The sequence below is a fragment of the Strix aluco genome, chromosome Z (genome assembly GCF_031877795.1).
Source record: "Strix aluco isolate bStrAlu1 chromosome Z, bStrAlu1.hap1, whole genome shotgun sequence".
NCBI classification, from domain to species: Eukaryota; Metazoa; Chordata; class Aves; order Strigiformes; family Strigidae; genus Strix; species Strix aluco.
The window spans coordinates 65,828,281-65,900,369 of record NC_133971.1 but is presented as its reverse complement, the minus strand read 5'-3'; the positions used below and the strand labels follow the sequence as shown (position 1 = coordinate 65,900,369).

The 72,089-nt window shown below is 39.0% G+C and overlaps 1 protein-coding gene across 2 annotated transcripts; it reads right to left on the bottom strand.

Annotated features, from left to right (window-relative positions):
* Positions 1 to 13,260: 13,260 nt before the first annotated feature.
* SPTLC1 (serine palmitoyltransferase long chain base subunit 1) lies at positions 13,261 to 51,183 on the bottom strand. Of its 2 annotated transcripts, XM_074812248.1 has the most exons (15): positions 51,085 to 51,183; positions 49,432 to 49,539; positions 40,883 to 40,977; positions 37,104 to 37,197; positions 36,609 to 36,681; positions 31,949 to 32,081; positions 28,973 to 29,102; positions 27,093 to 27,182; positions 26,267 to 26,374; positions 24,761 to 24,856; positions 24,367 to 24,463; positions 22,509 to 22,563; positions 16,323 to 16,440; positions 15,372 to 15,445; positions 13,261 to 14,888 (listed from the first exon to the last, which is right to left on the bottom strand). In XM_074812248.1, the coding sequence occupies exons 1-15, from the start codon at positions 51,142 to 51,144 to the stop codon at positions 14,795 to 14,797; spliced, it is 1,425 nt and encodes a 474-aa protein (XP_074668349.1). In that variant the 5' UTR covers positions 51,145 to 51,183; the 3' UTR covers positions 13,261 to 14,794. The 2 variants fall into 2 exon arrangements, with proteins under 2 accessions (XP_074668349.1, XP_074668350.1); XM_074812249.1 differs by lacking the exons at positions 13,261 to 14,888; positions 15,372 to 15,445; positions 16,323 to 16,440; ... (3 more) ...; positions 26,267 to 26,374; positions 27,093 to 27,182 and adding an exon at positions 27,849 to 28,560.
* Positions 51,184 to 72,089: the final 20,906 nt, after the last annotated feature.

The window sequence follows — 72,089 nt, the reverse complement described above, 5'->3', positions numbered from 1 at the left end:
CAGTGGAAGTTTGCTAGTATCATCAAGACTAGATTTTACCACCAACTATTGATACGTACTTGATTCTGCTTCAGAACAGATTACAGGACCTTTTGAGATCCTTTCCAAGATAATTTTTTTTTAAATTGACAAGATGGATATTATTGTTAATACATTAAGTATTAAAAAAAACCTTAGACCACAGTGAAATATTAAATTCTACCATGACAGACAAGTGTTTTTCACTGACATGAACAAACACTGAAGTATCCAAATTTGTTTTTTGAAGATGAATATAACAAAGTTGAGACTGAACTGAGGACTTAGAAAATACAGACATAATTTTTTGCTGTTATAAGTTATAGTCAGTATTATTTTTCAGAGTATAGATTCTATCACAAATCATGAAAATTACTTTTTTAAGGGACATGTTAGTATTAACCAAGGGTAGAGGTTCTGGTGACAGAATGCTAACTGCTGGCAGAAGAAAAATTTATCTGAATTGTATTTTTGTCACTTTATCTATCCTACTGATTGGCGTGCACTTACTTATTTCTTCCTTATGGCTTCAACATAGCCACTTATATTTGCCAAGTCTGTGGTATAACCCTATGGAGATATACACAAAAATAATATATTGAAACAGAAACCTCAAATATTTTCCTCAGTTTAACCAATTTCAAAGATTCTACAGAAACTTTTCAGTTTCAGTCTTCAATTCTTTCCCTTCCATTTGTATGAATTATTTATTATTTTTAAGAAATAAAAGATGGTTTCTTAAAAAGTAATGATGGATCAACAATAAGAAAACACCAGTGTATTAACAGTAAAGTCAGCTATGCTTTATTCAATGCTTCATTCCCAGTTTAGGAAGTCAGCTTCCAAAGTGCAACAGGAACAGCAAGATGTGGGGATTTTGGACTTTCTCTTAAGAAATATTTCCCTCACCTACTGTATATCTAGACCACTTACGTAACATAGCATACATTTATTTTTGTGTTAGACATGTGATGGTATTAGAGCACAAGGTTTCTTAAAAAGCAGTGCTGTGGGGACTCTATTGATCACGAAGCACTGAACCAACCATCAGACATGGTACCAGAATGCATAGGTCATGTGTGTTTCTGGCAGTAGCTTTCTAGTCTTTTTGACTACTGATCAACACACCACATGGTAAGAAAGGTGTCCAAACTGTTCTTGCTGTAAGACAATACGTGCAAAAGCAGTCACTGAATTTAATGATATAGCCTCCATAAGCAGCCATTACTATCTAGAACTACAATCCAGTCAAACACTAAAAAAAAAAAAAAAATATTGCATGAACAGAATATTCCTAAAAGATATAAAACATCACTCACCTCAGTTATCCATTCTGCACCAGTAACACACTTTGGCTTATTTACTTGCTTTGAGGGACTTATGCCATCAGTTTTATCCCTAATACATGACACCTTGTATTTCAGTACATCATTCCTTATAACCCAGCCCTCAGTATTCCATTGTCATTTCCGACGACCACAATAAATCACCTAGGGATAACTATTGTACCCATAGGAGGACAAAATTTGAGATCCAATTTGTTAAGTATTTCAGAATACCAGGTTGATGAGCCTGAGAAGGGAGTTCAGACAGGAGACACCTATATCCAGAGGGATTCTGAGGGTATGTGCAGTGGTCTGGTTGAATCCTCAGCTTCGTAATACTCCACACTCATATATACATTCCCAAACACTACCACCAAACACAAAACCCTAAATAAGTGTAAAAGTTAGTATTAGGCATACACTTTCTACTAATGTGATCTATGTATACCTCAATGCTGCCATAATTTCATTTTTACCATTACAGATCTTCTTTCAATTCAGGGCCCTCAGAAGCTGGGGTGGTGGTGGTAGGAGTTGCTCTTTGGGTTTTTTTAAATCACAAGCACTGGGAAAAAGCTACAATTGAAGCCACAGTTTGGGTATAAATAATGACTGAGACAACTGGTTTTTATTTTCATTTTTGTTTTCACTGACTGAGAATGTAAATTGAACTTTAGTGCTATTGTGCTTTGTTCTCCCTCTCTGTGAAAATGTGTTTTGCATTAAATTGCATGGATAAACTAGAACAGCTCCAAATGTCACCCTTCAGCTTTTGTATAGCACAAGAGCCAAGAAAAGATAGAGAATGTGCTTTTATGACCAACAGATGGTGTAACTGGTATCATAGATGTTTTTATGTCAGGGGGTTTTAGGTTCAGCATCCATCTGGAACCTTCTTAGATCTGCTGTGTAGCTAAATGATTAAAGAAGCTATACTGGGTCAAAAACACAACCACCTGCCTGAGGGTAAAAGTATTGCTTTCTTGATCTAGCTGTTATACTACAGTTGCCTCCTGTATTACAGTTCTCAAGCCAACCAAAGCAGTAGTTAATACCAACACGATTCAACAAAATATTCAACACCAATTTGCTCATATCCTTCACAATTCTCAGTAACTTTTAACGAATGTCATAAAAGTCAAGTCTACGTTTGCTTACTTGAGTGAAAAGCTATTCTAACTTATCAGACTGATAAATTATTGCAACAGGCCAAAACCCAAGGAAAAGGAAACAAGTATGCTGGGTAGACCTTTAGAGATCCAGCACTGGTCAGTTGGCCAAGATGGCTAACATCTTCCAGTCAGAATTAGATACATTTATATTCTCATGGTAAAAAGCAACGTTAATCTTCAACACAATTGGTCTTAGTTTCTGGATTAGGGTCAGAATATAAAAAAAAATGCTCTAATCCTACAGTATTTGGTTTATATATAGTTTACCTGGCTAAAAGGATGTACAGACAGATCAAAACCAATAATTTATGCCCACAACAAGAGCACCAGTTTACTTCCTTTATGGGGCAAGTATTAGCAGTAATAAATGCACAAAGTCAGTGAAACCATGACTTCAGCAGAAACCAATACTCTCACTTCCATGAGGTAGAGATTCTACATACTCTTACTATTATCGTTATGTGGTGCACCAAACTTGCCTGGGATACCTCATGATTTAAGTGCTCTCTATAGATAGCATTGATGCCAGACAGCTTACCTGGCTAACGCTGGAAATATTTCTGTCTAATAAAAAACCCCATGCAAATTACCATAGTTTCATGCAGTTCTGCCACAAAGCATCCTATTACTCTTCGCAAAGTCTGGATAGCAGTACTCCTATGCCAAACAGAAACAGCAGTCCAGGATCTGAACTTTAAAGATAATGACTCAGGTATGAGTCAAATGCTTCCATTATGGCATTTCGTATGCTCATACATAAAAGAACAGTAAAGTCAAACTGTCTTTCAAAATGTCAAAACACTCTCCTATACTGTGTTTTAAGGATTCTCCCATGCTAATAAAAAACCTGGTATTTATTAGTACTTCAAAATAAGCTTTAACACAAATTAAAAGCTAATGTTAAATAGACTGGTTTATTTTCAAAATTTAAACACACAAAGTGAACATAAATACAAAAAAACAACATGTGATCTCATTACTAGCTTTAAAAGTATCTCTTTTCCTATATGCCTGAACTGATAGCCTGCCAGATCTCTGCAATCACTTGCTCAATCACTTGCTGAAGATTCCTCTGGCAAACCTACATACCTGAGGTCAAGCTTCAAAATCAGAAATTCCAGCTGTTGACAACAAGCAAGATTATGTGCTTCTTTTTGCAGATCCCTAAACAAAATATACATATACATACGTCTTCAGAAAGCAGTTGCTTATTAATGGCAGGTGAAGCACTTTCTTCAATGATAAACATGGTTTTGTATAGGGGGTTATTCATATTTTATGTGTTTACTGGTATTAAAAAACCTTGAGATACAAGTCAGGAAAAAAAAGGCATATTTTCTCTCTCATACACAAAAAATGTGCATTTCTATTTGTTTTTACTTACTGGAAGCAGTGAAATATTTTCCTTTAACAAAGGAAACACATTCTCTCTGCTGCAGAGCACTTTTCCTAATCGCCTGTACTATGGGAAGGATAACAAACACCACATCAATGTAATAACATATCATTCCAGTCATCTCTGAATAGCTGAGACATTTCAAGTGGATGCAGGATTTATGAGAATGAGTAATTTTAGCTGACCACACCAAAATATTTATACTAGCTGACAAGCATATTGCTTAGACATTTGAGTGCCTCTAAGTGGGAAATATCATCAACATAATTATTCAGCAGCCAAGAAAACAAGTTTGTTAATTTAAGTACTTGTATGTGAATTTATGTAGCCTGTTTTCGTGGGTATATTATGTCCCTTGATTACTGCTCAGAACATCCACAGTTTCACATAGTTCTTGGAAAAAATCCATATTGAAAACACTTTACAAAAATAAATAGGCAGAGAACTGCAAGTAATAAGGAAGTCATACATCCTTAGACTGTTGTGAAACACAGCATGATGCTCCTATGCTATCCGAGAAACCTAACTTGCTCTTGCATGAACTTCAGGAATTATTTCATAATGTCAAGGCAGTGGATAATTTCACAGGGAAATTGATAATGAGAAGACAGGACCCACACCTGAATCTTCCAAGAAAACCTGAAAATTAACCCCCTTTCACCTCTAGGTTCTTTGGGTAAACACGTGAGCACTTAAAATTATCCATTGGTCTAGAAGTTGCTGTTCCAGTGTCATCTGTAACAGAGATGTTTCAAACTTCTCTGTTTGCCATTAATGCCTGGCAAAAGCAATACTGTGAAGAGTAAGACAGCAGGATTAACCAGTGGCCTTTTGGGCTCTGTGCTACTGAATAGAGACAAAGCAGCTAGAACAGAGTCTGCTTCCACAACGAGATGCTCTACCTCCACTTGTGTCCTCAAATCCATCAACACTACCTTAAGGGATGATAAACACACAGAGGTGTGTACTAGCAGCCTAAGACTCTTCTGAGACTACTCTTGTTTTCTGGAAGTAAGGGGCTGTGTCAGATACTCAAATGTCAAACAGATCAGGCATTGTGCAAGTTTCATGCTGCCCTGTCAGTTCCACAGTAAACTACCCCAAAAAGCAAAAGTTGCTGCCATTTTTCAACCTATGACAACAAAAACTACTTTACCCATGAGTTAGCTTACTACACCTTTCTTCTGCCCTGCTGGCTGCATAAAGAATCTCTGTGGCAAAAGCAGTACACATATGCTGAACTTCTTTTCTTTTTCTTTTTCTTTTTTTTTTAAAATTTTAAGGGTGGAAGTAGCCAAAACTTGTTCAAACCTTGCCATTTGATACCATCTCATAGCTCTGCTCAAAACTGTTAAGAGGTTGTTTTTTGTTTTCACCTAGCTGTTTTTAATTCTTTCCTTAGCCCAGCATAATAAATATGTTTATAGAAAGATGTGTGGATACATAATAAATTCCCTTTGTTACTACACAACTCTTCCCCCAGGTTGCAAAGGGTATATATAACTTAATTCATTTGCTAGTTTCTATATGATTTCACAGTTGCATCTAACTTTGCTGTGAGGTGAGTCACTAATTTTTCTTGCAGACAGAAACAGTTTTTGATATGCAACAATTTCTAGTACTCACATTGTTACTCTCTAGACTTGAGTAGACCAACTATGCGTGAGCAACAACACTGGTGACAATTAACTTCTGTAACTGTTACTAATGATAGCTAGGATCCTGCTGTCCATTTTCTCCTATGCAGCTCTACTGCAGCACTTTGCATTCTTATATCTTACTACTCTTAACCAGCACTTAACGAGCACTTTATGTTTCATGTTCAAACTGAGGGCCCCTCAAATAACATCAAATTCCACCTTTGTAGAAACCATCACTATCTTGCTGTCTTCACCTCCTAACATTCAAAAAACGTTTTAATTTTTGACCTCTAACTTCAGCATGTCTAATACCGCAGCTGTGATATCTTACCCACACTTAATTCTATGGTTTCAAAGAGTAAAAAGTAACTAAAATGGCAAAACTGGCCTTCTGTACTTAGAGGTGATCATTGACACTTGAGTTATTACACATTTCTACAGATTTCAATTTATGCTTCAAACCTCAAAACTGCACAGCATTCACCAGCACTATGCACCAAGGAACAGATGAGCAATGGAACTAGACTGAAACTGTCAATACATTTTCACTGGAATCATCACCTAATAAACTCAGTTCATTTATACCATCATATTAAACCCCAATTTAATGCAATTTTCTGCACATCCCTTGCCTCCCACCAGTCAGACAATGGCAACATGCCTCTGCATTTAGGAAATGTGAACATAACCACTAAAACAAGGTCTACTATATACCAAACACTTTCGTGCTTAAGCAATTTTTAAGCAACGAACAATGCATTTATATTTGGTGGTTATCCTGGAAAATGAAGGAAAAAAAGCAGGAAGATGACTGTAAAACAAAGGTGCAGGAAACAGCAAAAGCTTCAAGAAACAAGAGAGCAACTTACTTAAAAACTCTGATCTTTAAAAATCCTTAAACATTTCAAAATTCTTATCCTCAAGATAGCAATCTAGGTATGAGCAATGAAAATATTTAAAATTTCCTTATTAACAAAGTTTGGAAATCAGCACATTTCAGTAAAACAATCTGCATACTAACATGCCTATGGCTTAACTTCTTCCATGTAGTTATTTTATCCATGAAAAAGTCAGGAAATTTATTATTGCAAATGCTGATTACTGTTTGCTAGCAATTCTTTGTGTGTAGCTTGACCACAAAAATCTAAGGTTGGATCAAAATTAGATCTACAGTCTTTCACCAATAAAATACTCTATCTGAACAGTCATAAATAGGAATTTTGTTACCATCACATATTCCATAATATCAGCTACTTTAAAGGCCACTTAAATACTCTCAGATTTTAAACTCAAAGGCTGTATACAAAGGTAAGGGGTATCACAGTCTGTTTAGATTCTGTAACTAAAAGTCACATTCACAATTGACATCAAGGCAAAACTTTACTCAGTACAAATATGATAAACACAACTGAAGCTAGCTTACAAAAAAAAATATCCTGGACAAAGTTAAATCAAAAAATATTTTATCTCTTAGCAATTAACTGTACAGAACAGCCATTCCATTATCTTGCTACATGAAAGAACAGAAAAAGTCCAAACTACTGAAAAATTATGACAGGAAGTCGAACCCACCTCCCAGATTATCATGAAGTGCTGGTGTTATGTCACCTTTTTTATGCTCTCTCTTTAGCATCAGTCTAATGTGTACTTAGTGTAATGCACTGAATTTAAATTCTTTCTCTTGCATTCCCCCCCAAAACCTACTGTGACATTCTCTGGTAATCAGCGAAGGGCTTGCTCCAAAAGAAACCCAATTTTGAACAGTGCAAGTGTCAAAAATTATTGCCACTTCCTGTCTTTAGTTATAATCATAGAACTATAGATCACAGAACAGCCCAGGTTGGAAGGGACCTCGGTAGATCACATGGTCCAACCTTTTGTGGGAAAGGGAGGCTAGATAAGATTACCCAGTACCCTGTTCAGTTGCGTCCTGAAAACCTCCTATGGATGGGTACTCCACCATATCCCTGGGGAGTTTGTTTTACAGTGACTGTTCTCACTGTAAAAAAAATTCTCTATGTCAAGATGAAACCTTTCGTGGTGCAACTTTCCAGGGAGGGGAAGGTCAATCCATCTCACTCCCACCATCTTGTTGCCAGTGCCACCCATAGATGCCCAGAGCCTGGAGCGGGATCACAGGTCAGCAGGAGAGCACCTGAAGAGCAGCACAAAGGAATTCCGGCCAGTAAGTCAGCTTCACTGGGGCCCAACTTAAATGCCTCTATGCAAATGCACGTAGCATGGGGAATAAACAAGACATTAGAGATGTGCGCAAGCCTGCAGGGCTACAATCTTATTGGCATCAGGGAGAGGTGGTGGGATGGCTCCCATGACTGGAGCGTTGAAATGGAAGGATTAAGGCTCTTTAGGAAGGACTGGCAGGGGAGACGAGCTGGGGGTGTCATCCGCTATGACAATGACCAGCTGGAGTGCATGGAGCTCTGCCTGGGGATGGATGAGGGTTTATGGGTCAGGATTAAAAGGAGGGCAGGGACAGGGGACATTATAGTGGAGGTCTACTTTAGGCCACCCAACCAGGAAGACCAAGCAGATGAGGCCTCGATAGATAGATAGGAGCAGCCTCACATTTACAAGCCCTGGTCCTCATAGGGGACTTCAACCAGTCTGATATCTGTTGGAGGGAGAACACTGCTTCCTTCTCCAAGTGATAAAGAAGCCAATGAGGAGAGGTGCTATGCTGGACCTTGTTGGAGGGCCTGGTGTGGAGTGTGAAACTCAAGGGCAGCATTGGCTGTAGTGACCATGGAATGGTGGAGTTCAAGATCCTTAGGGTAGCGATGAGGGTGTACAGCAATCTCACTACCCCGGACTTTAGGAGAGCAGACTTTGGCCTCTTCAGGGATCTGCTTCACAGAGTAACATGGGATAAAGCCCTGGGTCCAAGAAAGCTGGTTAATATTCAAGGATCACCTCCTCCAAGCTCAGGAACGAAGCATCCTGACAAAGAGGAAATCAGGTAACAATGCTAGGAGGCCTGTATAGATGAACAAGGAGCTCCTGGACAAGCTCAACCATGAAAAGGAAGCCTACAGAGGGTAGAAGCTAGGACAGATAGCCTGGGAGGGGTACAGAGAAACTGTCTGAGCAGTCAGGGATCAGGTTAGGAAGGCCAAGGGCCTGATAGAAATAAATCTGTCCAGTGATGTCAAGGGCAACAAGAAAAGCTTCTATAGGTATGTCAGTGATAAAAGGAAGACTAGGGAAAATGTGGGCCCTCTCTGGAAGAAAATGGGAGACCTGGTTACCCAGGATATGGAGAAGGCTGAGGTACTCAATGACTTTTTTGCCTCAGTCTTCACTGGCAAGTGCTCTAGCCACACTGCCCAAGGTGCAGAAGGTAAAGGCAGAGACTGGGAGTATTAACTGCCCACTGTAGACGATCAGGTTTGAGACCAACTAAGGAACCTGATGGTGCACATGTCCATGGGACCTGATCAAATGCATCCACAGGTCTTGAAAAAACTGGTGGAGGAAGTGGCTAAGCCACTATACATCATATTTGGGAAATCATGGCAGTCTGGTGAAGTTCCTGCTGACTGGAAAAGGGAAAACATAACCCCCATTTTTAAAAAGGGAAAAAAAGACAACCCAGGGTACTACAGGCCAGTCAGTCTCACCTCTGTGCCTGGCAGGATCATAGAGCGGATCCTCCTGGAAACTATGCTAGGGCATATGGAAAATAGAGATTAGTGACAGGCGACATGGCTTCACTAAGGACTAATTGTGCCTGACAAATCTGGTGGTCTTCTACAGTGCGGTTACAGCATTGGTAGTTAAGGGAAGAGCAACTGACATCATCTACCTGGACTTATGCAAAGCATTTGACACTGTCCTGCACAACATTCTTGTCTCTAAATTGGTGAGACATCGATTTGATGGATGGACCACTCAGTGGATAAGGAATTAGCTGGATGACTGCAACTCAAGAGTTGCGGTCAACAGCTCAATGTCAAAGTGGAGAGCAGGGCCAAGTGGTGTTCCCCAGGGGTCAATATCAGGACCGGTGCTGTTTAACATCTTTGTTGGGGACATGAACAGTGGGGTTGAGTGCACCCTCAGCACGTTTGCTGAGGACACCAAGCTGTGTGGTGCATCCACACATTGGAGGGAAGGGATGTGCTATCCAGAGGGACCTTGACAGGCTGGAGAGGTGGGCCTGTGCAAACATTGAAATTCAACAAGGCCAAGTGCAAGGTCCTGCACATGGGTCAGGGCAATCTCAAGCACAAATACAGGCTGCAAGTACAGTGATAGGACAAGGGGTAATGGTTTAAACTGAAAGAGGATAGATTTAAGATTAGATTTTAGGAAGAAATTCTTTACTGTGAGGGTGCTGAGACACTGGAACAGGTTGCCCAGAGAAGGTGTGGCTGCCCCCTCCCTGGAGGTGTTCAAGGCCAGGTTGGATGGGGCTTTGAGCTATGTGATATAGTGGAAGGTGTCCCTGCAGGGGGGTTGGAACTAGACAATCTTTAAGGTCCCTTCCAACCCAAACTATTCTATGATTCTAACTTATACCTATTGCCCCTTGTCTTTACCATGTGGCTCCGTGGGAAGAGAGAGCCTCTGCCCTCTTGCTGCTGAAGTACTGGAAAACTGATGAGGTCCGCCCTAAGCCTTATCTTCTCCAGGGAGAAGAGACCTGAATCCTTCACTCCTTCCTCACAGGGCATGTTCTCCAGTCCTATGGTCATCTTGCTTTGGATGTTCTCCAGTCTGTACTTGACTTTCTTGAATGGTAGGGACCAGAACTGGACACAATCCTCCCAGCGCAGTCTGACAAGTGCTGAGTAGACTGGGATGATCACATCTCTATCTCTGTTAGTAATGCCCCAAAATGTTCTAATTTTTAGCCTGCATCAAATATAAGTGGATTATACATTTCCAATACTACTTCAAGTTTTTTCTCTGACTCTAATACTGGTTTTTGCCAACACTGAATCCCCTGTTGGAAAACGCAGCTCAGTTGTCCACAGAGCATGTAAAGTCAGGTGGTAACACTTTTAATAGCAGGGGTAGAGAAATCCTATCCATATAAAATGATAGGCAAAATTGCAGTATTTTCTTCCATAAAGGTCTTTCAAAGCTGAGGCATATTTCAGCTGGACTCAAGCATTTGTTGATACAGAATTTCTAATACATCAAGTCACAGCAAAACCTGGCCTAGTGTCTAATTTCCAGCAGCAGTTTTCCACAAATATCTGCTACCTAAGTATTAGAAATTGGTCAGGTAATGAACTTCCAGCAATCTGCAGTTCAGCTGATTTATTAGATTATGTGAGTTGTATTATGCGTATTCTGCAATGACCTAGCACACACTGGACAGGAAACTAAAATCTGAAAAATCTATCAACAGCAAGACAGAGTAAGTCCATTACCTTATTAGCATGAAAACTGCCAAAAAACATAAAAAAACCAACAAGAAATGTTACCCAGACACTTCCTTTTATTAGGACACTGAAACAGTTTAATGTACAAATGCTTTTGTTAGTCGTAAATATTTCCTCTGTTTAAGCAGCATTTACAGCTCATGTACATTTCTCAAGTCATCTTAAGATGCAAGACACTTTTGCAGTAGCAACTTCATAGATCGGTGAACGCCAACACTCCACACCCCTGTTTAAAATAATGAAGTCCATATGGAGTGACAGAAAGGAGACAGTACAACATTTTGTGCAGTGACTGGGATCATATTTCAAAAGTGAGAAAAAAAAAAATCAAAGTTATTCAGCCATACCCCTCTTTCCTTCTTAATATTCTCCTTATGCATTCCAGCTCCTATCCAAAAATAATTACTATAATAAACAGAAAAGGTATCTGTAGGTTTTCCTATAAAAACAATGAACCTACACAAATAACAATTATTTATTTTTAAATATTCAAGGAAAACAGATCTCTATTTAAAAAAAGAATATATATATATATATATCATGTAGACATGTTTCTTCAAGCCAAAATATCTTCAAAGTATAAATTCTTTCCAGTCCTTCCCAGTCCCCACATATTGCAAAAAATTGCTTTCATCAGGACAATTTCCATGGCCACCTTATAAGTTAAAATGCATTCCTTCAACTACCAGATACTAATATTCAGTAAAAAAACACTGACATTTATTTTTGATCACTAGTTATTATCCTGATGCTTCCAATTAGTTGAAACTGTGTTCCAAATACTTGCCAGGGCAAAATACATAAATTAGTCGAATTAAAATTAAGAATCCAGGTATTTATTTTCAATAGAAACTTTGAAGTTTGGGATAAGACCCTTATGTGTTTGAGCCAACTCAACAGTACCCTGCTGAATAGCTTTCCACTTATTTGATAAGACCCCAGCATTACTCCCACATCTGAAGAAATGGATGACATAGTGCTGAGGGATATGGTGTAGTTGGGAACTGTCAGTGTTAGGTTAATGGTTGGACTAGGTGACCTTCAAGGTCTTTTCCAACTTAGATGATTCTGTGATTCCGTGATGAAAAAGTCCTGCTTCAACCAAATATAACCACAAATCAACTAAAACAGGCTTATTTGTGTATTCATCAGCCTAGAGCGCTGAGAATTTAAGCACGTTAATGGGCTTCTGATTTTTTAATATCAAAAGTTTAATCAGAATTGCTTGCTGTCTCCCTAACCCCAAGCAATGTTTTTTTTTCCCAGAGCCACTCTTCCCTTCATGTGCTTGTCATGTCAGAGACATTTATCAAAAAAGTCCAAATTAAGAGGGCCCGACATACTTGAACTGAGTGGGGATATCTCTCTCCATCAGTTACATCTCATAAACGTCTTAATTTCTCACAGAGACCATGTATATAACTTGTCAGTAAAACACATAACAGTATTTCAACTGCTACCAACCATAAGATGTTCACTTTACAAGTGTACAGAAAAGAAGCATTTAGATCACACTAAACAACAAAAATGGACAAAGGCAGTTTTACCAATATTTTAATGCTGGCTACGTGTTTGCCAAATGAATCAGCTTACTACCTCTTAGCAACATACCAGAACTTTTGTTTCATCAGAACCACTTAGTCACAGCTTTGAAATTGCCAGAAATTCCATCCTGTTTCCTGATGATTTAGGTGTTATCACTTCATTTTAAAGCAAAAAACAAAACCAACAAAACAAACCCATGTATCTGAATACTGTTGCTAGTTCTCAAAACTGCAACAAAAAAATTCCCCCCATTTGGAGACAACCTAAAACAAAATGCAAGAAGTGAATATAGATTCTGCAACCGAGTATTTCAGTATTAATTGGTGATTTCCTTACCTTCACAGGATTACCTTGAACTCCAAAACCATTTATTATGCTGCAACGGAATTCAAGTACCTCATTTGTTCCCAGTTTATATATCATAGGCTTGAGTTAACTTGAATATTCAAGTTTCAATTATCAGACCAAAAGCTCAAAGTATAGTGGTAAGTTTTAATTTCCATTTCTTGCAATCTCTGAGGGTCTTGAGAAGGTTGATTGTTCTGCACTTTGATTCCAGTCTGTAAAAAGGAAATCAGCTTCCTTCCCCACACTTTTTCTCTTTCAAATTGTTAGCTTTTCACAGGCTTTTACTCACAGTTAATAGAGAAAAATGTGAATGTCAGTGAAATAGTAATACTCTTGCACATTGGGATCTACGTTGCACAGGTAATGATTTTACTATTTCAAACAGTCAAGCAACAATCACAAAAGTGCCCCAACACAACTATAGGTGGTTTATTTGAATGTATGCAGGTGTGAAGTTTTCAAAGTGAGCACAGGCAGTCATTATGAACTGAAGGAGGCAACATAGACTATGCTCATCTGACGCAGAATATTCAACAAAATATAGCTGAGCATGCTACAAAACCTAATTATAAGTAAAAAACTGAATCAAACATGAATAACCTTTTATTTAAACAATGATATTTCTCAAAAATAGTCCTGTAGTCCTTGTAGCAACAACCAAAAAGGCACATAAGTACAAAAGAACGCAGAATACAGATCAGGTAGAATATCAAATTTTAAAACGGGCTTTCTTAAATCAAAATCCTGAAATACATAGCTATAGGTTTTATTTTATAAAAAGGTACAGCTTACTGTAATTTTTCCTTACCAGTTTCCTCTGACTGGTGCAATGTGTAACGTCCATCTGTGCTTATTGAAAATCCCGACAGCATAACCTCCAAATATTACCATCCAATTAACATGGGGATTTTGTGTGCACATATTGAGTTGTGTTTCAGCAGTATTTGTACCACCTAAACTGTTATTAGATACTGTGAGCCTTCCCCTCTACGACATAGCTGTTTAGAGATAAAACTTAGCACACACCGTTTTAGTGCTTCAAAGTAGTTTGACTAAGCTATTATTTGGCTGCTATTTCAAAATCCTGGTTCATTCCTCATGTTGCTTATGAATCCTCTTTCAGACTGGTGCAAAGCCCCCCTGGATGAACATACTATTAATGGAATGACAGCAGTTTCACAGTTCAGAGGTTTCAATTTAGAAGTTTTAAAGTTAATAATGTGAAAAACTTCACCCATAATATCAATCATGCATATAATTACATATGAAATGCAGGAAGCAAATAGTATTTAATATTAATGGAATTCTCTGGCCAGGCATTCTTAAAAAACTATCTTCCAAAAATGGTTAGAGAAAGATATAAACTGAAAAAAAAAAAATTGAAGTTCCTCCTATAGGTCAATAATAAATAACGTAATACAGCACTGAATTATCTCATAATGTGTTATTTTGTCCCTTATTGCAGTGTTATGAACAGCCTGTCTTCATTTGAGGTTGGGGGGGAAATAATTTCGTGAAATTTATTTCAAGTTCCTACATTCTGAGAATATGCAGAGAAAACAATACATTTCAGATGTTTTTTGGGGAAGAATGAATGTTCATATACATTTTGAAAAATGTTTAATGGTCTGAAGAAATAAATTTAAAACTTTTAAAGATGCAGCTTATGAAAGAGTCCTGTATGCAACAGTGATATCCCATTTTAATGAATGCTAGTAAATGGTAGAGTTTGAATTGCAAGTACAATGGATTATTTATTCACCAGTCCCAAAATTCAGCATTCTTCCCCTCACTGCATTTGTACCATTCTGGAACAATCCTATTACTCAGTCAGGTTTCAGTGCCATTTGTGGAAGAACTTGAATATCTAAAGTGAAGTCACTATAGTGTAAAACACTCATCCTGATAATTTGGGGAAAGAGGAATCCCAAACAACAGTCTAATTCAATACAGACTGTGCAGCTTCCTTAAGAAGTGATGCAGCTTTGTCCAGTTCTTGTTCTGTTTGTTCCACTGTTACCACTACTCGAATACTAGAAAAAGAAAACCAGAACATACATAGTAAACTTTACTCCTTGCCTGCAGCTTTAGACTTTTCTTGTAATTTTAACACATTAAGATCACTATCTCTAGGGAAATTATTATAAACTCAAATTCAACCAGAAACAAGACATATGACTAAACAGAAATAGTCAGACTACTCTTTTTCCCCCCCATACACACACCACAGAAATTTGATTGTTATCTTTTTCACCTGCAGATGTGCAGGTCATGGAAATATGCCTGGTAACAGGCAACATTCCAGTCACTGAGGCTCAGGGAATTTAGACACAGTTACTTCAGGGTATCAGCACTGTGTAACAGTCACTGAAAATGTACCCTAAAATGGAGCCTTTCCCATTTTTTACAGGACCAACTATTCAATCCAGTCTACTGAACAAAACCCCATCATTGTATGAAAAGAGACAGAGAGTCATATCCAATCAAATGAAATAATGTATTGACTTTCTACTAACCTAGGTGGAGGAAGACATTTTTCTTCTTTCTCCAGATAGCGGGCCTGAGTTAACGCAATACCACTATTCATGCACTATAAATAAAGAAAATACAGCAGTCATCAGTCTGTGAACTTCTGATCCTTTTGATCACCAAATACATATAACTAACTTTATGAGCCTGGTGTCAGGATACCTGCAAGTTCTTTCCCAAAGGGAGATTTTGAAGGCTGTGCAAAATCATTTCTAATTTTAATACAGCATAAACACATAAAACAGGTTAGGGTGTAGCATCCTTAGCTTTCACCTCCAAGTAATCAGACAAAAATGCTGTATTAAGAAGGCTATTATATCATATTTACGCATATTTCCGAGGAAATCAACTTCCCAGTTACTTTTTGTTGTGTAGTCTTGTTTACCTGCCACCTGAAATATAAAACTTTCTCATAAACCTTTATCTCGTTCATATGTGAGAAAGAGAACCAATGTGTACTGAAGACAGAAAAAATACTACATATAAAACATGAAATTCTTCACACAAAAAAACCAAGTTCGCAGATTCAAAACAAGCAAAATTACAGAAAGCTGGACCTTAAATGGTCAAAATACACCACCAGAACTCTGTTCAAATGATAGCCTTTATTCTTATGAACTTCATAAAAGTTTTCTAAGCAACCGTTCTATATGCAAATTTAACTTTGAAGTACATAACAGGAAATAATTATTTTCTGAAGTAAAAGGTCTAACAATATATTTTTTTCCACTGCTACTGACCTAAACATCTGCAGCAAGAAATGGTTAAAAGATGGTCTTTAATATAGCCCTATAGTCAGCAAAGAAACTGAGTTTCTTACAGCATTCCTGCAAGACATTCCAACAAGTTACCCAACAAGTCTCCCTACCCATATGCACTTAATTCGTTATTCACATTCAAAGGCAATGATATATTTTAGTTGTTATGGGGACACTTACGTAATCCACAACTCTTTTAAGTAACTTCACATCATTTTCTCGAGATCCACAGCTCTCTTCCAACTGTAGGTGCAATGCTGGGGAAAATGATTCTCCCACTACTTTTAAGCCAGAAATCCTAAAACACATAAAATGCCTTTAATGCACATCCTACTTGAACACATGTGTTAAACTTCTAGATAGTGTTCCCCTTTTCTGGGTGGTGAATGAGAAGAGTATTTCACTTTACTAATACTAATGCAGACAAAACATATGTGCATTTCAGTTTGCAATAGGTAAAGATAACAAAATTTATCAAGTGAATGTCTTTCCTAAGGAGTTTACTCAATGTATTTTCAGCAAGTTTGTGTAACAATAGTGACTACTCACTCCTTCTGCAAAAAGATTAACGATTCAGAAATTTTGACAGGATCCTTATGAAGATGTAGGAGAAATGTTAGTGTTAGGCTTGCATATTGCTGATAAAAGCACAGCTAGCTAAGTCAAGTCTTTGGAGTCTATATTAAGAAAACATATAAATCTTTTTACCCACTTATGTGATAAGAAGAAACAAGGTTTATTTTTTGGCAAGACTTCTGATTTTAAACTATTTCTTGTAGAAAATCTTTACAACATCATCTCTCACTTAGAAGCTTCTCTAAAACTAGTTATATTACTAGAATTGCTCCCACATCTGTACATAAGGACAGTTGTTAATCGGGTTCTTAAAATTTGATTGAATGATTGCCATTTGATTGTCATTGTCCTGACACATCATATCATCATAGTAAGGACTGAGTTATTGCCCTCTAAAAAACTGTATCTAATATCCAAGCAAGATCTCTGATCTCCAAAATTAACAGGTCCTCTAAACACATGTGTACCATCAGCTGTAATTTTGATTTCCTGACTTTGATGAGCCTGCCACACACACACACTGTAAGTTTATGTGCTCATTTTCAAATAAGTTTTCTATTTTTACAATGTTCAAGACCCAGTCAGAGCAGAAAAGATGTTAAATCCATAAACACCAGAACTAGAGCCTACAGAAGGAATTTGCACTACAAGCACACTGAATCAATTATAACCTTGGGAAAAAAAAATATACTCTAGCATCAAAAGCATCTTGCATTATTTCTGCAATGCTATTTCAATTCACAGTCCATTCGAGAAAGACAAATCAAACTGATAATCTTCTTCAGCCACAAAACTGCAAACATTCTGGTGTCATTCACCTACTAACCAAACACAAGGCAATTTCTTTAATACATGAGCACACACACTGCATTTGTCTCCCTACTGCACACATATCTAGGGATCAGGGATACAACATCTGATAGAAAGACAATACACAGTATAGCCGTATAACATATCTGTTCTTAGTTATGCTCCCTAGGAGTGGCTTTTTAGTAGTAGTGTTCTACAAGTAGGGAGATAAGAGTAGAAGTCAGATGAAGTTTCACTGTAATTTAAATCTGCTTGCTGGAGAACAGAGTTTAAGATAAGCTACTAAAACAAACAATTGGGTTCTGTTTACAGAGACACAGTATTAGCTTCTAGTTATAAAATAGACATAATCCTTTAATTAACATAGAAAATCATAAACTGCCCCCCTCCAAAGATTAAACAAGGAAAGACAGGTAGGAAGCAACCTTTGTATCACTTCCATTCAAACTGAGTCTTTGCATGAACAACATGCTTTGTATTTGATATACACTTACTCATAGAGGCTGCTTTCAAGTTTCAAGCTTAATTTTAATCTTAAAACTTTTTCTGTCACTCACAGCTGTAGTAAACTGAACTACATAATTCATCTTACCCAACTATCTGAAGAAACCCAGGAGTTTAACATGAGATCTTCCAATGGCAATATATTAACTTCCATGTAAAGTATTAAGTAGGTTTTTCTGAGCCTCTGACAGATTAAGATTCAAGTATTTAAGAATCCAATGCATGCACACTGTAACCTTCCTGCAATAACAACTCACTTTCCTAAGAAATGCTGGGAAAGTTTCATTTTCTACCAGAAATGTACAACTTACAGAGAAAAAAGAAGTCTGAAAGATCTGATTTTGAAGTAACAAAGAAACAAAAGTAGCCTCCTGAATGCCAACACTCCTTTTAAGGTTAGTTCTATATTAATAAATTAAATGTGCCTTGGAATGTTTCCTGGCCCTGTGGTGAATGGGTATGGAAGGACTCACATCTATACTTTTAAAATCTAAGTCTCCACGTCAGGGTGGCCACATCCAAACTAACTACGGGGAGCAGCTCCTGGCTCATGCCAACTCTTGAACTATATCCAGGAGTCCTTTCAAACAGCGCTGCTTGGCCTGGGCCAAACCCATTCGACAGATCACTCCAACAATTTGACAGAGTAGACAATCAAGATCTAGTACCCAGGAATGCTTCCTGACATTAACGTACCAGTATGGATGTAGCCTCAGGGAGCTCCCTTCTCACAGCTCTCCATACCCCAGCTACAAGGCTGGGCTGCAGAACTAAGTGGCATGACCAGGCTCTTAACAGTAGGGAACCCTGTGTAGTCCGTTGCTCTGAACACCATAAACATTTCCATCAGTTTTGCTAACAGAAAACTAGAATGAGGTCTCATTGAAAAAAATCAAGTTTCTCTGGAAGGCAAAACCTTTAAAAATAAATCTGCTTTTCCCCAATGAAAACTTGTTTTATTGGAAAATTCTCAGCCAGGTGTAGGATATGCAATAAATAATGAACTATTTAAGGGATATTACCTACTACTGTCATGCTTTTTAAAAAACCCACAAAATTCCATCCCATCTATCCTGTCTCCCTGCAACAGAGCTTCTTTGTTTCTATTTACTAAGACACTAGGTATTTTTAAATACAAGAAAGAAACCTAATTTAGATAAGATTGTTAAGAAATTTAAGAATATTCCTGATTTGTGTTAATCATCCTACTTGGTGGATAATTAATTGGCTGGATGGTTACACTCGAAAGAGTTGCAGTCAATGGCTTGATATCCAAGTGGAGAGCAGTAACAACTGGTGTCCCTCAGGGGTTGGTGTTGGGACTGGTGCTGTTTAACACATTTGTTGGCGACATGGACAGTGGGGTTGAGTGCACCCTCAGCATGTTTGCTGATGACACCAAGCTGTGTGGTGCGGTTGACACACTGGAGGGAAGGGATGTGCCATCCAGAGGGACCTTGAAAGGCTGGAGAGGTGGGCCTGTGCAAACCTCATGAAGTTCAACAAGGCCAAGTGCAAGGTCCTGCACATGGGTCGGGGCAGTCCCAAGCACAAATACAGGCTGGGCGACGAGTGGTTTGAGAGCAGCCCTGTGGAGAAGGACTTGGGGCTGTTAGTGGATGGAAATCTGAACATGAGCCAACAACATGCACTCACAGCCCAGAAAGCCAACTGTATCCTGGGCTGCATCCAGAGAAGTGTGGCCAGCAGGTCGAGGGAGGTGATTCTCCCCCTCTACTCCATTCTCGTGAGACCCCACCTGGAGTACTGTGTCCAGCTCTGGGGCACACAGTATGAGAGGGACCTGCTGGAGCTAGTTCAGTGTCAGTGGAGTGCCATGAAGACCATCAGGGGGCTGGAGCATCTCCCTTACAAGGACAGGCTGAGAGAATTGGGGTGGTTCAGCCTGGAGAAGAGAAGGCTCTGGGAAGACTTTACTGTGGCCTTTCAGTACTTAAAGGGAGCCTACAGAAAAGATGGGGTGGGACTCTTATCAGGGAATGTAGTGATAGGACAAGGGGTAGTGGTTTTAAATTGAGGGAGGTTAGATTTAGATTAGATATAAGGAAGAAATTCTTTAGCGTGAGGGTGGTAAGACACTGGAACAGGTTGCCCAGAGAAGCTGTGGCTGCCTCCTCCATGTAAGTGTTCAAGGCCAAGTTGGACAGGGCTTTGAGCAACCTGATCTAGTGGAAGGTGTCACTGCCTGTGGCAGGGGGATTGGAACGAGATGATCTTTAAAGTCCCTTCTAACATAAACCATTCTATGATTCTATGATCCCACCTCTTACTGCATTTTCTTATGCTTTATAACCTGCTGTAGACAGTCAGAAATTAGTTCTATGCATGATTCAGAAGAATTCTTCCACTTCTTCCACAAACTGGCACTTGGCTTGTACCCAGAACAGGAATAAACCCCAGTCATTCCTCTAGCTTACAATACTACAGTTTCTTCCCCCACCATAGTCCATATAAGACCAACATTTTTTTGGAATGCTAATCATGCACTGGTGCTTATGTATCAAGTCCTAAATTTCATGGATTAGTTACACTTTGTCTACAAGAAAGACTTCCTTTACTTTTAATTTGTTCCCCTCACTGTATTTGTTCCATTATGAGAAAGGAGAAAAGCTGTGTATTCTTTCCCACTTCCTTTGTGTACAGTTCTACCATTTTACACTCTCTTTTAAACCAACAGTTAGTTTCACTCTGTCATAGTGAGAGCACTATAAAGAATTGAGTCAAGCAGCAGCCATGGTTAGGCAGGGAAGATGAGTGCATTTAACATTACAGGATTAAGAAAAGCTTCTTCTGAAAGCTGCCTCCTCTTCAAACCATCACACACTTTTTCTAGTGTGGTAATTAATTAGAACAAAGAAAAACACACTGCGCCCTGCAAATATTGGTTCAAATCTTCTCTCTGATACTGCTTTATGCAATTTTTAGGATAGTTTTCCTGCTACAGTGCTGCCCAGTTCCCTGGTGTTGTTAAATTGTTCAAGTTCTTTCCCAGTATGACCTAGAAGAATTATTTCCTTTGCGATTTTTTTGGACCTCTGTATTACCACACCTATTTTCCACAGGGCAAAAATACAGAAGTCCTATTACATACATTCAGGCATTTTGACTACTTGTTGATTTGTGACTATACTAATCGCTGAATTTAACTGGAAAAGTAGAATGCGTCACAGGATAGAAAAGTACCAGCCATGGCTTATTTGCTTCTGTTTTGCAGTGAATATTAACAAGTAATGTTAAAGTTGATAATTTTTCCTTATATATTTCTCCTGTATTTTAAACATATTTATAATTATCTCCTACAAAATAACAGGTAGAGAAGAACATTACATTTATTCTCCTTTTAGCTCAATCATAACATTCTATTACTAGCAAAGAAGAGATGCTAACAGTTTTCAAGTTACTCTGAAATTTTAATTTCAAGAGTAGAAGCTTGTGTGTATCTTTGACCTGAAAGCATATGCATTTTAAACCTGTGTTGAAACAGAACACATCAAAGGAGACAAGGATTATTTGATGGTAGGATTATTCTAAAGAAGTTGAACATAGCTAAAGTTCTAACATAAAACATCAGCTAAGCTGGAAACTGTTTATTTGAAATAACAAGCAACTCACACTGAATAACTAAGTGACTATACTACAAAAAAAACAGCCAGTATAATACACTATAATGTAATCATGCATTATAGAGTTGGTGTGTTCTTAAATGTTATTCATTTCTGTAATATGTAACAGAAAACTGTTGAAGAAAATTAATTGTAAAATGTCAGCTAACATATCTATTCTGCACATTAAACAGTCATTGAACAGTGACGGTAATTTCTATATTTTTTAGTATCAAAACCCGTCAGCAAAAAAAGCAATTACTCAGTACAGCCATCTTTTAAAACAGGATAGTGTTAGGAAATTTTAAAAAGAATCCTTATTTTTCAGATAAATTCTAGCAATTTTCTGTGTGCCCCCAGAAAAATGAATACTTTATTACTCTTTAACACTTAAGTCTCATATGTAAGAACAATATTGTATTAAAGGTGACTGCAAGGTGTATTGAGCTGTCTGAAATTCAGAGTATTTTCTAAGCTACACTCCAAACACTTTTACTTAGCCATCTTTTCAAAACGCTTATCAACACTTCATACCATTGAAAGCTGTGACACTCTCCTAAAGACTTATATGTGTAACAGCTTGTGAACATCCTCACTAGCATTAAGGTATAATCTCATTTCAATACCTGTAAAGGTATTTTAAAAACCTGGACTCTTTTTAGTAGCATAACAGAGACAATGGGAAAAGGATGACTTCATTACTTTATTACATACATAATTTAGTGTATATACCCCAGTCTAAGCATCTGTAAAACCAGAAATAGATTTGAGCAAGGAGAGTTCTTTAAAGTTAGCATTATAAAGACATGGTCAAAGCAAAAACAGGCAAAAAAGCCCCAAAAAACACACTTACCCCTGTAAAAGTTCGTGAATTCGCTCGCATTTAGCCCGGAGAGTCTGAAAAATGTCTATGCACAAACAAACAAACAAACAAAAAAAAAGGAAGCTGTTTAGATATCCTGTTTCTGCTTCACATTTCTGTAAGTCTAAGATTTCAAAAAAGCATTTGGAAGGAAAACTAAAATATACATATCTACTGAAGTACTAAGTCTCTTCACTACTTTTCATAATGTTCCCAACTCCCATTTCTGCCAGGAAATCACAGGCTTTTAAGATTTGACAAATGCATTACTTTCCTTTATCTCATTACTCCTGCACTGGTTCATGAACATATGGAAAACTCCCACCTGGAGTACTGTGTTCAACTCTGGGGCCCACAGTATAAGAAGGACATAGATCTGTTGGAGGTAGTCTGGAGGAGGGCCACGAAGGTGATCAAGGGCCTGAAGCACCTCCCTTATGAGGACAGGCTGACAGAGTTGAGGTTGTTCAGCTCTGGGGAGACCTTACAGCGGCCTTCCAGAACTTAAAGGGGACCTACAGGAAAGATGTGGAGGGACTCTTTATCAGGGGGTGTAGGGATAGGATGAGGGGTAACTTTTAAACTGAAAGAGGTTAGATTTACATTAGATATAAGGAAGAAATTCTTTAGCATGAGGCTGGTGAGACACTGGAACAGGTTGCCCAGAGAAGTTGTGGATGCCCCCTCCCTGGAAGTGTTCAAGGCCAGGTTGGATGGGGCTTTGAGCAACCTGATGTAGTAGAAGGTGTCCCTGCCCATGGCAGGGGGCTTGGAACTAGATGATCTTTAAGGTCCCTTCCAAACCAAACCATCCTATGATTCTATGAAAGGATGACACAAACACTTGGTAATGGGATTGAAATGGCAACTTACTTGTATCTATAAAATATCTACAGCCAGGCAGACACTGATCCTTGATCCTTTCACCAACTCACTGCAGATTCTTAAACAGGAAACTGACTCCTGGATCTGCAAACCTTGGTTCTTTTCCTTGGTAAATGTTGACCCTCAACTACAGCTAACAGTCCCATAAGTTACTCTTTTTTGTTTTTGTTTTTTTTTTTTTCTTTTGTTTAAGTTCTGAGGACATGGACTACCCAGTAGTTTTTATTTATTTGTGACAAACTAAATACTGCATCTATCTGCAGATTTCCTCCAATCTGCTGATGTTAATGAAGGTCAAAAACAAATACACACAGATTTGGCCAATGTTGTCTCTCTGATATGCCTCCCACTCCCACCACCCCCCGCAAAAGAAATCTCTCTTAGGTTCTAGCAACTAGGGCAATTCTCCGACTCCTAGAGAAGAAACTCCTGCCTGCCAACTTTATCCAAATGTCCTGTACATGGCCCTGCCAAAATTGCACGTGTTTGCACCATGATAATTCCTGAGATTCTTGCCTGGATGCTTACTTGGAGAAGAAAAAAAATTATGTAGTGCAACTGGAAAGGAAAGGGTTGTTCAGGCCTGCAAAAATTTCCATTCATTTTTCTTTAACCTTGCCTTCCCCCTTTTTTCTTGAAGGAATTTGTTTTCAAGGGAGAAGCATACCACTGGTCCGTAAAGCAAAACAGTAATTTCTTATTTGCTTAGTGAAAACCATCTCTGTCCCTCCTAGTCTGAACCAACTTGCTCATTTTCAGCTGGAAGAAGGAAAAGGGAGGAAACACTGAAGAAAAGCAGGATGGGAAAGTATATGAAGAAAAAATCATGCATGTAAAATTAATTAGCAGAAAAAGAGAAAGGACTTAAGAGAGTAAAAAGTGAGGAATCAAAGTAGGGAAAAGTAGGAGTTATTAGTTTTGTTTGAAGAAAGAATGAAGAATAAGACTTTCCTGAATTAAGTACCTGGATTATCTTCCATAATATTCAGAGCCTCAATAGCAGCAGCAGCTAACAAAGGAGGTAGGGATGCAGAGAAGCAGTAGCCTTGACCAGACAATCGCTGTGAGGGAAAAAGAAAAAAAGAAAAAAAAAGGCACTTTTTTGTTTATAGCAGTATAGGCAATGTTTCAAAAGTTAATTCACACATATTTAAACTACCTCTCCTCTACACTTACAGATTCATGGAAGGATTTAAAAGTAGGTATCTAATTCATCTACATTATTTCATAGAGCCAGATAGTTTCTGTATGGAATCAAATGTTGCGTACTGATTTATATAATAACACTCCTTGCAAATTGAGTAACTCTCATTTCTAACTAATTCTGCAACACCATATAAAAATGAGACCTGGCTTACCTGATGGTCAATAATAAAAGATCTTCCACAACAAAATCCTCCAATAGAAGCCAGTGAATTTTCCATGTTTGCACTGATAAGATCTATATCATCAATCTGCCAGTTAATAAGTTAAGAGATATTTTTGATTACATCAAAATCATTTATAAGACAAATCTATTAAAGATGTATCGCTTCATATTATCATGAATACTAGAGAAGATACACCAAACTATCACATATTAAAATGAAGCTACAACTGAAAGTTTTAAGCAATACAAAAGGACTTTAAAAATTGAGATGTATGGATCTGTAGATAATTTACATAGGATCACTGTTTCAGGCCTTGCAGTTTGAAAACCACAAACAGAAAACACAAAGTATATAGATACTGGTGACAATTCCTCAGAGCAGTCAGTGTCCCAGTATCCTTTAAGAATATAAGTAGTCCCACTGCACTCAGTAGGAGTCAGAATCTGATTAAAATTGAGCATAAGCCTTGTTAAATCAGACTTTGAACCTCAGAGTCACAACTATCCTATTTCATGTTAGTTGCAAATGTATTTTTTGCCAGGCTCTGTAATGCACGCTGATGATCACTGCTACAAATTCCCATTCTTAACAGACAAAACTGAAGGATTATGTTTGTAAATGAATTTAACATAGAAGCCAATTAATCAGATGGTACTTGGCAAGCATCACAGTAGCACTGTTTGTTTGCTTTTCTAAAGCTGTTGAACATTCATTTTCTCTTTTCCACATTTCGTATTAAGACACTTAAAGTGGAAACAACAGGAGATAGGGGAAGACAGAATGAATTCTCAGAATTTGGTATTTCACTTCCAAGCTGAACTCCAACACTATCAGAATGTAGTGGGAGATGGTCCACACTAAGACACTGGCAACCAAAGGAGTACTTCTTCCTTCCTTCCCTAGCTCAGGTGGCTGTGGTATTAAACAACTGTAGGATACCCTTTTGGATTCCCAAAGTACTCCTTAGCTGAATGAACACCACAAACAGTAGACTTGGAAAAACAGTTTGGCTTAATCTGCCCGTGAAGTAGTAAGACAACATCTTTGAAAGGACCATCAAAAACTTTATCCTATTTTTCCCCACTGGAGTAAAAGGCAATAGAGAAAAGTAAGTTGGCTATACGCTGAGCGGATTTTTTTGACTTACCCCTAGCCCCCACATATTTCTGTGTAAGCATGACACTTTTAAGTGTATGTGGCTGTACATATGACAATCATCATCTCACTGAATGTCCAAAAAAAGGATCAAATTATGCAGTGTAAAAATTCTTTTGTTATCTTCCTCAATAAAGATAAGTAAAATTATTTCAGGTAAGCATGTGAAAGAAAAGTGCCAAGACCTGAACGCTTTAAGACTGATAATGGAAAGCATGTTTAAGTTTCTGTCATACACTATTAAACATTGTTAATGCCACAGGTATAAGAAATCAATTGTGCAATTTATTTCTGTACAAGTCTCTTGTTCACACCAAAACTCACAAAAAAGGCACTTACATTTATTCCAAAGTGTTCAGTAATTCCTCTTCCATGTTCTCCAAGGACTCCAAAGGAAAGGCTCTCCTCCAAAAATATTCTAACTTTGTATTTATACTTCAATTTTATCTAAAACAGAGCAAATGATATAAAATACAAGTCAAGCCCATTAGAATTTGTAACAAAATGGGTGGGGGAGATAAGGTAAAGACAGACAAGTACAGTATGCTGAATACTGCAAAAATGTCAGCTCTAGGCTTGTGTTCTGTCATTAAGACATTTTAAAAACCATGCAAGACTAGAGTAAATGTCATAAATGTTCATGTACCCCCAAAAAATTTTAATTTTTTTAAATAGGCTATCAAGTACTTTCAAGTTGATGCATCTTCACAGCACTTCTTCCACTACTAGAATACAGCCTGCACAAAAAGCCAATTTATGCTGAATAGCAAATGGTTTCCTTGGAGTCACTGTTTATGACAGCTGTGTGAGGGTTTCTTTGAAGCTTCCTTTTTTTTTTTTTAGATATAACTTAGTTTAACGATTTAGTATGACACAGCATAGCTGAAAATACAGTATATTTACAAGTTAAAAACTAAGACCATAACCAGATATTCATTTGCAAGTCTTGTTGCATATAGCTTCAGAATCCTAATCCTGATCAGAAGTTTCAAGACAGTATAAGATTTGGGATTGCCATTTCATGAACATTTGAGAAAGCAAGAAGGTAAACAAAAAAAAACCACATGCAGAGCTTTTCTACACAGGCTTAACTATATGATACTACTATTTAATTAGTCACAAGTTTTCATATGCAGAGTTTAAAAGTTAAACTGAAATCACTTACCAATTCTGGAAGAGGGCAAACATCTCCTGTGTTCATATACAATCCTTCCACTACAATAAACCTTCGAGTTACACGGGCCTTGCGAGGATTCTTCAGAAAAAGATATGATGATTTCAGTTCATATCAATTGTTACCAACAAGTAAAGCTCTGAAAATTATTTTATGAGGAAGGGCAGTAATGCGAAGGAAAGGCAGATAATGTCTCTTTTTCAAGTAAGCTTTTACTTTAGTTTAAACTTAGTATTTATCATTTGTAACAAAAGTTGAAATGCCTCACTGGAATAGTTCTTTATTTTGTAATAATTTTAAAGCTTTTAATTAGTACACAAGGTTTAAGATGCCTTGTTTTGCAACAAATCATAATCAATCGTTTTGAACTTTATGAATAAAATACAAACAACTACAGAACAAGTACTACAAATCTTGATCTCTATTATATTCATCATTAGTCTGAGCATTAAGAAGGCTTTTCAACAAGTGGATTTGTGCATCAGGATTCTCAATGCAGCACAAACCTCTGACAAGTAGTTTCTTCATAAAACACAATCCAAAAGCATTCATAACATTTAAGTTACAATTTCCTTGTCTGATCTCTGGACAATATAGGTCACAAGAAGAACCTGCGCTGGTTTCTGTTTAAACTTTAATGGTATGATTTGATTTTTGTTGTTTTAAAATGCCATTCCCCTGGTATTTACTTTAAACCTTATTGATATCTTCTAGTCAAGGATATTACGTCATGCTTCTTACCTTTTTCAGTTCTTGTCAAAAGATTCAGAGAACAGCTATTTGATTCTTCTGAGTGGTAGGCACAGACCACTCCACAAGCTGGACGAACTCTAGTGTTAAGATCTATCCCTTCCTAGTCACTATGTCTTAGTTATACACACATGGTCTGTATTAAACTATTGGCCACCAACTTCATGTTCACATTCAGCTAACTACATTAAGAAACTTTAACCATGTAGCTAAATTAAAGCACTCTGCTCTAACAAACCAAATGTGTTACACAAATTGCATCACTAGTCTGTCAACCACATCTAAAACCTTTTGTAGATTATCTGACAAAATGTATTTTCTATGAGGTATGTTAACTAGCATGTTGTCTATAAATTTGCTATTAATCAGATCCATTACTGATTTAGACTGATGTTAAGATGATTGGTTGATTATTATTCAGTTTATCTACTTGAGTTTTTCTATGGATTAGCATAAAAGTAATCTTTCTTACAATTGCCTGAAACCTTCCAGCATTCTGTCAACCAGGCACATAATGGTGATAGCTCTTCAGCTAACTCTTATAAAATTCATTTAACCATGTTATCTGTACTTGCTGATCCTGATTTTAGTAGCTGCTTTTGGATACCCCTTTGTAATACTGTCAAAATGAAAAGCAAGCCATCCAACTGACCCAAATTTTTCAAGAGAGAGAACATCTTAAGAGTTGAGTGCAAGATACGGGAAGAGTCTAAGAAAAAAAAAAAAAAAAAGAATCACATTGATTCCATAAATTGAAGTCTTAATTAGGACTAGCTGCTTTTGTGTTGATTTTACAGTGTGGCATGTAAAAAAGCTCTGAAATTGTATTTTTAAAAAAATAAAATAACCTCACACTTTAGTCATCTGCCCATAAAGATATTCCTCTGTTACCGATGCCTGTGAGTTCGCTTCCAGTGGTTATGCAAACAAATGCAAATAAATAAATGTTTTTTAAAAATAATCTGTCTTAATTACATAAGCAACATTAACTGCCCAACAGAGATTTATGAAAACCAAACAGCTGCTTATAAGCATTGCATACATTCAAATACACAACCCAGTAAAAAGAAGTGGAGGAGGAAGCACAAAAGAGTACAAATATTTCTTCAAAGGAATGGTACCTTTTGATCTTCAGTCTCTTGTTCTTTCAACAGTCGTTCAAGGTCAGCCATATCATTATGCTTAAATAACTTGATGTTACTACGAGATGCTTGTAATCCCTTCTGAATAGCAAAGCAGGCAGCCTCATCTCTGTAAATACAGCAAAGCCCTTCTAAGTTTGCACTCGGTTTAACAATTATTCGAAGAAAGATGGCTATTAGGACTGTCCTGCTTTTGAGCAGATATCTGTACTTCAGTGTAGTTAAAACCAGATTTATTAAAGCATCATATATTTTATTTACATTTTGAAAACTCATTTCCAAAGCTTCTCAACTTTCCTATGCATTACAGGCACTAAAAGCAAGCCAAGAGGTTTTTTCTTGAAGTGTACACTGGTCCTTTTGTTTGTACGTGACAACAGTTTATTGGAGCACAGCATTCCATGGACTGGGTACAACTCCATGGTAATCATCCCAGAACCTCTCGCTCCATTTACTCTGGGTCTTTGAAAAAAGCCGCAAAGATGTGCCTGTAACATTTACAGTGGTTCTCCAAGTATTCAAAATGTACTTTTTAATATCCTTTGGGAATTACTATCTCAGTCTTCAAAAAACTATCTGTCATTTTTAAGTGTTGGAAAAGCAAATCTCTGAGCATGATGGCATATGCAATTTCACAGCTGCTTAACTTGTGTAATCTTTTAAAAGTGGCAACTAAATCAAACCTTCTGCACATGTTAAATGCAGTAATTTCAACCAAGCTGCTTTTAAATATGGTGAGCTCTCAACTTGTCAGTGAGAAGCTGAATCAGTACAAGATAGCAAAATCCAGTCATTTTGAATAGCATGCACAATCCTGGCCGTTCATCTCAAAAAAGCTGATCCAGAAGACGTTCAAAGATGACCAAAGAACATAATCAAAGTTACAGAAGAACTTCTGTAAAAGAAGTTAAATAGGTTGCAAGCTTTACACCTAGAGGAGAGCACTGAAGAAAGATTCTGGAAGACAAACACAAAAGCATCAGCGTGTTGTGACTTAAGGCAGCTAAGCCCCACATAGCCACTCACTCACTCCCCCCATGAAGAAGATGCATCAGTTCACTGTCTAAAAACAAATGCATCAATTGAAATTAGTAGGTGTTATATTCAAAAGAGGTATTTCTTCATATTTTTTCATAAAATGTTTAAGTTAAACTGTGAAATTACATGTCATAGAAGCACTGTGGATATTAAAGACTTTGACACTGTCCCACACAACATCCTTGTCTCTAAATTGGAGAGACATTGATTTGATGGATGGACCACTTAGTGAATAAGGAATTGGCTGGACGGTCGCACTCAAAAGATTTGCGGTCAACGGCTCAATGTTCAGGTGGAGACCAGTGATTAGCAGCATTCCTCAGTGGCCTGTATGGAGACCACTATATTTAATATCTTTGCTGGCGACATGGGCCACTCATGAATTGAGTGCACCCTCAGCATGTTTGCCAGTGACACCAAGCTGTGTGGTGTAGTTGACATGCTGGAGCGAAGGGATGTGCCATCCAGAGGGACCTTGACAGGCTGGAGAGGTGGGCCTGTGCAAACCTCATGAAGTTCAACAAGGCCAAGTGCAAGGTCCTGCACATGGGTCGGGGCAGTCCCAAGCACAAATACAGGCTGGGCGATGAGTGGATTGAGAGCAGCCCGGCAGAGAACGACTTTGGGGTATTAGTGGATGGAAATCTGAACATGAGCCAACAACATGCACTCACAGCCCAGAAAGCCAACTGTATCCTGGGCTGCATCCAGAGAACCATGGCCAGCAGGTCAAGGGAGGTGATTCTCCCCCTCTATTCCACTCTTGTGAGACCCCACCTGGAGTACTGTGTCCAGCTCTGAGGCCCGCAGTATAAGAGCAACATAGACCTGTTGGAGCTAGTCCAGAGGACAGCCATGAAGACTAATGGGAGGCTGGAGAACCTCCCTTATGAAGGGTGGTTCAGCCTGGAGAAGAGAAGGTTCCAGGAAGACCTTACTGTGGCCTTTTCTGTAGGCCTTAAAGGGGGCCTACAGAAAATATGGGGAGGGACTCTTAGCAGGAAGTGTAGTGACAGGACGAGGGGTAACAGTTTTAAACTGAAAGAGGTTAGATTTACATTAGATATAAGGAAGAAATTCTTTAGCATGAGGCTGGTGAGACACTGGAACAAGTTGCCCAGAGAAGTTGTGGATGCCCCCTCCCTGGAAATGTTCAAGGCCAGGTTGGATGGGGCTTTGAGCAACCTGATGTAGTGGAAGGTGTCCTTGCCCATGGCAGGGGGCTTGGACCTAGATGATCTTTAAGGTCCCTTCCAACCCAAACCATTCTATGATTTACAAAGGTTCTAAAAGAATAGGAAGACTTAAGAAAAATCCCATGAACCACTACTAAATCCAAACCCTCCTCTTTGGCTCAGAAAGTTTTGAGTATTGTTACTTGTTTCTCCTGGATTTTTGTTCTTCCCTAGACAAATTATGACTGGCTACTCTCAGAGATCAGATACTGGCCTTGCTGAATCCTTAGTTTGACCCTGCATAGCTCTTCTTGTGTTATTTTAATATGTACCAATACTTATCCAACTAATCCATTGCAAACATGCATGAGGGGAACAACTGTCCTGCAAGAAAGGTGAAAAGTCAGCAGTAAACAGAAGTAAATATGACTGTACAGTTTCTTAAGAAGAAAACTAGGTATTAGACTTCTGTTAGCTTTGGCATGCACACGTTTGGGTTTGAGTTTGTTTGGTTTTTTTTTTAGTTGAGTGCTCAAGGCCACTCTTCCAAGATAAAAGTAACTGATTTGATTCAGAGTATTTGGCAAAGGAAAGATATCTGAGGTTTGTACAACAAAATACTTGACCAAAACCAGTACTGGTTTCTATGTGGGTAACTTAATATGATTAACAATAATGAAAAAGAAAAATTGAAAGGAAAACTCTTTAATCTGGATTTTCTCAGGTAGAAAACAATACTTACACAAACACAATGTCCCCTCTTTTTGAATATGCAGGAATAGCACTGGCAATTGTTGCAAATCCATATGAGTATATAATAGCTTCCTCTGTCCTCATGAATTTTGCTAGTCGTTCTTCTAATTCTAAGTGCACATCTATTTGAGAGAAAAAATGAAGAGATCTTAGACAGTTTACTTGTTTGCATCAGAAAGGCTATCATTGCTTTTAGCAATCATCTAATTGAAGCAAACAAAATGTTTATTTGTAGGAAGAGAGTTACAACAAAAAATTTCCCAAAAAACAGCTGTAACCAATCCAGTCTTACTTAAACTGACAAGTAACCCAATACTAATCAGAAGCTTTGATAGCTCTGAAAATATTTGTGTAATGTGGTTCTCTCATGTTCTTATGCAATGGTAATTAAAATCTACTTGTGATTAGACCACAAGTAAATGACATAGTGTTCCTGGACTGTAACTAGGGAGTACAGTTACTAGGCAACAAACAGATATGTAATTTATAGCAATTGATGAGGTCCTGTTGGCAGACTGTCAGTTCTTCCAAGCTGATGCTTCCACGGCATATAGCACAGCTATCATTATAACAGAAAACTGCTCTTGTCAGGCTGCAACGACGTATCTCCTGAACACACTTCAGCCAATTGATAAGGTCACCATCTCCATGCCAAAGATTACTCACCCTTAAGATAAATGGACACAATTACACACACAAGCATTTCCCAAACCAATTTGGTCAAAGTGACCCATGTTAGAAACAAAATACCACTAAATCAAAAGATTAAGAAGGGTAATACCACATGGTGAGTAGATTGCTGCTGCAGAAAGGTGACCACAGTGTTAAAGTGTTCTGCCTAAGCAAAATAACCTGTATCAGACAAATTGTTATTTTAATTGCCACTACCTGCTTCTGCTAGCAAATGTTAGTCAAAGAATTATGCCTTTTATCAACTGGAAATAAACAAGATTAAAGGGTCAATAGAGGTCCTTAATGTATGACTTGTAACATTTGGCCAATGATCATCTTACCTTTTTGCAATTATTGAAAGTTCATTGAAACTAAAACCAAATGAGGAAACATCAGTTCAAAATACAGATTCTTCAATAGCCTATGAGGCATGGTTATGTCAATGATGCTACTTCTAGCTAGGTACCAGGGTATAAGAAGAAAGGGCTTTGTAAAAATCTTAACTTTGCCATACTAAACAAATATCTAGCATAACCTTTTCCCAAAAGGGCACATCCACCTGATACATGTATTTATACAATAAAAGCATAAGGTATGTCTTCAAACGACAGCCTCCCACAGTCAAGAGCAATTTTATCCATAGACTGCAAACTATAAATCTTCAACAATCCTGTCCCAATGTTTACCTGAGCATCAAAAAATTGAATGGAAAGGAATTCTTTTATTTGGTTTTCCAGTGGGTTTAAATTGAAACAAAAAGTTTAATCACGTATTATTTGAAAGTTTTCTTTTGTTACCTATCACTTTGATCCAGCTGTATTAAGACACACCGAATATTCGGAGAAACCTAGAACAGCCTTTGGAAGGAATGATACTGATGAAAGTTATCTTATAAAATCTCTATCAGAAAGTAGAAGGAGTCCTTCTTCAGAATCTTTGTATCTTTTTCTTTATTATTCCTGGACTTCAGGACCAATAAAACAATCTCCAGTCAGGTTTCAACAGGATGGATGAACTTTGATTCAATTATTGAACAAAAACCCCAAGAAAGATCTTTTTCTGGCAGAAAGCACCACAAAAAGAGGCTGGCCACATGGCACTTAAAACATACAAACAGCCAAAAATGTTCCTTCTTGAAGCACTGCCAGTAGAGAATAAAAAATTATGGGAAACTAGGACTGAACTACTACGTTGAGTGCCTAGCTATTGATATTTAATGGGGAAAAATGTTTTGTAGTGTAAAACACCACCTCAATCCTTGAACTAAAAAAAAACTAGAAAAGATGATGAGACTATCACAATTGAAAATGAAAACTTGCGGTTGAAAACCACCACCACTTACACTGAGCAAGGGCTAGGTGAGAACAGTGGGCAAAAAAAATACTGTCAGCAATAATAAACTAAGAAATAGAATCAGATTTGTATTAAGGAGAAAAATTTTACAAGTCTAGTAAATTTTGGCAAGGGCAAGAACATTTAAGTTCAGAATGACATATAGCATACACAAGTTTGATACATCATTACATCAGGGAATGAATGCTTTGTATAGTTGTGAGGTTGAAAAGCTTAAGACTATTAATTAAGGCTTCACTACCATTCCACCACGATAAAAACAGAATACTCTCTGACTCTCCTTTATTCCAATGACTTGCTTTGTCTGGTTACATCATTTGGAGTAGCCTAGCTTAAGTGAAAGCTGCAAACACCACCTAGAGTACCACTGCACAGAGGAAGATGTAACTGGAACAGCTTTCTAGATAATTATGAAACCTTAATAAAGCTATTATTGTCAAAAACTGCTATGAAGTGACAGTTTAGTGCCTAGCATGTGCTTGCATACAAGTCAAAAGCAGGAGAACTGAGACTAAATCCCACATCATCTTTTATATATTTTATTGGGAAGCCAGTCCTGATCTTCACAGTAGTACTGAAATTCTGGCTGCTAGTCAATCAACAATAGCCTGGAAAAAAAACTACCACCGAAAAAAAGTGATACACCCCTCAGTTGTCATTATGGAGAAAATAACCATAAAGCTTCTGTTATGTGCAAATATACTAGTATTTCAAACTTACCACAGGATAAAGGCATGGATGCAGTTTTCAGGGATACAGCATAAAGCAAAAATGTCTTAACAGGGAGTTGCTAAATCTACAAAATCCCTTCAAACAGGCAGACATGAAGAATCAAATCTCCATTCAAAATAAATTACAACATGACATCTACATTTCCAAATAAAGAGATCACTAATATTGATATAACAACCACTAAGAGGGGATAATTCTGAGTGACAACAATTGACAAGCATCAATTAAATCCTGTACAGTTAAGTAAGAGGAAACTATGTAGTTCTGGACACAACACGACTCGCTTACCAGTCAGAGCACATGAAAAATTGTGTGCAAAGTTTGAGGCATACAACATTACTGATGTAAGAAATGTTTCTTAGAGATTCATAATCCTGGAATACTCAAATGTTTAAAGTCAAGGAAAAATGGAAAGACAGTTTGGGATCCAACAAGAACAATATTTGTCTCAAACTTTACACCAATTCTCCACTACTTTATCTGTAAAAGATGATATCTCGAATAGGTGAGTATAATATAATTTCTTCACTAGTGATGTCATGCTGCAATACCACAGGTTATATACCCTGCTTTGTGAAACAGAACATTTACCCAAAAAATTCAGAAGCCAATGAACAGCAACCAAACTAAATGCAAAAACTACACAGTTTGGATCTTAGAATTAGACCTCAAAAGAGGGCAGGAAACAATCCAAAGAATCTCTCACTTAGAGAAAAATCAACTTTTAACCAGTCTGTTTTGAATAATTACTGGAAAGAAGCAAAATGAAAAATTTCACAAAACTTAAAATCAGTCTGGACAAAAAAGGCAGGAGGCATTAGTCCACAATCTTCTTTAAGCTTTTCAGTGTTTTTGAGGAAAAAAAAAGGGGTCTGTATGAATTCTAACAGATCACTGCTGAACTGTGATCGGAGAGGGAATATAGTTTCCTAAAAGCTCTCTACTAATCAGTGGGCTACAATCACCTTCTTTATAAATGAGTTATGGTTCTAGGCTAATGAAGAGTATATAAGATTGATATCAAAGACTCAACTTTGTTCTGATATATAGACTTCTAACAAACCAAAATAGGTACAGCACCTGTTGATCATTTAAAGGACTGACTAAGAAAAGTTCAAGTTAGTCCTGAATTTAAGTCAAAGATATAGGAAACTAACGCTATTAAATCATTTGAGTACAAACATGCTGTGAATTCCATCACGTCTGGGAAGAGACCGAAGAAAAGTTCACAAGATGGTAAGTCGATGGTTTTAGTCTGCAATCATGCAGCTATTCATGTATTGCTGTTTGGTTTCCATGCAGTATTTCAAACTATCAATGCTTGCAAGTAACTATTTACAGAGACTGATATTTAAAAACTTAACTACTTCTTAAAAAGAATGAAAAAACCCTTAGTAACAAGTTAACACCTACTTGAATCATAAAATCTCTTGTTTACAACACTAAAGTTATCAGTAAAGGAAAACTTAATTTTGACTACAACATTAGATAAACTTAACTTTTAAACCTAACCTTTACCATAGAAATCAGACTGCCCTCTTGTGGTCTACTTAGAAACTTTTACTAATTTCACTTATTTACTAATTACACTTAAATTTGCCATAAATTATTACATGCTAATATGTTTGTTTTCTTTTTCTACTATGGTGACCAGAACTAAAACAGATTAAATTAACTTTGCAACTCTCCTCCAAGACCAGCATTAGAAAGAGTAGGAAAATACATAAAACAAGTAAGAAACGAAGCTACCAAGAATTACAGTAAAAATTATGTTACAGGGTAACCGTTCTTCACAGCAATGGAAATAATTTGCTGCTTATATATAGAACTATTTTGGCTGACCTAACAAACCAGTCTGAACACCTTTAAAGGCAGATCAAAGAGTTACTCACCGAAAGTACCATAAAATCCTCTAGGTCCACAAGTGCCAACTCCGTATTTCTTCAGAGATGCCTGAGCAGCACTCTTTAACAGAAAATAATTACATGAAATATTTATTCCTACACTAGACATCTAACTCTTCTGTACACTGCGCACTGATAATTTTATACCAACGTACACAGGCCAGTTCTTGCATCATGTAACATGACCTGCTTTACAGAAAGTATAATAAGGTACTGAATTCTATAACTAAGCCAAATCAAAACTATTTTAAAGTGTTTAAGCATCATTCACTGTATTCTAATGATTAAGGACATTAGATACTAATCTAACTTGATAGTCAGCTACTACACAGTAAGTACACCAGATAAAACTTTATGAAAAAGACAAAATTAAATAGCACAAAATTACAAAGTTTGTGCTTTCTGAAGTCATTCTTAATTTCAAGATAACATACAAAGTAAAAGAGGAGTAATCTCACGAATACAATAACTGAAAGAACTCACCTTAACCTTTTCATTATCCAAAAGTCCAAGAAAGTTAAACGATGCAAAGTTTATACATTCTTTGCCATTAACAGTGATTATATGGGTGGGAGGTCTGAAAAAAAATTACAGACCTACTGTTATGAACGAACAATCACCATTTTCATGAACAGTCAAACAGTACAGGAGTTTCATTTTTCAACAGTAAGCCACACAGCTTTTAAGATTCCCTCTTTCCACATCTTCCTTTGCAGCTGCCAATCAATACTTATGTTCAGTCTCAAGTCACAAATATACTACCATACTCAGCAAAAACTGTATTCCTGTAGTTTAATAGAGAAACCGTCAATACATTTAATGATTTCTTGTTGAAAATTTAATTCATGCAAAGATGACTCCTGAAGAGATAAATAAAGCTTCTCCCTTAAAAGTGATATCTATTTGAAAGAAGGAATACCACAAATAAAAAGGAAATTTCATTGCTACTTACTTCCATGATAAAAATACTTTAAAACCAATGTTTCTGTCATAAAGCAAACCCACAATACCAATCTTGCACTGAATAGGGCTCCTGAAATATTGGTACTAGCTGTAAGCAGACAAAAGTATCGCATTATCTGTCACCTCAAGTTTCCAATTCTGTTTAATCCATAACTGTCTGAATAACTCATGTAATCAGGAAACACAGAAAGTGTGAAAACACCCAAAACTAACAAATGAACAAAAGCACAATATATATGAAGCAGAGGGCAAAGAAATTTTCTGTGCTAAAAAATGATGATTTAGATAAACAGTTATTAAAAAACTGAGGATAAAAATAGCTTTTACCCCTTTAAACGCATGCATCACATCTGTTTGCTGTACTCTAAAAGCAATCCTGTTTTGGCTTCAATTCTACAAAATCAAAAGTTTCAAATAATCACTCAGTGCGTTGAGAAGTCTCAAAGCTAAGCCAAATACAAAACCTTAGGTCTGCCCATTTCTGTATGCATTATCAAATATTACAGTTGAGATCCTATACTATTCCTCAAACACAACAGTTTCAACAAGCTTTTCCCATGTGGAAACTCGCACCGCGTAATTTTCACAATCAAAATTAAACAGGACGGCTTGAATGTCAAATGCCTGCGCACTGCTGCTCCAAACCTGGTTGCTGACAATATTTCAATGGGTACATTCGGTGTGCAAAGCAAATAAACTTTAAATCCAAGCTATTCACTATAAGTTAAGAAAAACACTGAACTGCCTGAACTTCACTTAAAAAAAGCAGTGATTTTCGTCTATGTCTGTTCACTTTAAAAATTAAGTACATGTTGCCTCAAACAAGCAATTGCAAAGCTTACAAAACAGCTTTAGAAAGCTTTCTACACAGTGCATATGCTGTGCACCTTCATCATTGTCATTCCATGACATTAAACTAACACAAGGTGAACCTGGCCCCATAAAGAAGCAGTCCTGCACTACTGCAGTGCACCTTCTGCGAAGTAGTAGCATTATACAAATGCGCAGCAAACTGTCTTGGGGAACTGACTGCCATTAAAAATGTACCTGGATCCGTTCCTCTGTCGTGCTCATTAACAAGCTGTACCAAACGCTGAAAGTCTATTAAGTGAAACAACTACTTAGCTTCACAGATACAGGCTCACAAGAGCAGACCTATACCTATGTATTTTGGCACTAACACAACGTTCAGTATATTCCCAGCATACTATTAAACCTGTTAAATTTACAGCAGTTTGTCCTCACGGCTCCACCTTTCAAACCTAGAAAACACATTAATGTTCACCAACAACTTACCCTTGACAAAGCTGCAGTCCTCATGAAAACATGGCCACACTATTGCTATCAGAATTGTACCCAAATTTCTAAAGTAACACTCATGGCTAAGCAGAAAATGGTTATGGAAAAGCTTATTCCAGTGAGTAATTATATCCAAAACATGGATGCTAACAGTACCATAAAACCTTCCTTGAAAATCAAAACCAAAGTCTTTGGAAAAGGAAAACAGTGAAACACCTTATTTCCTTATAGTTTCACATATCTCCCTTTCCCTAGTATAACACAGTTTGTTAGGTATCATGGTTAGGGACAACAGTTCCAAGATACTGAGTGATCCAGCTGAAACCATAAATGACAAGGTAATTTCAAGTTATATTCAAAGAACTTGCAAGCAAGTCCTTCAGAAATTGTGTCTTTTAAGGACCAAAAGTACTTCATCTGTACTTGGACCTCTTACTTATCTCTTAAAATGTGGCATGTATTGAAAAAAAATCAGTCACAGAAGATGATAAGAGTTAAAAGCCAGATCATTAGTGCGTTTTTATTTTAAAGCAAAAAGAGAATCAGCATGAGAATTTTGCAGACATACTGTTTTAGGAAATAGGTTTACGTTTTCTGAATGAGATGATGTACAACCGTCTTGCACAGATTAATTCACAGAAAGGCTACCACAAGAAGTAACTAATTTCTGGGCAGTGACCAAGCCTTCATCGGTAACTTCTTCATTGCTGATTCAAGATTGATCACTTTTTTTGATTGGACAAGTCTCTGCATTACTGGCTTTGCAACGTTACTGGGATTATTCAGCATAAAGGAGCATACTAACATAAGGCACGAACTGCCTTGCATATTGAGGAAGGAGAAAGTCTGCCTCCCCCACACAGTGGGTCAAAATTTTTACTGAGATATTTAATACTTCCTAACTGGTTATGTGCCTATATAAACCCTACCCACACATTACTGCAAATATGCAATATTAAACCACCACATACTAAGATAATTAAATTTATGTAAATCACCATTCACAGTAGACATCAATACATAAAAACCATTGAAAGAAGACTACCTTATTAGCATAAATAGGGTCCCCCTAAAATACTAATTGAAAATGCAACAAAAATGCTCTTGAGCTGGAATTAGAATGCAGACACTTTCAATTCTGTATTAATTCTGAAACTTGGGTTAACTTTATAGGCAAAGTTACAATCTCATAGCTGTTGAGCAACTTACGGGAAGGTAGTTGGCAGTTCAAATCTCACAAGACAAATGCCAAGTTTTCCCCATAGCCACTATTAAGTTAAACAGCCACAACACATTAACATTCTGCCACAATACATTCCCTAGCATTTGAAAGTTCTAAATAATTTGAACATTTTCTGAATCAATCCAAAAGATGTATTTGTTCAGATTTTTTTAAACATCCAGCACTTCCGTACTGCTCCACAGTATTGCTCATTTCAAAATTCCAAACAATAACAGAAGGATTGTTCATGTCACAGTTGATTAAAACAGGCATCCCTCTTCTAAGGCAGACTTTTCTGTGGTGGCAGAACCATCAAAATGGAGCTCCCCATGACAGCAAATAATTGTGCTTTGTCACTAAATTGTTTTAAATTATCAGTGTCACTAGAAGGATCTTAAGAATGCTTGTATCATAAAAGTTACTGACACAGACAAATCTGAAGCTTGTGAAAGAAATTTAAAGCAATTTCTGAAATACTGTGACTCTTGTCTCAGTCAGTACACATTTCAAAAGCCTTGTAACACACAAGAAAGTAATACTGACCCATAATTTCCTCACAAAACAGCTTTGCCATCAAGCATCTCCACTTCTGATTGTCCAAAGAGGAACACCTTTTCATGAAGTTCCAACTGTCTAGTCACAAAATCAGTTTCTTGTGAAGTGATTTGTGATGACACAGTCTCCACCCAACCCCTACACAGAACATGGTAACCACTTTTGGAGGTCTAAGTCTATTTGAGTTGAAATAAAAATCAGAATTTATTTTGGTTACATTTACCCTGAAACAACGTTGTAGTTGAGAGCTGGGTGATCTTTTGGTACAGGAGGTACAAGAGGTTCTGGCTGCCATTCTTCAATCAACTCTTCTTTTTCCTGAACAGGAGAAAAGAAATACTGCTCAAAAAGGATTTCCATTAGAAAAGACATTATGTGCTAATAAACAGCTGGTAATAGTTGTATGGGAAATGATGCATGCTAATATGTGTCACCTTAGAATTTACATTATCTCAGTATGTCCAACTGAGGGGCTCTGAATTCTTTGAAAGGACAGAGATGTAAAGATAGTCCAGCTGTACCTGTTTATTAAAGATTGCATGATATGATAATCAAGAGAAGAGCTACTAACTTGGTGTACCTGACCAATTTTAATCAATATTGTTTCATTCAATCTATTAATTATGAAAATATTCCTCTACAGTTTATGTAACTGAATACAAATTACATAATAATTGAATATAAATTCTCTCACTTTACATTATCAAGTCTTCAACAGTGCTGTTTAAACAACTGTGGCATTATAATACTTAGCAAAGTAACACATATGTGAGTAAGACACAATGGAGAAAAAATGTCAAATGCTCAAGAACTGCTAACAGCAACTACTAAATCACATATTCCCCACTTAAGCATGGAGGAATACTGAATGCACATTAATTTTCAGAGTGCTTTAAACTATTCAGAAAACTTAATTTGGATGATTTTCCAAAGCACATGCAGTGGACCAGCATAACAGGTGCATTAGAGTAGTTCCACATAAATTAGGAACCACTCAAACGAATCACCAAAACCATCCTTCATACCATGAAAGCAGAACTTTCCTGGAGGATTATTTACTAGTACATCAATACACACCTAATAACATATTTGTTAACACTAACTTTGAATGGTATGACTACAATGGGTATATATTTCTCTATCATTTCAAAAAGCAGCAGAATATTTAAGGCTACTTATTTCAATACCAAAATAAAAATTCCACAATCAATTTTTGAAAACACACCAGCAATACATTTTTTTCCATTTTTATTTATTCCAAATACACTTTTCAAAGCCTTTGAAGTACAAAACCAAATTAAGATATGAAACCATCCAATGGAAACTACATGCAATTAGTCTCCTGCATTTTCATCACTTTCCTTTTACTAAGCTAATTAATATCTTGTACTTCCAGAGTACTAATTAATATCCCAGGAGCTCCATAAAGGTTGATTTCAAAATGGAAATTTCAATAGGCCTGTATTTCAGAAAAGATCCTTTTTATGTGAGCATAGTCCCTTGTGTTTCTAATATATTGCAGATGCACTTTAAATACTTTTTTATTTTTCTCATGTTAGATTTCTTACTGAAATTTAACTCATGGGGCATATATTTTAGAGGAAATAAAGTGCCATCAATATGTGCAACAGAACTGAAGATATTCAGTATTTTGAAAGGGCTACACTTATGTCAGAAAAAGTGCTTAGTTTCTTTAGCCACGGTAGGACAGGCCCCAGGTGGAGCCTTGCACACAGCTGTGTGTGCGCTGAAATGCTGTTCCACATATTAAGAAAAGCATTACAGTAGGGGGTTTTATTAATTCACTCCGTACTAGTGCCATTCACAGCATGTCAAATAGCAGATTTTAATGCTTCGATTGAAAAATCCAAACAGATAACTGAGCACCAGAGAACAGAACAGTAATAAATTAAGCTCTGTGTAAATACTACTGACTACTATTCATTACTGCATTCTATTATCAAAGCTCATGTTTGACATGACTCAGCAAATACCTCAAGAACCCTATGGGAGATGATTACCAGCCAGTATATCCTATAAAGATTAACGTGCAACACAGCACCAATATGGTGGAAAATTAGTACCCAAATCCAGGTTAATCTCAGAGTAGAACCACAACCATAACCCTGAATGCTAAACTCCATTGATCCAAGCCAGAAAGTGGCAATTCCATCCTTGTCTCAGAACACGTACTAGTATGCATCTCTTTACCATACTATTTGGGAAAAAAAAGAAAAAAGGACAATTTAACACTAAGTGTGCTGACCCACAGCACTGCAAAACAGCATCTGCTACAGTAGTCCTCTCCCAGCCACAAATACATTCCTGTTCCTTGTGTTGGCATAGGCAGATACAAAACCTGACAATAATCTTGTTCAGAAAAATGATCCGGATGAAAACTTAACTCAGGAAAAGCAGGATGGATATACAGCTAAACTACATCCCACAAAGCAGTCCCAACCCAGATTGACTGACACTACTGGGAAACCATATCCTGAGTTACAGTTGCCTAGTAGTATCTTACATGTTTTCACAAGAGTTCAAAAGGACTTCTGAAAATCGGCAAGCAGGATGTAGGCTCATGCATTGTTGAAAGGCCCAAATCCCTGATGTACAGTGTAGCTTGCATCAACAGTTTTGTGTGCATTTTAGGCACTGGGTCAGGGGTTTTTTTTGTTTTGGTTCTTGTTGTTTTTTGTTTTAATTAGGAAGCAGAATGTATCAGGTGAGAAGTGGTGCAGACTGGCAGCTATGGAAAGATAAATAAGAAAAGCATTAGATGACATCGAATGCCTACAGGGGAAGGACCTGGGAAGCATGGTGTTTCTTCTGTTTAAGATCTGAATGCAAAGAACATTTGTACAGCTTTTATACAACATAGTTCAAATGCAGAGCAGGCAAAGAGGGCAGAATTAAAGCTGTGCAAGCATGTGCTTAGCTTTTTCATTTAAGTCTAATTTTTTGAACTAAGGGTACAAAATATCACCAAGCAGCTTAGCAACTGATATACAAATTTAATTAAAATATTTTTGCCATGGAGTCTAGCAGAAAAAAAAAATAGTATTTATAGAAGGACACTGTAACTACAGTAAATTATCATAATACAATTGCAGTTAAGATATATGAACAAAAACATAATGAACAATTCCTAATTAGTACTTCTCTCCCCCATTCATACTAAGTTGTAAGAAGTTTCCATTCTTTTTGAGATGTTTGCAGCACACAAACTAACAGCACAGGTGACAAGCCATAGATGAGATGTGGCAACATCCTATTTTATTAACACAAAATAAAATATACAGGAGAAGACTAATACTCACTTCAAACAACACCGTTTCACTAATTCTAGCTCACACTGATTCTCGTCATCCTTTACATGGTGTTTTGCTTTTTGATGGACACAGGAACACAAACAACAAACAACTGCATCTTCACATCTTATGTCTTCCATTTCCATGTGAATTTAGCACAGGTAGTAGTTTACCTAAAGCTTCTGTGATAGAAGTTCCTTTATTATGGTGGGGGATTGGAGATATTGGTGATTAAAATGAGTACCAATCTCAATCTAAAATGGCCATACACTCTGCAGACGAGACCGTCCATACCCCTTCCTCCTTCATTTCACCAAATATGTCAGTACACTGGCCTCTTCTGGTGATTTACACGGTAAACATGACCATCTCCCTCTAACCAAAAAGACAGAGCAGAAGCAGGCTTTCATGCAGTGACCCCATATTCAGAACAGCACTTTTACCTTCTACATCCTAAATAGGCACCAAATATCAGACCAATATCAAGAATAAAAATGTTAGCTTTCAAACACATAAAGAAACCAGATTTTAATTCACAATGTAACATCCTCAATATACAGTTGATGCACTTACTTCTCTTCAGTTCACTGTAATGAAAATATCCACTTGATGAAAAGAATGAACTCAAGACTTTCAATTTCCACTCTCTTTGGCTGTAATGTAAGTGAACTCATCTTTCAGCTCTTCCTCCTTCCTTTTTATAATTCTTTTTAATTTATATAAACATAAATATCAATATAAAATGTATATATTTTAATTTTATGGCTAATATAAAATATACATAAAATATAAGATATAAAATGTTTAAAGTATTTTTTATAAATGACACACATTTATTTTATAAATTTGTGCATATATAAACTTTTAAAATATATTTATCTATACACACACATATACATCTATCTATAAAATAGTTTTGTATAGTTTATTTCCTTGGTTGTAGTTTTTACTTTTTAAATGTCAGATACCTTGGTAAGAGAAATACTTGGGTGTAAACACATCCAGCCCAAATTATTTAAATAAGCAGCCTTGTTGACTCTTTTTTTTTTAAGAAAAGGTAGCAATTATGTTCATGAAGACAGTACTTAGCTAGCACTAGTGTTTGGAAACAGTGTCATACACACACCTGTGTCAATATCCAAATATTATCTCTATTTTTTTTATTTCCTGGTCCTCAAATAACAGGTCTTTAATTTCATGGTATTTATAGAATCATATATCAGCACAGCATAAATTGGCCCAAACAACGGGCATACTAGTTAGAAATCTCTCTCTTTCAAACTGCTCTAACACTTAAGAGAACGTTTACCTACATAAGAGTCTTGGCTCAAAATGACTAAAAACCTTTACAAGAACAGACTACATCTGCTCTTCCCTGTAGAGCAACATCTGATCAATCTCTGAATGCTGTTCCTGCAAGAAAGTGCTCTTATGGCCTACAGTATTTCTCAGACACGCATTAAACATCCTGTCTCTGACAGGAACTTTCCAGACTCCTGACCAGTATCGCTCTAATAAAACTGTTCCCATGCTACTACTGCAGTGAAAATTCTAAAATCAAAGAAAACAACTATTCCTCCCACCCACAAATGGTAAGACATGGTTCCCAGCAGGACTTCAGAGATTTTGAGAAAAGCTCAGTATTATATTACCGCAGAGTGAAAGACACATACATCTGGAGGGCACCTTCCTTTCACACAAGTGGTTGTTCAGAGAGTGAGCTTGTAGCTAAATGATGCCACACAATCTCCCACAGTCCACTCCAGTCCTCAGTGGCATTTTGCTGCTTTTCTGTAGATTTTATTTTGGGTAAAAAAAACCCTCTCTGGCCACAGACTTATTACTTCTCAAAATCCCAAATTATCAGGAACTTATAGACACAGAGAAGTACTCTACCTTTTTAGTTAATGATTTGGGAGATTACACTGTTTTGGAATAGAACCAACAGGAATACCTACAAACACTGTTATTAAAGGATGACAGACAGACAGTTGAAAGCTGATTCCTGCAGCTGATTTTGTAGCGCTCTTGTACATTTGACTAAACCCAGAAGCCACCATTGGAGTGGATTTCTTCGCTGTTCTGGAAGTGTGACTCTGAAGTACACTACGTGGCACAATATATCATCTACCTCTGGTTCCCCAGGATATACTGGTCCTGACAGATCACATCAAGATGGCTGTGCAATAGTGGTATTCTTCAGCAGTATTTATTATGCAGAGCCAGCTCTGCTCTGGCAGCATTCCCAACCATAATTCACAGAGAAACTCCAAGTATCAGTACATGAGTGGCTGACATAAAGGAGTGCCTGAGCAACACTTCCTGAGCTGGCCTATTTCCAGCGTCTGTACCTGAGCAACGTAGTATTTCTTTATGGTGTGGTAAAGACTGGACACCACAGCATGAATCAAACTAGAACAAAACAGAAGGCAAGTCAGCAGTCTCCTTGCTGAACTGCTGGCATGTTACTACATGCAGCTCAACATGCACACTGAAGCCTGGCTGTGTGCAATCCCATATTGTATGAAACAGACCATACTGCGTCTGGCTGGGATGGTGTTAATGTTCTTCATAGCAGCTCAGGTAGCACAGCGTTTTAGATCTGTGACCAAAACAATGCTGATAACACACTACTGTTGTAGGTCTTGCTGAACAGCATGTGCACAGTGTCAAGGCCCTCTGTTTCTCACTATGCCCCCACAGTGAATAAACTGGGGGGTGCACAAGAGGTTGGGAGGGGACACAATCAGACAGATGACCCAAACTAAACAAACAGATATTCCACACCATATAACATCATGTTCAACAATAAAAGGGAAAAGTGGGGGTTTAGGGAAGTTAGCTATCTTTTGCTTGGGAACTGGCTGTGTATTGGTCCACCCATGAGAGGTGGTGAGCGATTGCCTTTGCATCGCTCATCTTGTTTCTCTCTTTTTCCACTTCTCCTTTGTTTATTGAAAATTCTATCTTCACTCACAAGTTTTCTTGCTTTCACTCTTCCTTTCCTCTTCCCCTGTCCAACAGGGGGTGGGGGAGAAAGCGAACAAGCAGCTGTGCAGTGTTTAGCTGCCTACTGGGGTTAACCCCCAACACAGACCAGTGTCAACTCTCTGTGGATTTCTAGTGAAGATTAAGGTGGGGTGTTTTCTTCCCCACAGCTATTCCCCTACACAACATAAATAAGTTCTTTTCACAGCAATTACCTACATTGTAGAAAAAGAGATGGAATCACTCCACACCTCTGATGTATCAGTCTGTTTAAGTCCTCCAACTGTAGAAGACTTACTGACACTTTCACTTCACTGCTGTATTTATGCTTACTTTCAATAAACTATCTGTAGACATCATACTCCCTTCCAAATACAGTTCTTCCTATGGAAAACACTGCTTCCATCTTCAGAGGTCCATGGTAAAGCCAACTAGACTAACTTAAATCTCCTTCATCGTCAGTGAACCTGAAAATACTATCAGACAAAAAGAACATTCCCCTGTATTATTCTTTTTGCCATCAAGATACAGGTAACCAAAAGCTAGAAGTGTTGATGTCTTTAACATCTCAAGTTAAACCATTTGCTGTAATACAGCTCTTAGCACTTTGCAATTTTTTTCTTCTGTGCCCTGCAACTGTGAATGAATGTATCCAGTAGCCATATAGTGCAATTCTTGGTCAGTTTGGATTTTTGCTAGTATTCACATTCTTCTCCACCCCTCAAGCTCAGTAAAGTTTGTATAAATCTCATCAAGTATCATGGCAATAATGTATTTGCATGCTTCTATTCTTCATGCTACTGCTGTCCTGCCAGTGAACTCCTAGTAACCCTTGTAAGTGCAATCCTTGCTCTGTAAGGAAGAGATAGGTTTCAGCCTTCTCAGGTCACCAATTATACAAGAGTAGCAAAGACCCTTTTCCCACCATCTTCCGCAGAGAGAATGAATCTTTTAAAAGAAAAAAAGTTATCCTACAAATTACCAGAGATCAAAACGATCTGATGCAGAAAAACTCTGATGTTTTTACTAAATGGAACTATCATAGTTTCTGAATGGACGATCAGAAGTTACTTTAAAGCTGCAGAATGTCTTCCTAGATGACCTGACCATTCAGTGTTTCATCACACTGGACTTCCCTTTGCGTTCTCTCCTCCTCTGTATTCTTACCAGAGGCAGTAAACTTCAAGAATCCCAGAATCAATTCAAATCCTTCCAAGGACAAAACTGAACAGGCCTTTCTTGATTCCTGCTCAGCTAACTTCTTGACTCCAATATTAAATGTCTCCAACAAATACACGATAAAGTATTCCCTAGAATACTCTAAGCTCATTTAGTAAGTAGTCCCCAAAAGATGACACTGCCTGCAGATCTGCTCACATTTACAGTCTTGCGCCTGCCTATAGTCCCTGCATTCTGTTCACTGATGCATTACATTGAGCCCACATGCTTAACATGTATCTTGTCCTGGTTTCGGCCAGGATAGAGTTAACTTTCCTTGGGCTGTGAGGGAGCACAGCTTTAGTGATAGAATAAGATCAAAAAGCATGCAAGCACATGATATAGACAGGAATGACAAGGTAAAATACCCATAAATCTGTTTCACAAACCTTCCTCGGTACCACGAAGAAATTCCAGTGTTTTTATCCCATTCATAAAGGATACCATTCCTCCAAAGCTTGTTTGCTATCTGGGACTTCAGACCATTCAGATCAACTCCTCACATACGCAAGCTGGTTGTCACATTGCAATACATTACTATAGTTTATCTTTGACTGAGAAAAATTAGTGTGTCCTTGTTCACCTCACGATTTTCACATTCAGAGAGGGCATCCCATCATCCTTTGAATATCCAATGACATCCTCTGACATTGTGCATCAAGCCAATTACAGACCATGTCTCAGACAAACTGGTCAGGGACATCTTCAAAACAAACTACTCATTTCTGAGAGTCTCCAGCCAGAAGTCAGGGAGAAATTCCAATCTTCACAAACAATTACAGCTTTTTTTGAGACAACTATGTTGCAAAAGAAGAAAACTGCCGCTAAACTACAAAGTTTTCTGGAATCCACTTAACACTGTAAACTCTCAAAGTTATTACTCACAGATATCACATGTACAGATTGACCATTTTCCTACTCTCTACACTCTTATACTTCATTTTGTTTGGCGTGGTTTTTTTAGTACAGTTTCCATTTTTAAAACAAAGCCATCCATTGAGCACAGCTAATGCCAGCTTTTCACAGCTTAGCAGTCATGGTCACATCAGTTCTATTTCTCAGACTCTCAAACACAGTGTTACTTTAAAAGCACAAACTAAAGTTTTTAAGCAATAAGCAGCTTCTCAGTCCAAAGTAAACTTACCCTTCGAAATCCTAAGAAAAAACACCACAATTTGCAATGCAGCAGTGGTTCAACAGCTAAGATCAACAGCTATGAAATGTTTCTCTAAATAAAAGTATTTTTTCACCATACCTTAGGTGTTAGATCAGATCGCTCTTGAAGCTTGTATGTCTTGGAGAAAAGAAGTCTGATTATCCATAGAATTAGAATTCCTTCCAAAATTAGATGGTAAGCAGGAGCCTGAAAATATAAGCATGAAAATTAGTCTACACAGAATTCTATTTGAAGCAGTGTGACACTATGTAACAGGTTTGCCTCTACTAGCACACAAAAAAACCCCAAAGCTGATCATCAGCTGCTATGTATTTCTAAGTCAGTAAAAATTATAATTACATGAAAGTGGATTGCTTTACAACTACTACTTGTAAATGTTAACTTCAGTTGGAATTGGTTTATTCTGTTGTTAATAAACAAGGCACACTCTAAACCGATAAGCAGCTTCAGTTCCACAGATGCACATCAATTGAATACTGAGCATAAAGACAGATAAGCTGTACGGGTTCCACCAGTACCTGTGAAGGCAGAAAGCTTTCCCAAGAAGCGGAAGTCTCCCGAGAGCCTGAAGGTGTGTATCATCTATACACACCCACTTCATTCTTAAAACTTACAGTCCACCTGCGGCAACAGCTACTATTATTTACAAAGAAACCTAATCCTGTTCTCATAGCCCATTTTTGTTAGTTTCACAGGCACTTTGAGCAGGTATATCCCAACACAGTCACCAGAAGCAGTTTTGCCCCTGTGTTGTTTACTTTCTTGTGTGGACATGATATTTAAGAATATATACACCCAGCCAGAACAGGGAGCATATCCAAGTTAAAGTTATCCTCTGTGGGTACCTGGAGGGAGAAAAGTTAGCTTCCTCTGGCAGCACAGCTAGTTTAAAGTAGATGTGGAGTTACGGCATCAGCATTTGACACCAATTTTGAATGATGGGTTTAGTTATTCCATTTCAGAAAGGCTCCTACGTCCCCTGTGGATGTCTGCTACTTTTAAAAGACTCAAAGTGTGCACACATACTAGTGCATGCCCTCTTCAACTCAGTGGAAGAGCTCCCACACATCAACATTTTCCGGCAGCATCTGACCTGCCAACAAGAGAAGTGGAACATCCAAAAACTACAGGAAATTGAACCCAAGCTTTTAAAACCATTCAGGAGTCCTATGGCTTATTAAACTGTAAATAACGACTTTATCAGAGTACTTTTCAGTTCACCAAACATAGTAAGAATACATATGTACACCATGACATCTAAAGAACATATAGTATAGTAGCAGTAGAGGTCCACACAAACTACTTCGCTGTGCTTTTCAGTGCCTACAGTTATCCTGAATTTAGTGTACTAGACTGTGCTACCAGCTGGCCCACAGGCAGCTGCCGATTTGAAGGAGGAAAGGCACTGCACCACCCTGCGAGCCACCACCTCCCATCGCCACCGAACGAGGCTCACCGGTGACCAGCCCCGCGCCAGGCCCGGCTCTTGCTTTCCCGCTCCCTGCGCCCGACATCAGCGGCCCAGGGACTGGGCGCCCTCACACCCATCGCCCAAGCTCCGACAGTCACGGGGCTCTGGGGGCCCCGTCCGCCCGGACGCGGCTCAGCTCGGCGGCGAGATCCCTTCGGCACACCCCCCCCCCCCCGCCCCCCCGTCTCCAACCCCGGCGGCGGGCGCCAGGCGCCCAGCTCGGCCCAGGACAGCACCCAGGCCCGCCCCCCAGACCGCACCTCGTAGAAGGCCTGCACCATCTCTACCAACACCCACTGCTGCCCCATGCCCGCCGCCATCGCCGCTCCTCCCCGCTTCCGCCTCTGCAGCCCGCCCGGGCGTCGCCTCCGCCGTGCGCCAGCGTCAAGGGCGGGGGAGCAGGCCCCGGCCCGCGAGAGAGCTCCCCCTGCGGCCCGGCGGGGTCACGGCGGGCGGCGGCGGGCCCGCTGTGCAGCCCTAGCAGCGGCCCGGGGAGCGGCGTGGCTGCTGGGCACCGCCAGGGAGGGCGCGGGAGGAGGAGGAGGTGTGTGCGCCTGGGCCGCTTTTCTGAAATTCTGCGAGGGCGGCTTATAAAGAGCCGCCTTCTTTGGCAGTGTGGCTGGCCGTCCCGTGCTCCTGCGTGGGTAACTTTAGAGTTGCCGCTCCCCATCGTCGTCACAAACTGCTGCTTTCTCTGGCGGCCCTGAGCAGGGAGCAAGGCCCGACTGGGAAGAATGTGCCTTTCAATGTTAAATGAAATTAGCTACAAATTGACCTAGCATAAGAAGATAAACTGGGGTGCATTGGTATGTACTTCCTCACTACATTTCAAACCCGGTCCTGTTTGTTGACCGTGCTGGTGTAATCTTGGTGTTGCTTTTTTCACACGCATAGGCTTCCATGGCCCCATGATGTCCCAGGCTGGCAAGGGCCGAGGGGCAGGGCCTGTGCTTTGGGACCTCATCAACACACGTTACACTCTCTGCCTCTGTACCTGTAACTAGTGACTTCGTTGCTGTAGGAAGCAGTTGTTCAGATACTTGGATAATGAATTGAACAGCAAGAGCAAAACCACAGTATAGTGGAAATGAGAACATTCAAATAAAAAAGAGAAATTACAGCTTTAAGTACATTCAGAAAAAAAGAGAAAATACAGCTTTAAGAGTCTGTCTAAAGTGAGCAGCCATAACAGCTGGATGTTGTTATGGGGAGAGAAACCCCATGAAGAGTAATGGTGAAGACCTTGCACAGATGCACCTGAGCGTGGGGAGGTGACTGAGTCCCTGTGCACAGCTGCGCAGGACTTAAGTGACTACCTAAAAGGCAGTGGAGGGGAAGGGGAGCTGTGAAGAGGTTTGATTGGGAAGTGAGGTAGTGTTTGATGAAAAGGGAGTGAAGGACATTGCACTAAAGGAGATGTTTGGGAGCTGCTTCACTGAAGGTAAACTGTGGAGGGCTTCTGATGGTCTTCTGGGAGAGCACCATGGAACTGCACCCCTTGTGGCTTCGCTCGCTAGTCTTCACTATGGTTAGAGGAGAGGAACCTGGGGCAGCAGTTGATTAAACAGGTGATAGTGCAAACCTTGGGTGCTGTGGCTAACTACAAGCAAACAGTAAGTTATAGTTTTACAGTAGCAGATGGTCACAAATCTGTGAACTGCAATTTCATGCTGACTGAAATGCATAATAATCTTCTCCCTAAGTTTCTGAACTTAATGATACGCTCCCCAGATTCCAGGCTCTACACAGGAAAGAGAAAAGATGTGGTTTGAGGCTATCGGAAAAGTTGGGACAGAGACAATAAATGTCCCTTGTGTTTTTTAGCTGCATGAAGATTATTGTTTGTTGTTAAGTACTTCTGTGGACATTGCATTGTGCTGGAGAGGGGTCCTGGGCTCTCGGGAAATGGCTGCCACTACCAGCCTCAAAGAATGTGTCTGGTATGCATCCCAGTCCCAAATTGCCCCTAGATGAGTGGGCCACATAACTTGTCTTGGTGGGCTGCAAATTAAATTACACTCTTGCTCTCAACATCAGATTCTGCATTTCAAAGTTTATCATACATGTGTATGATTGGGAGACTAAGAAACTGATTTTGTGAAACACTGGATGAATTGTTTCCAGCTTGAAATGCAGTGAAGTTAATAACGTACTAACCAGTAAGTCTTCTGGCAGTGAATTCGGAGTTCCTGGTCTGGATTATCATAGGGCTGGGTCTCTCATAATAACGAGCCTATCCCTATTGTTCAGCAGCTTCATTGTTCCAACACAAGGCAACTGCTGCTAATTACTTAAGGCTGCTGTACTTCTGACAGCAAAAAAGAGGAGGAGGTGAAGGGAGAAGTCATCTGCAATGGCAGTTTACCGCTGCAAAGAAAGAGGAGAGGAAAAACATCTTGAGGCTACCTCTGAACTTAAAAGTCCTGACAAAAGCTATTGAGATAGTGCCCTATGGAAATTCTTGCTCTGGAAGTGCTGAATTTTGTTTTCCCCCATATCCTCCAGCTGCACAGTATTCCTCTTATTCTGGACCTTCCTCACCAACCCACTCATTTCCCACACCCTGCTTTGAATTCCCAGTTCAATTCCACATGGTCAGCACTGGCATGCCAGTTATCTACAGCTGTTCTCTGGTCACTCCAGAAGCATAAAAATGGGACTTGGTATGGCTATCAGGAATTTTATATTTCCTAAATATCACAGAGGTAACCACTGCCAGTTATCTTCAGTCCTCTTTGCTCTATTACCTGTTTCTCTGGCTTCTTCATTCTTACTCTGTTGAGTATGAGACAGATAGTAGGAGCTGGAAGTGGAAGTGAGGGAATGATGTGCACGCTCCTTCTGCACTCTTGGGTCTCACCCCCAGTTCCTTTCAGCCTGGTACTTTATCAACTAGGAAGGGGGGAGAATGGCAGTAGGAAGTGATGCATAACTGTGTGGGGATGGTGGTGGTTTCTGCCATCCTACTGTGTTGGATGTTACATCCGTTGCTGTGTTGAAGATATGCACATGGAGGAGAAGGTGGGAACAGAAATTTGGGAACTGGTAGAAATAGGTCCTAAGAGTCATTCATTTCCCCCCTGCCTCCTCCAACCACACACACAGAAGGGGGATGATGGCTGAGGAGATTAGGGACATGAGGGAGTCTTTATAACCATTCTCACACATTCTAGGTGGTGAAAGCTTAGCTTATATTATTGTGTTTTTAGTGTGAGTTGTTACTTGTTGGTTCTGTGGCTACTCTCAAAAAATAATAAAAAAAATTCAAGTGTTGGGAAAGCAATCCTGTACTGGCAAGGAGAATAGCAGGATAGTACTAGTTAGTCTTTTTTTAGTTTTTGTTGTATTGAAACCTGATGCTCAACCAAGATGATGCTGGCAGCAAACACAGAAGATGTCCAAAGTCAGTTGGAATCTTGGTATTAAGCCCAAAAACTGTGTCCCAACTCCTAGTGAGAAGCAGAAAGATGTTGCAAGAATACTGCGCAAGTGCCAAGAACTTGAATATCAAGTTCTATAATTTGCCTGATGTGCAGAGGAGTAATTGTTCACAAGGCAAGCAGAGCACAGAAAAAATTTAGTGTTATCTCAAGCCATGCACCACTGTACCTTGGAAATGTGCTTAATCCTAGTTGTATAGTGAATTAGCTCTGGATTAACTTCACCAGCAGAAACCTGGCTTAGATCTGCCTGGGAAACATCTGGAGATTGCAACCTTTGACACAAGCTTTATGTAGCAGTAGGGGTACCTACTGGTCGGAGCACTGGTGCATCCTGGCTATCCCGGATTACCATGGCACCCTGAACAACTGTAGTGACAAAGTGGCATAAAGTGGAAATGCCACAATGTTTTCCCAGCATACAATGGGGACCAAATTTAACCTCAACTGTTTGGAGTTAATGACAATTGTAACTGAGTAAGAGTGGCCAGAATCCTCTTTTTAAAGCATATGTAGTCAAAGGTGGACCTTTGGAACAAAAAGCTAATTTATCCCAGAGATGGGTGTAGGCACGGCAGTCTGTCTCCTGCTTACACTTCTTCTCAGTGTCTGTTCCCCAGGTGGGTGTGGCAGTGCTGGACTAAGTGTCCAAGTTTCCAGTACACGGCAGAACCAAGTGTCTCAAAAATGGAGTTGACAACAGATAAGCCCAGTTCTGTGATGACTAAAGAAAACTTGTATTAGAAACTTGTAAGAGTTTCTGCACATCCAGGCTGCTGGGACCGCTAACAGATCAGACACTATTTAAATGGGAAGGTTTGCCTTTCAGAGAGCCAGTTACCTATATGTGGTGTTGCAGAACTGGATTTTGTATCCTGTGTGGTTAAATCCCACATATCTCTGATTCAAGACTTCAGACATATTCTGGTTGGGGATTTGCAGCCCAGAACTTTCTGCTGGGCTGGTTGCTTGTACTGCAGGAGGAAATAGATGGGTTGGTCACCTGTTTGTCTCCTTCACCTCAATATGCAGCTGAGTTCAGCTGTCCAGCTTTCATTTTAAAACCTTATTCCAAACAGCACACAATTTATGCCAAACCGTGTCGTTTTAAATCTCATTTCTTTTAGAAACACAAGCACTGTATTAAATAGGACAGCTTGGAATTTATGTTCTTCGCTTCTTGTCCCAATTTTGCTCACACTGAATTGACTAATTGCTGTTTCCCACAGCATATTTGAATTAGAAACATGGCTGACACAATGGGCAGACTTGTACCCAAAGTCATTCTGATGGAGTTAAAGCAAGTTGACTACCATGACGTTGGGATCACTTCAGAAGAGTGAACTTATTTATTCAGTCAAAATAAATAATGCAGTATATTGTGAAATACTATCAGCTCTTCACATGCAAATTGTTCAAACTGACTAGATTCAAATGTGTATGCAGAGTGATATGTCATTGTGGTGGTTGCCCACCCCGTCCCACTGTGGGGGGGAAATGTCGGAAAGAGCCTTGGTGCTGTGTAAGCACCACTCAGCAGTAGCCACAACACCAGTGTGCTATCAACACCCTGCCAGCTCCCAACATAAAACACAGCACCAGGAGGGCTGCTACAGGGGAAAACCAATTCCGGCTCAGCCAGACCCGGTACAGTCATAAAGGTGATGTGTCTGCATCAGACTGACTTTTTCTAGGCTGAAAAGTAAGTTTCATACGTTATTTTTAAAAGTGGTCTGATGGGCTAACCTGACATGAATTTTAGGTACCACACATAACGTGCACCATATGCAAGGTAAAGCTTGTGACCTGCAAGATGAGAAAAAAGTACACAATTGGCATAAATTCTAGTCATTGGTAAGGTGGCCAACACAAACTCATGGGGTTTGGCTCTGAAGGTTCACATTCCACAGCTCCATTAAATACTAACATGCAGGCCTCCTCTCTTGAGAATGAAACTAGAAGAGAAGCAAAGGGATATTAACCCTGAGTCAATTCAGCTTATTTACCTGAAGATTTGGGGTCCAGTCTAAAACAAAATACCTAAGACGCTTTCTTGTCAGCAGTGTTTTCCATACTTACTATTTTGTCACAGAAGTTTTAAAGGACTTCATCTTCTGATGCTCTTGACTAGGTAGAAGGCTGTCTCCTAATGCAGCCCATATAGCCCTTTAACCTCTGTGTGGTTACATGAAGGTCACACTGGTTTGTACAAACCCCTCTGCTTTTACAGTACTGTTATCCACTGTCAGTCTTACATAAAAATGGGGTCTCTAATGGTGCTTTTACAACAACAAACAGCGTAACCATCATTTGCAGGTTATTCTGATGGCACAGACCCTTAGACATTGCAGTACTGAGAAGCATGAAAGTGTGATGTATGCAGACTTTACTTCATACAGTTGCAACGAGATGCCTCAAAAAAGGATCCATTAAAAAAAGTAAATGATCACGAAGCTGCCCATTTGAAGTTGTGAGGGTATTACTATGCAATGAGTCCTAGGCAGAGGTGAGAATTTGATTGTTCTAGTCAAATATTGGAATCCTTTGAAGTAAGATAATTCAGTCCATTTTTTGAAAATGGAGCAGTGTGTACTGTAGATTTCATTCACCTGCAAAGAATAGGCAGAGGAACAGGCAATTGCACAGTCATGATGTTACAAGTAGGTGACTACATCCTATTTCAGTTTCAAAAGAGATCTTACACAGAGCCTGTGAAAGATTGTGTCTGTATCAGAGAGAAGCTCTTTCCTGCACTGGAGTGTGACCCAAAATTTTAGGTTTGGAGTGTGGTCCAGATGCAGTGAACCTTATGGGAATGGTGTGTACTGGATTTAAAGCTGCATTTGTAAGATTATGGCAATTTTGTTGTCTTGATACAAAGAAATTCAATAGATACCTATCTTCCAGCACCAGCCTTAATGAATTGGCTTTGTATCAAGTACCACAAATCCAGTTCCTAGTCTTAAATTTGAATGCATATTAAATCCATTCAGATAGCCAGTTGTATTTAAAGATTAACAACAGATTTATCCTCCTCATTCTTCCACAGTTAATTGCCAACAAATCTTTCAGATGAAAAGTGTAGAAGAACTATTGAACTTTTTCAGGCCTACAGTATCACAGAACTCAGATCAAGACTGGGATGAAGTTGTGCTCTGTGCAGTTGCTATTTTTGTTGGCCTTAGGAAGAATGGAATGATGGCAAATAGTTGCAGATTTTGGTTAAAGCAAAAGCTTTCATATCTCCATTGTGGTGAAAGCAAAAGCTTGATCATACCTTCATTGTGGTGCACATGGCTCAATTTCTGGTAGTTTCTTACATCCATCTAACACTGTGGGGCATTAAAATATTTTAGTATCACATGCTGTCTTAACATCCTCAGGCTAAATGTTTACTTCAAGTTTTAAACAAGCTGCAAATCTTCACAAACCATCTCTGGGAGCTTTGAGAGCAAGGTTGAGCTGTCTGTGAGAACATAATCTTTGTTTTTCTCCTTAATAACTGGGGTTCTTCACTAAGGTCTGCAGAATATTCAGTGCTTTCACAACTCCATTGTGCTGACTGTAGCAAGCATTGATTACTAATGCATTCTTTGACTCGTGACACCTTCTACAGATGTTGGTGGGGCTTCTATTTGTTCAGCTCCTTTGCTGTTTAGGTTCTTCATTTTAATGGTAACAGTGTAGTCTGAAGTGTGTGACTAAAACTCTTACTAGCATACTTGAGTTTAGAAACAAGAGACTTCAGATGGTGTTATCAGAGTAGAGAGAAGTTTGAAAAGTTATGGTAACTTCAGCATTTTAATGCCTGATTTTCACCATGGAGTTTGCTCTCTTGACGATATATTTGTAATATTGCATGTAAAAGAAGCAACTAAATTTCAGCCAGAAAAAGACAAAGTAGTCCTTTGCCAACTCATTGTTCTTGCCAATCTACTGAAGCACAGAAAGCACTGTATTATTTGCAGATCCATGTAATGCATACCAGAACACGAGCTGAAATTCTTTGTGGTTATAGGTAAAACGTGTGTTCATGTGTTGGCAGAGCTAGTCAAGTCTGACAGGCAACACCTCGCATATGTTTGCTACCCAGAGAGTTGCAACATAACTGCTAAGAATTCAGAACAGATGTGGCTGAAAACGTTTTTGAATTGACAGAGCAATGCTCTTTCAAGTTCTGAAATTCTTACCTAGATTTTAAACTGTATGATTATACCTGAGTAAGGCCTGAGAAAAAACATAGTTCCCTATTCAACTGGTGTTTCATAGCCAGTTGGTGGAATACAGGCTGTGTTCTCCATTGTTAAGCATCCATAGTCACCCCAGATGTTTCACAAAACTAAGTAATTGTAAGCAGTAGACATCTAAAAGATAAAATTAACTGCATAAAATAATGCCATGAAATAAAGTGACTGAGAATGCCTCCACACACTTTTCCCACAAAAAGTAATTGTTGAAATGTATCTTTCAGAGGGACATGAACAGTAGGGTTGAACAGGGAATTGAGACAACAATGTAGTCCTTGTTAATGGGTGAATGTTGGTGGCTTTATAGGACAGATTCTGATCATTCTGACACCACTGCAAATCTGAGTGAAAGTCTGCTGGAATCAAAGAAAATAACTTGTTTTTTGAAGCTCTTCAGAATTTCTCAGTGTACTCTTCAGCATCGTGAAAAACTGTTTTTGTAGCTTTACTTCTGTAAGATATTTGCACTGGAAGACAAGTCTGCTACTGGCAATTGTTTATGTCAGCTGCTGAAGCTAGTGTGCATTTTCAAGTGAAAAAACTGGCACAACTTAAGCTTGTGCTCTGTCTGAATTTTCTCCTAATTACTCTTGATTATCCTAATAGATTTCTCTCTTCTCTTGAAGGAAATGGCTGCAATTTTGCAGCTACAATGGTAGGATATTTTAAACCTAAATTCCCATTCATACCATTGTTTCACTTTAAAATTCATATTAAAAATAGGATGGTCTATGTCTTAGAACAGTCTTCTGAGAAATACAGTGGACTGGAGCTTGCCTAGCTTGTGCCTTTTTAGTTTGGAAAACAAGCCAGTTTTCAGTTGCTATTCCTTCTTTGTGACTTTTATTTCTGTACTCCTGGGTTATATTCTGATTATTTGAAAAGATGACACTAGTCTTAATTAACATGTAAGATAATAAAGCAGCTTAAAATCAGCTGATCTTTGCTTAAGTATAGTAGTGAAATTGAATAACTCTCCAAAGACTCTGATTTATTTTTCCAGAAGGCAGGAAAGGACAAACATGTTCACTATCTGGGCAGTTATCAAAGAGAGGAAAATGTGAGATGAGAGCTTACTTTCTCTGACTAGTATAAATAACAGAGACCACTGACTGATGCAAATGCAAACACTTGATTCTTTGGGGGAGGGGAAGAAATCTGGAAAAAGGTCTGATAAATGTTTCATTCTTGAAAAAGATACTTTTTGCTAAATTTCTGTGCAAAGAAGCTGAGTATTAGCTCTGATGGTTGCTATCAAAACCAGGAAACAAAGTAATCCAATCACTTTCTAACTTTGTAGTTTTGCTGTGTTTTTCAGTTATAATACATTTACTTTTTGTCAAAAAGAGAAAATCGTCGACAACCTTTAGAGGTACTTCTAAGCAAATCTTAGTTCCTTTTGTATCTGGGAGGTAAAAAGTCTTGGTCCGATTATGTGCATTTTGTCTGTATTTATGTAAGAAAGAAAATGAAACAATTAGGTAGATTCTACGGCATTTGTCCTTCAGTAGTTCCTTGGGTTTCTGTGTTCAGTTTTGTGATGCTGTAACATTACCTGTGTTTCCTTCTGCTCCAAGCACAGCTGGTGAAACAAGAATCATACATTGTTAAATTGCCCAACAGTCTTATCATGAAATGGGTGGCTTGTGCAACAGTTTTTACAGTCAATTCATATTTCAAGGCTTTTTGTGTATGGATCTCATCAGGAAGTGAGCGAGACAATAAGAATTTGAAGTTGTGGTACCAGCATTCCCAGACACATTTCTTTATTCCATATGGAGAAACAAATGTGTAAAAACCATTTGCAAAATTACAGTACATTTTCCAAGTGATTTTTCTGTTAAATATTTTAACCAAAATTGGACATGTGTGGCTAGCTACAGAAACAAGGCCTTTTTTCCCCCCTTAACCACACTTGTATTGCCTCATAGAGAAACTTGTGCAGAACTTCTGTACCAGATTGTTGTCCCTAAGACAGGAAAGTACATTGCAGGGTTTGAAAGAACATCATTATTGGCTAGATCCTGAGACCCTGACACCAAAGCAATTCTTGGTGAGTGGTGTAAATTTCTATAACTCTGCTGAAGTAGCTCTGACAGTTAACAGTGGCTGTCTGCTGTAACTGACTCAGGAGGATGACTTCCGCTAACTTAGAAGAGCTGTAGTGTTCTAGTATCCAAAGCTGTGAACTTAATGCTTACTTAATGAACGCTCAGAAATGACTTCTGCTACCCTCAGAAATGCAGAGTCAATTGCAAGATATCAAATCCCAAATTTTCCAGCTGTTTTACTTGCTTTCTGATTTAGATCTCTAACCTGCCAAAACCAGGATCTGAGAATGGATATTTAGGTGCTCAATTACAAAAACCAAGTTCTGTGTTAGAGAGGGAGTGTATTTAAATCCAAGCCAAGAAATCCCAGTGGAGTGTCTTTTATGGATTGACTCATGGTTTTTATGGTAAATTGGCAAAGCTAACTAAGAATAGTCATCCTAATTTTTGTGTTTGAAGGCATAAAAACTGAATTGAGATTCATTGAGTTTTGATATTTTCTCTTGATCCTTCAGTCTTGCATTTATGAAAGCATAGAAGCAACATATTTTACGTATTCCCAGACCTGGAAATAAGAGAAGTCAAAACATTATGCTGCTCAGCAGATGAAAACGGTTCATGTAATTTTGTAACTGCTAGCCTTTTTTACAAATGCAAAGTGATAGGCAGAAGGGGACATCTGCTGCCAGCGAGAGGCATTGCACTGAACCTCTAGCTGCTAGAGTTCATGCAATAGTGTCGTAGAAATAGTGTCGTAAAAATAACAGAGTTGATTATGCTTACCTTACACTTTTATGCCAGACTCCAGGAAAGATCTGAGGACTTTTGTGTGTGTGTTAGGAAAAAGCGGCAAGAAAGCAAGATGAGATAGCTGGAAAACCAGATCTTATTTATTGATTCATTCACCTCAGAGCTGTAAGAATGGCTTGCTCACCCAGATGCTTCAGCAACTGTTTGAAGTGGTGGTTATGTTCTTTGGTGTAGCTGTTGCAGTGCCTAAAAATCCTGAAAGCCTTTTCATTCAGCCAAGCAAGGTTCTAGCCTAACCATAGAAAGCTCCTACATGGAACAGTTGTGCTCTGCGAGTGAACAGTAGGACCAGAAAGTTATTGGTTTGGGTCTGACCTGGCGGTGGTCCCATCACAACTAAATTATTTTTTAAAATATATGCGACTTGCATAGGATTAGTTAGCAGTCTTGAGCCAATCCCTAGCACATATATCAATGAGTAAAAGGCAACAGTAATACTGACAAACTTTTCTTAAATCTATTCAGTGTGGAAAGGGTGCTGTCAGAGGGATTGTCAGAGGGATTTTAGATAGAGGCACACTGATATTTCACTGGAAAAATGATGCACTGTTTATTCCTGGCACCTCATCTGTTTGTAGTTATGTAACTTTCAATGACACAGTTACATTAGTTTTCCATCTGGAAAATCTGTATCACAGTGTCTATCACTTGACAGCTGCTGAAGCTTCTTTCAGACATACATTTTTCTTTTTTTACAGTATTTACTCTTGGCGGGGGGGGGGGGGGGCTAAGAAAGTGCTTTTCCTATCAGGAAGAGTATTCCTATTAATAAGAGCATTTAACCTAAAAGTCAAGAGACAAAACAAGTTACTGTAAAGACAAAAACTGTGCCTTCTAGCTGATGCCTGCAAGCAGTTGGTGCTAATTGCTGTAAGGCGCCTCAGACAAGAATGTACCCAAGGACATAATTTTTGCAGCTGTGATGGGTACATCCTGGGGAGGGCAGAGAAACCAACAGACACCTGTGGCAGTCAAAGATAACAAAGCTGAGAAACTTTACAGACAGAGCAATAAGCCAAGACGGGGCCTTATATGAAAAAAACCTCAGAGTTCATGGAAAGGACACTAAGACACCTCTTCAACAACCACTAGGGACCACCACAGACCACCGAAAACCCCCATGGAAACCCCTCAGAGACCCTTCCCCAAATTTTAGTACCCTTGCGCAATGTATTAACATATGCATTAGATCCTCTGGAAATAGGTGTGTACTTTTTGGGAATTACATGAATATTCATGTCTTTTATTGTATATAACAAGTGTGCTTTTGTCTTTTGATATGCACGTTAGGTGGAATGATCCCCCATGCTTCCAGTGCTGCAATAAAGAATGCCTGCCTTCTAAAACTTCAAACTAAGTCTTAGGGGGTTCTTTGGAGACCGAATTTACAGTAACAAAATGAAGATGTTAAAAATAATTGTGTTGCTCATGTCCACCATAGGGATTTTTCAAATACCTTTTGAATTCCCAGTGTAACACTATCACAGTTGTAGCAGCATTTCATGTGCTTTACCAATGAAAATATTATGGTAGTCAGGAACTGTTTAGCTAGCTAAAGCAACTTCAGAGAAGGCTAAACAAAATAATCATAGGGATCAGAAAAAATGTGAAAATGATACTGATGCTCTGAACTATATGGGCCAGCTCTGTTTTATTTTAAAAAACCCCAAACAACACAAAAGACAAAACAGTATAGGAGAAGGTTCAGGACACCACACATCCCTTCTTTGCTAGATGTTGATCTTGTTAGATGGCACCTGTGATTAAGTGTATTTCTTGTATAAGTAAAATGAGTCATTAATGACAGAAAGAAGTTGCACGCACCACAAAATTAGGCTACCATAGCACTATACATAGATCTTAACCTTAATACTGCTCAGAAATGAACATGTCATTGCTTGGTGCCTTGCACCAAGTACCTGTGATACTGAGGTAATTGTGTGTCTCTGGGTTTCCACATGAAACCCCAGGGTACTGGGGTTCGATCTCTGACACTCCTATGGATGGGGATAAGACCATCTCCCACACAAAAGGTAATACTGCAGTTGTGCTCAGGAGGCTCTTGAGGTGTGCTCTGCCACCCACAAAGGGAACATTGCTGACTTGGCGATGTTTGTCAGGCTGAGTCTGAATGAATTTCCCTTTTCTTGGGGCAAAGGTCTGATAACATAATTTTCTACGTGCTACCAAAAAAAAAAAAAACCCAAAACAACAAAAGCAAACCCTCTTGAAAACAGAACTCTTTACGGCATGTTTCCTCCCTGGGGGAAGGATGAGAGTACAAACAACATACAGCAGGTGTTAACCATGCTGTTTTAAGCCCTAGCAGGAGCTCAGACACTGGGGATAGGTGCTGAGTGAGAACACACAAGCAATAGAAAGGCGGTATTCTCCAGGTGAATTCTGAGGGAGGGTTGCAAGGTGCTGAAATGGAAAGATGCACTGATGTAGCAGAAAGCTCTTACGCTGGGGTTGTGGGGAAGTAGACTGTTGAAGAGGGAGCTTAACGTGTGAAGAATAATTCATTCATTACCTGTTTTTTATTATTCAAGTCATAGCAGTTGGCCCACAAACACTTATTGGCTGTTTAATACATTTAAATTTAATATGAACTAAAAGTTTTTCTTGGGTTTCATTGCTGGTTTGGTTTTTCTTTTTTGGGGGGGTAGTGGTGGTGATTTATTTTTTTTTTCAGGAGCAGGAGAATTGGGATATTTTTCTTTTTAGCACTATTGATCCACATTCTAGTTAAGAAATTAGTAAAAAATTTATTTGGATGAGGAAAAGTGGGGGGAAAAAATTGCAGTTGCCAAATTTCAGTTTTGGTAATGAGTGGGGACCAGAATGAAAACCAAGCTATTGTATAATTCCAGGCCCAGTTTTTGGGGTTAGACGGTCAAGACAGTTTTCCATTCTTCTGAAACATGCTTTATATTTTCTTATAAGACAGTAAAGATGACTGTCCTAAAGCAATGAATGCCCCCATCATCTTTTATCATTGATCTAACTGCCTATTATAGTGTCAGGAGCAATTTTTTGATAATAATTTAAAAATTAAAAATAACTGGTTGAAGGAGGAAGATCAAGCCAGAAAGAATTAAATGCTGACACCATTTCACTGGAAAAATGTAATTCCTCTATCTGACATACTGCCTTACATTCTTCCTGTGGCTAGTAATTCATTCCCGACTGTCCTGCTGTGAGGCGTGTTATCTTAACCACGGGGCCTTTCTTCTCCAGTATTCAGTGTTTCTGCTTTTTGATGGTAACCCCCTCACCCTCCCAGGTTTAATATAAATGACAGCTTGCTCCCCAGATAAAAGCTTAGTTTGCATAGATATATATATATCTTCCAGCACACTAATTACTTTTCTTTTCGACCTCCTGCAAATCATCAGCCAAGGATGTTTTGACCAATTTCTGCAGTTAGTCACACTGTGAGCAACACTTCTTTGCCTCCGTTTTCTCAAGCCTTTTAGAAATGGTGCAAGTATGTCCGACCCAATGCTTCCTAAAAGCATCAGGCTGTATCAGTACTAATCTCATAATTATTGGAAACTACAGCTGTGAAACAGTGACTTAAAAATGTGTTAACTTTAGACTACTTTAGCTAGGGACAGTCTTTTATGGTTATACAAATCTTTTATGGTTATGCAAATACTTTTAAACAACATCGTGCAAAAGGAACAATGTAAAGTAGTAATATCCCATTATCAGAGGATGTAAGTAGAAGTGACAATCCTTGATTAAAAAAAGGCGATGTGTAATTTGAAACTGAGCTAGATTGTTGCCTCATGAGGGCAGAGTATGAGATAAGCCAGGGAACAGCAGGTGCATCTGTTTCCTTACCACCTTAAGCATCCTGAGTAGTCCAACTGGAAAATTCAGGTAAGTTATCCGAACTGTTTGTTTTGTAGTACTGACTCCATGGGAAATAATCTTCATTTTTACTTAAATACTTGCATCTCAGATTTTCTTAAAAACTTGTGTCTTTGAATTTAACATTAGCCCTGATGTAAATATTTCCATAATCTGTGGAGCAGCTCAGGTGGTACCTGCTCTTATTCCTGTAAGGCAAATATATCATTATAAACATTAAGGAAGAAGACAAGCTTCAGCAAAATTTATGCCCATAATGTCTAATTTAACCATATTAGGGCTTTCAACTGGATGTAGATGGTATGGTTTAAGTATTATCACTTTGGTTACTTGCCATGCATACAGCCCTTACTACAAGGATGGCAGAACAGACCGATAGTTTGCATTAGTCTTGTGCCAGAGCTGATCAGACTGGTCCCAAGTGCAGCCAACTCATCAGAAACCAGCTGTTGCCCTGAAATACTTGTAACAGTGGAAAGTGTGTTTGGTTTAAATCAAAATGGTTCTTCAACAAATTAACGTTTGTTTGTGCACTAATAAAATCAGATCTATGGTGCTGAGTAGGAAGCATGTTACTGGGCTTAATTATAGTTACAGTATGGGCAACTACCATTTTTTCCCCACTTTAACATTAATCACAAGAAAGTGGGGCCAAGAGGGACAGTGTTCTCTGATTAGAGGCTTTATAATTGTAACTCTATTTATGGCCATCAACACAGTGGCAAACTCTGATTTGAAAAAAGGAAGCAAAACACAACTTCCTCCTGTCTTACACTATCCAGCTGAGGTTTCCAATGTTTGCTACTTTGCAGAAGCTAGAATCCTAAGCCTAGTCACAGAATCACAGAGTTGTGTAGGTTGGAAAAGACCTTGAAGATCATCCAGTCCAACCATTAACCTAACATTGACTGTTCCCAACTACACCATATCCCTCAGCGCTACGTCGACCCGACTCTTAAACACCTCCAGGGATGGGGACTCCACCACTGCCCTGGGCAGCCCATTCCAACGCCCAACAACCCGTTCTGTAAAGGAATACTTCCTAATATCCAGTCTAAACCTTCCCCGGTGCAATTTGAGGCCATTCCCCCTTGTCCTATCGCTTATTACTTGGTTAAAGAGACTCATCCCCCGCTCTCTGCAACTTCCTGTCAGGTAGTTGTAGAGGGGAATGAGGTCTCCCCTCAGCCTCCTCTTCTCCACACTAAACAACCCCAGTTCCCTCAGCCGCTCCTCGTACGACCTGTGCTCCAGACCCTTCACCAGCTTCGTTGCCCTTCTCTGGACACACTCGAGTAATTCAATGTCCTTTTTGTAGTGGGGGCCCAAAACTGAACACAGGAATCGAGGTGCAGCCTCACCAGTGCCGAGTACAGGGGGGAAGATCACTTCCCTGTCCCTGCTGGCCACGCTATTGCTGATACAAGCCAGGATACCATTGGCCTTCTTGGCCACCTGGGCACACTGCTGGCTCATGTTCAGCTGGCTGTCAGTCAACACCCCCAGGTCCCTCTCTGACTGGCAGCTCTCCAGCCACTCCTCCCCAAGCCTGTAGCGCTGCTGGGGGTTGTTGTGGCCCAAGTGCAGCACCCGGCATTTGGCCTTATTGAAACTCCTCCAGTTGGCCTGAGCCCATCGCTCCAGCCTGTCCAGCTCTCTCTGCAGAGCCTCCCTACCCTCGAGCAGATCAACACTCCCACCCAACTTGGTGTCATCTGCAAACTTACTGAGGGTGCACTCGATCCCCTCGTCTAGATCATCAATAAAGATGTTAAACAAGAGTGGCCCCAAAACCGAGCCCTGGGGGACACCACTCGTGACCAGCCGCCAACTGGATTTAACTCCATTCACCACAACTCTTTGGACCCGGCCACCCAGCCAGTTTTTTACCCAGCAAAGTGTGTGCCCATCCAAGCCTCGAGCAGCCAGTTTCACCAGGAGAATGCTGTGGGAAACGGTGTCAAAGGCCTTACTGAAGTCGAGGTAAACTACATCCACAGCCTTTCCCTCATCCAATAAGCAGATTGCCCTATCGTAGAAGGAGATCAGGTTTGTCAGGCAGGACCTGCCTTTCATAAACCCATGCTGAGTAGGCCTGATCCCCTGGTTGTCCATTATATGACTTTTAATGTCACTCGAGATGACCTGCTCCATGACTTTCCCTGGCACCGAGGTCAGCCTGACAGGTCTATAGTTTCCTGGATTATGATTTACTTCTGGTGACATGATACAGCAAATTTTTAAAGACTGCTAGAAGTCAGAATACATCTTCTACTGTTTGACAGAGCAATATCAGCCTAGATTAACGGACTAGATATTCATGATTACAACATAAACAAAGGTAGGTTGTTACATAGAGTGATGCTAAGTACTGAGATGCAGTGGTTCATGGAAAGTGAACCAACCCTGGCTTTCTTCATGGAGTAGCAGTCTTCAAGAGTGTCTTCAAACAGTAACTAATACTAAGATAATCAAACCAAGAAATTTTGAGGTATTTCTACTGCTAAAATGCCAAACTACAAAGATACACTGACAATGCAATACATTAATGTACAATCTATTAGAAAATGTTAACTAGGGAAAATGTGTTGGAGATGTTCAGATTTAATCAGAATAGATAAACTTTAGTTGATATGATTTATGCAGGTTCTTTGGGTTGGTTGAAAGTTGTCACCTGTGTTTATGTCTTAAACCACGGAGGACTTAAGTAGGGATCCTAGCCTTTTTCACTGGCTATCCTCTAAAGGTCTTCAGTCCTCAAGCATAGTGAATATTGATGTGCATATTGATATAGTGCAATATGATGACTTTTTAATTGCTGTGTAGCAACTAACACATTAGCCTGGAACTCAGGAGATTGAGGTTTGATTCTCAGCACAGCTGCATACTTGTGTCTCAATCTCATTTCCTTCTCAGAGAAATGCAGATAATTTTACTTCTCTGGGGAGATACATCATATGACTTTGAGGAACTCACATGATAAAGAAGCAGCAAAGATATTTAATATCAACTACACAATTTAATTATCTGCACAGAAGAGCTATCAGAGGAAAGATCATTATTTTCTCTTTACCTTGTAGATGTTTAATTACACTGAAATAAGCCTCCTATATTAAGTGTGAGAAGAAAAATTCCCACAGATTATATGTTTTCTGCAAACTTTCCTTGTATTCATAACATACAAAAAGAAAATTGTAGTTCTGTTTATCTGACATACCAGTATATTTTTACAGTGTTTTTCAAATATTAACCGCAGGCTTTCTAGGCAATATTTCTAAAATATTTCCATCCCAGGACAACTGCAAATAAACTTAAGTAAGTAGTGTTATCTGCCATTACCAGCAGTTATATTTCTAGCACACTTTCATTCACTTCATTTACTTGTTTATGTGAGCTTAAAATGAAATAAATTTTTTCTTGAAAATAGAATCTAAGCCATTGTTTTGTTCTGTAGCAAAGTTATTTTGTTATTTGTGTAGAGCTAATGAACTTCTCAGATGTCATGGTCTTTTTTCTTGGAATCTAATGGAAGAGTAATTTTTAAACTAGTAAGATATTTTAAAAGTGCTGTGAACTTCTTTTCAAGCAATTCCAGTTAATTTGTCTATATAACTTCTGCTTTTTTTATCACCTGTTAAACACACATGATTTACAGTATTTAGTGTTGTGTAAAGGTGCTTTTGAAGAAATGCGTTAGATCTTTAGAAGTATAGTAAAAGAGTGATTGCATGAAGTAAAAAGCCTTCTGCCTACTGGGGTTCACTCATAACTTTAGAAGTTGAAAGATCTTATACTTTTTTCCCCTTCTTTCTGCTATTCATGTCTTTTACCTCCAGATGTTGCAGGGCCAATTCTGCTTTGTCTTGGCTAGATCACTTATTCCTGAAGAGAACTTGGAGGAAGGACAAATCCCTACACAGATAGTGCTGGAAAAGTCACTATAAACTTATACTTAGGCCCCTAAGTAAAGGTTAAAAAAAAAAAAGAAAAAGCACTTATATGTATTGATATCCTTTACTAATGGAATGGTTTACTCTTATGGAGTGTTAATGATTCATGATCATGAGCCATATACACAAACCTGGGAAAAAGGAGAGACATCCTTCTCCTAGCATTGAGCTGACTTGATCTGAAGTTTTAGTTTTCTGGAGGATCCACAGCTATATGCTTTAGCCCTTTATTGGATTTAAAATAAGACTTAAACATAATTAGCACTAAAATCCAGAGCCACCTCCATCTGACTGCTGTGTAAGTGAAAAGGTGACCTCACTTGGATACTTTCACAGTTGAGGACTTTAAAACTATAACATGCATTCAAGAAATGCACCAGTCCCAATGGTACAGGTGGTGTGCTGAAGAGAACTGGGAAGCCTGGCATGATACACCTGCTCCAAAATTACTTAATGTGTAGCACTGAAGGTTTATGGCAAACTGAAGGGTCATCCCAGCTGCAATCAGGGGTGGCTTCTGCTTTGGTGATAGTGAGGTGCACTACGAACCCCAAAATTTATAACGGTCAAAAAAAAAGATCTTCATAGGCTTATTTACTTTCTGTGCTAAGCAGAGACAGTAATTTTTGTGCATTCATAAGTTTTGTGCATACCAAGCTTTTCAAATGTTTGAAAACAAGGAATTCAAACCACAGAAAGAAAAGCATGTTGCAGAATGACCAAACGACAACACAGTCAGGAAGTCTCTGAGCTCTAAAATGCTGGGTGAGTGTGCTGCAAAACTCTCACTGTTAGCTTGCCCTTGTCTTATGCCCTTTCCGAGGTATTTCCTACTGGCCGCTATCACTGACTCACTTCTAGTCTCTTCGGTGCTCATCATAGCGGAGTGTTCCTCATTTAATTACAGAAAATGACTTGCATGCTATCTACTAGGTAAGGCATTTGGCAGACTTGCAAGCAGAAAAAGATTCAGAAATAAGATGCGGTCATACAGGAATTGGTACACACAGAACCACATGTCTGCTTAATTTGTCTGTCTTTATGCTAACTTGCTTACAGCGAAGTTCACACCGGACTTAAATGCAATGTAGCTCCAGCTGTAAATCGCCACGGACTCTGAAAATCTGATTGCTTTTCAGACCTGTCACAAAAAGATAAAACTAAAATTATACAAATTGTGTCACATGTTAATTAATACCTGTCATATTTTAATACCCAGGGCCGTACCCTGCCAAAGCAGGAGCGCCAGGAAGCCCACCCAGGGGAAGCGCAGCGTCCTGCACCTGTGGAGGGACAACCCCAGGCACCAGCACGTGCGGCGGGCTGCCCGGCCTGGAAAGCAGCTTTGCAGAAGCAGCCCTGGAGGTCCTGGTGGGCTCCACCTTGATCATGGGCCAACCGTGTGCCCTGGCCACAGGGAACACTAACGGTGTCCTGGGCTGCATTAGGAGCTTTGCCAGCAGGTCAAGGAAGGGCGATCCTTCCTCTCTACTTGGCACTGGTGATGGCACCCCTGGAGCACTGTGTCTGGTTCTGGGCTCCCAGTACAAGAGAGAGGTGCACATACTGGAGAGAGTCCAGCAAAGGGCCATGAAGATGATTAAGGCACGGGAGCATGTTTCCTCTGAGGAAAGGCTGAGCGAGGTGGGACTGTTTAGCCTGGTGAAGAGAAGGCTCGGAGGGGATCTGACCAATCTAGTAAAAGGCCCGAAGGGAGGCTGCAAAGAAGGGAGAGCCAGATGACTCCTGGTGGTGCCCAGCGACAGGAGAAGGGATACTGAAGAGCAGTCTGGACATGATCCTGGCTAAGCAGCTCTAGCTTAGCCTCTGCTGCCTCTGCTGGAGCAGGCGGCCTTGACAAGACGACATCCGTCGTTCCCTTGCAGCCTTCCAAACTTTCTGTGGCTCTGTGAAAGTACCTGAGTTGTGTAAAGAATCTGTTCTAATAAATTCGTTTTGGTTATACAAAGTAAACAGAGAAAGGGAAGTAAGTAGTGCCCTGGCTTTATCCACCCGAGGGTGTTAAGAGAGCTGGCTGACGTCATTGTGAGGCCACTCTCCATCATCTTTGAGAAATCGGGGGACGTCCCACAAGTCTGGAAGAAGGCTAATGTCACCCCCCTCTACAAGAAGGGCCTACAGGAGGATCCAGGAAATTAGAGGCCCACCGGTCTTACTTAAATCCCTGGGAAAGTTACGGCACAAATCCTCCTGGGGGCTATCCCAAGTCAAAGGAAGCACGTGACTGGGAAAAGCCAGAACGAATTCACCAAGGGCAAATCGTGCTTGACAAACCTGATCGCCTTCTACGACAAAGTAACCTGCTCGGTTGATGTGGGGCGAGCGGTGGATGTTGTCTGCCTGCATTTCTCCAAGGCTTTCGATACAGGTCCCCACAGCCTCCTCCCAGAGGAACTCATGCGTTACGGTCTGGACAAGTGGTCTGGGCGGTGCGTGGGGAACTGGCTGACAGGCCGCACCCAGAGGGTGGTGGGAAATAGCTCTTTTTCAAAGTGGCAACCTGTCACGAGTGGGGTCCCCCGGAGCTCGCTATGGGGCCCAGTGCTGTTTCGTATCTTTATAAGTGACCTGGATGATGGGATCACGTGTTGCCCGATGAAGTCTGGTGATGATACCAAGCTGAGTGGGGAAGTGGACACTTTGGAAAGGAGAGCCACCCTGCAGGAACACCTGGATAGGCTGGAAGAGTGGGCTAGCAAGACCCCTTATGAAGTTCAACGAGGACAGCCGTAAGGTCTTGCACCTGGGAAAACAATCCCAGAGCGCAGCACAGACTGGGATCTACCCAGCTGGTAGATCATTGTTTTCATTCAATTGTATTCAATTTTCTAAAATCTGAGTACCATAATTATGCCTCAGAAAACATT

Coding starts and splice junctions, on each gene's coding strand:
- SPTLC1 (XM_074812248.1), bottom strand. CDS start 51,144: ATGGCGGCGGGCATGGGGCAGCAGTGGGTGTTGGTAGAGATGGTGCAG. Junction 22,564..24,366: donor TATTATGGAAGATAATCCAG/GTACTTAATTCA, acceptor GTTTGTGCATAG/ACATTTTTCAGACTCTCCGG. Junction 16,441..22,508: donor ATTCACGAACTTTTACAGGG/GTAAGTGTGTTT, acceptor TATGTGTTTTAG/GATTTCTGGCTTAAAAGTAG.